The 72089-nt window shown below is 44.7% G+C and overlaps 1 protein-coding gene across 1 annotated transcript; it reads left to right on the top strand.

The window, feature by feature from the left end:
• The first annotated feature begins 14489 nt into the window (after positions 1-14489).
• Positions 14490-48702, top strand: ACBD3 (acyl-CoA binding domain containing 3). Its single transcript, XM_065400974.1, has 8 exons — positions 14490-14742; positions 28373-28514; positions 29327-29467; positions 30747-30905; positions 33889-34063; positions 35786-35978; positions 42953-43237; positions 46619-48702. The coding sequence occupies exons 1-8, from the start codon at positions 14490-14492 to the stop codon at positions 46822-46824; spliced, it is 1554 nt and encodes a 517-aa protein (XP_065257046.1). The 3' UTR covers positions 46825-48702.
• The last annotated feature ends 23387 nt before the right edge of the window (positions 48703-72089 follow it).

The raw sequence follows: 72089 nt of genomic DNA, 5'->3' as shown, positions 1-72089 counted from the left end.
TCCTCAAAATGTGACGAGTAAATCATTGCCCGTGGGGGCTGGTTGTCCTGAGAAGGGAAGACAACTCTATTGCTATTCTGCAGCAGTGATAAGGGGACGGTGTCTGTCTAGTACAATGGCCACAGAATGCCAGGAGCCTTGGCTTCTGATCCCATGTCTGTGACCTTTCACACTGATCAGGGAACCTATTTGACCTTTTCCGTGCTCTTATGCAGGCTTCGTATGTAAATTGGGGATTCAGAAGAATGGTCAGATTAATTCTCCCTCCACTATTTAGGTATGTCTACACTGTAGTTGGGAACGTGCCTCCCAGCCCGAACAGACAGACTTCTGCTAACAGGGTTCAACTATCATGCTAAAAATAGCATTATGGCATGGGCAATGGCTTGGTCTAGCGGCATGAGGCCAAGTGCACCCAATCCCCTGGATTCTAGCTCAGGTGGCTAGCCCGAGCCACCACCTGTGCCACAACATCCACACTGCTATTTTTAGCACACTAACAGTGCTTCTTTGTGGCTTCATCTGCTCCTGTTTTGTTCTATTCTGTACAGATTCTCAAACTATCCTAATCACTGTAGTACTTGAGCACCTTCCAATAGCACGTGAAATAACATGGCAAAGGCCATGTCTATACTAGGAGTACTGTACTGGTATACTACACGGGCAAAGTGCCCCTAGGGTGGATGCACCTATATCAGCAAAGCTGCGTTTTCTACCTATAGTAAAACCACCCCCTGTGAGCAAAGCAAGACAGTTTTGCCAGTATAGCTGCATCTACACTAGGGTCTTCTGCTGGCACAGCTATGTCAGCCAGGGATCACAGCTCATCACATCCCTGACCAACATAGCTATGGCAGCAGAAGTCTGTAGTGTAGACCTCGCCTAACATTTGTCAGATGTGGTTCATTCACAACATAATGAAATTCAACAAAGACAAATGTGAGGAGCTACACTTAGGGAAGAAAAATTGGCAGCAGCACTGCTGAGAAGAATCTGGGAGTTGTGGTGGATCACAACCTCAACATGAGTCAGCAATGTAATGCTGTTGCAAAAAAAGCAAATGCAATTTTAGGTTGCATTAACCGAAGCATAGCATGCAAGTCATGGGAGGGGATAGTACCGCTCTACTCGGCGCTGGTTAGGCCTCAGCTGGAGTATTGCATCCAATTTTGGTCACCAGTGTATAGAAGAGATGTGGAGAAACTGGTAAGGATCCAGAGGTGAGTGACAAAGATGATCAAAGGGATGGAACGCAAGCCATATGAGTAAAGGCTGAAGGAACTGCATATGTTTAGTTTGGAAAAGAGGAGATTAAGGGGGGATATGATAGTGGTCTTCAAATACTTGAAAGGCTGCCATAAAAAAGATTCAGAAAAGTTGTTTTCTCTTGCCACAGAGGGCAAAGCAAGCTGCAATGGGTTCAAACTACAGCCTAGAAGATTTAGATTAAATCTCTGGAAAAACTTCCTAACTGCAAGACCAGTAGGACAATGGAACAGAGGCTTCGGGAGGTTGTGGAAGCTCCTTTGCTGGAGGTTTTCAAAAGGAGGCTGGCTAGGCATTTACCTTGAATGGTTTAGCCACAACAAATCCTGCATCTCCGCAAGGGGTTTGACTAGACGACCCTTGCAGTCCCGTCTAACCCTTTGATTCTATGATGCTTTCTAGCTTACAGTCCACAGGGAGAGAATTGTGTGTGCAGTGTAGGGTTTTGTTTTAATAGCGTTTTTAAAAAATCTGTGCAGGAGCTGCTGGTTCAGACTGCAGATGTGCTCTACCATTCAGATTCAAGGATAGCTGTAGATGTGATGCTGCTCTAATGCCATGCTGGGAGGGGGAGCCGTGTTCTCTTAAAGAGGGACATCTGCTGGCCAGTGAAGGGCGGTGTTAATGGAGCAGCATGCACACGTATGGAAGTGACCACACATCTTTCAAGGGGGGAATCTCAAATCACTTTGCAAACATTATTTCACTAAGTCTCGTAACACCTGTGTGAGATAGGTCTCATTATCTCCATTTCACAGATGGAGAAACTAGAGCGCACTGGGTGGTTAACTAACTTGCCAAGGCCACTCAATGAGTCAGGAACAGAACCCAGGTGATCTGACTCTTGGTTCCCTGCTCTAATCATGCAGCATGTTGCCTCTTTCCACCTTGTTGTCAGTGCTCTTTGATGGGAGGGGAATTTATGATCCTTTAAGAAGGAAAAAGTGAGTCTTGTCAAATGCTTAGGGCCCTTCATTTTTTATTTTTATTTTATTTAATGTTTCCCAGGAATTTATTGGTGTTTATTACTGCAACAACAAAAATAGATGAAAGTTGGTGGAAAAAAACATTCATAATTTTTCTGGGTAAATATTGGGGTTTATTTTGGTGGACGGAAGGACGGGGGGGAAAGTATTAAATAGATTGAACACCATCATAGGGCCTAATCACATCAGCCATACCATCGGTGGCTCGTTCACCTGCACATCTACCAATGTGATATATGCCATCATGTGCCAGCAATGCCCCTCTGCCATGTACATTGGCCAAACCGGACAGTCTCTACGCAAAAGAATTAATGGACACAAATCTGACATCAGGAATCATAATACTCAAAAACCAGTGGGAGAACACTTTAACCTGTCTGGCCATTCTTTGACAGACCTGCGGGTGGCTATCTTAAAACAGAAAAACTTCAAAAACAGACTCCAACGAGAGACTGCTGAGCTGGAATTGATATGCAAACTAGACACAATCAACTCAGGGCTAAATAGGGATTGGGAATGGCTGAGCCATTACAAACATTGAATCTATCTCCCCTTGTAAGTATTTTCACACTTGCTTCTTATCAAACTGTCTGTACTGAGCCATCTTGATTATCACTTCAAAAGTTTTTTTTCTCTTACTTAATTGGCCTCTCAGAGTTGGTAAGACAACTCCCACCTGTTCATGCTCTCTGTATGTGTGTGTATATATATCTCCTCAATATATGGTTCACTCTATATGCATCCGAAGAAGTGGGTTGTAGCCCACGAAAGCTTATGCTCTAATAAATTTGTTAGTCTCTAAGGTGCCACAAGTACTCCTGTTATTCATCAAAGCATTAATGTAGTTTGCTGCAGAACTAAAACAGGACTCAAAACACAATGCCACCTCTGCGTTTAAAGAAAACAATATATCTCTAATCCCCACATAAAACTTTTCATTTGAATAAACAGTTTACTATTGCAGACTTAGAACTATTAGCCTATAAATATTTACATTTAATTATTGAGCCACACCATTTGCAGCACATACACTCAACTCCATCCTTTTCTCCTGTTGTGTTTTTTTTTTAACTTTTGAATACTTCCTTGTGTTCTGAAATGTATTCTGATACAGATTTTCATTTTCTTCCCATTTTAGTGTGTCAGATCTTTAAACAGTTATCTGCTCACAGCTTGAAATGTGCAGGTGGTGGGCGTGAGATTCATCAGTACGTTCAGATATGCACACACTTCAGAGCTTGCGTGCGTGCCTGTTGGTTTTTTATGTGTATCTTCTAGACTAATCCATAGCCTTACTTCAACAGGCAGCTTTGCATATACACACAGACTAATGTATTATCAGAATACATATATCTCATGCAATGTATTGTATTTTCCTAATAAAACAAGTTATTTTTAATATATATTTGAATGATACAAAAGAAGGGTGAAAACTGGAAAAAAAACAAATAATACTTTTTGTAAAACCTGGGATTTTTTTGGTAAAAATTGGTTTAAACTGAAAATGAAAGGACTTACTAATGCTGTAATTGGGGAGGAGGAAGAGGGAAAAAAAGAAATGCGGGTGTCAATTGCCTGATCAGCGTGATGGAACTATCTGGTACTTGACTCACTGAAATTCTCCTACTGCATTTCCAAAATTTTACTGCTAGCTCCAAGATCTTCTTGTCATGTCCTCATGCTGCTTTCCATCACGTTTGTGCATATTCAATTGCCCGATCATTGCACTCCACCAAGTCACTCAAGCAGCTGGCACTGCAGGAGATGCTTCATCTTTTGAGGCGCTCTGCCGCAGTCCCAGATATTGGGGGCCAATGAACTAGCCCACTTGATCATCGCGTCTCTGGACTGACCAACTCCAGTGCGGAGTCAATTAAAGCAAAGCCTTATAGTCCAGGGCTAGTCTGCACCGGGTGGTGGATGCTTGACTGGGAGCTGGAGCGCACAGGCTACAGGGCTTTGTTTGTCATAACTGAACCCTTGTCTGTTTGTGTGACAAATCGAGGGGTTTAACGGTGGCAGTAGAACTTTGTCATGACTTCAGTCAACTCCGCGTCAGTGTTATATCATATAGCGGATGTCTTGGATCTGTGCATTGCCTTATGTGCGCAACTCTATTAGCAACTTCCCGGTCAGACTAGATGACCATATTGGTCCCTTCTGACCTTAAAGTCTATGAGTCTATATATCAGGAGGAGCAATACCTGCAAGGATGTAGAGGCTGTTGATGTGGATAGACTTAAGGCATCCTGTAATATAGCGGCAGGCAGTGGTAAGTACAGAGTCTAGCTTCTTTGCATGAGGGGATCATGCCCACACTACGCAGGTGTATTCAGCAGAGGAGCAGCAAAGTGCTAATGCTGTTGATTGCAGAGTGAGTGGGTAATCAGTTTACTGAGAATGTTGTTTTGCATTCTAACCTTAGCTTTCTCAATGTGGGCTCTAAACAGGGCCGGCTCCAGGCACCAGCCCACCAAGCTTGTGCTTGGGGCGGCACCTGGAGGGGGGCGGCGCGGTGCTCCGGCTCCGGCCGCCGGGGAGAGCGGGGCCACGGCCGGGCTCGCCGCCCTCCCCGCGGCGCTCTGGCCGCCGGGGGGAGAGCGGAGCCCCGGCCGGGGCTCACTGCCCTCCCCCCGGGGCTCCGGCCGCCCTCCCCGGCGGAGGCTTTTTTGCCTGGGGCGGCAAAAAAGCCAGAGCCGGCCCTGGCTCTAAAGGAGAATGTGCGGTTGAGAGTAACACCAAGATATTCGGGATGTATGGAACAAGTAAGTTTCGTCCCAGCCCAGCTGATACTGAGTTTGCATTTGGCCTTTCTGTTTTTGAGCTGGAATGCACTGACTTGTGTCTTTGCTGGGTTGCATGTTGTTGCTTGGCTACATAATACCTCTCTAGGGTGTTATGTGCATTCACCAGAGTACTCTCTCTCACACCTTGTGCTGTGTGGTGATGCACAGATCATCATCTGCAGAGATAATGCACCTTGTGCCAGGGTAGCTTGGCTGGTTGTTTGTGTCTATGTTAAATAATGTAGGTGCTAAGACACTATCTTGTGGGAGGCCATCCTTCTGTCATTGTCATCGGCTCTGTTTTCCACAAAAGTTCATGAAGAATTTTCTGTTCTCTAGTGTGGTCTGCATTAGGTTCATGAACTGGTGGTTCTTTGTCACCGTTAGTACCTTGGCAAGAAGCTTACAACGATAGACTGAATCATAGGTGGCTGAGAGATCAACAAACACTGCTCCCATAATCAACCACCTTCAATATGTTGTGTCAAGTTCAGAAGCTGTCCAGTCCATCACTGACCTGGGTGAAAGCCAGCCTGTTCATTGATAAGCAGTGGTTCAATAACTTGTGTTAGGTGACATGACCATAACCACTCAGACAATTTTAAAATATCACACAGGAGTAAAATAGGTCAAAATTTTCAGGGGGCTGGATGGTTCCATACCAGGCTACAAAAGGGCCGCTAGCTTGGTTTGTCACCAGATTTTCAGTATTTTGAGCTGGATGAGAGAGGTATTGAACATATTTAGGAGCGACTTCCATGTGTGAGGGGCTGACATTTTTTATCTGTTTGGTTCGGATGTCATCTAAGCCTGCTGCTTTTCCCATTTTCAGGGAACTGATGCCAGCGTCCAGTTCCCCCATGGTGAAGGGTGCTGTAAGATCTAGATTGCTGGATGTATCCAGGGGCATTTGCCGAAGTGATGACTAGTTGGTAGTAGTCTGCTTAACCTGCCCATTGAGTAGCATTTGGTGGGCAATCTGACCAGTCGAGATGTTGAAATATCCGCCTATCTTTGTATTTCAGAGAGTCTGTGTATGGTCGACCAGGCTTTTTTGCTCTGTGTGTGGAGTGATGCTGAGAAGCACTTTTATTTCCTGCTGGTGAGAACATGGTCATCTACGGCTGACAAAATACTGTGGGGAGAGCAAAATGTTTAGTAACGTGACTATGTAAATACAGTAATTGAAGGATAACTAGTCAGGTGAAGCCACTTCTCAGGCTTTTCTGCACCAGTGTTTCTCAACCCGTGATTTGTTTTATAATTATATGGTCAAAATAAGAAAGTAAGCCATTTGTCAGTAATAGTATGCTGTGACACCTCTGTGTTTTTAAGTCTGATTTTGTAAGCAAGTCATTTTTAAGCGATGTGCAACTTGGGGGTACACAAAGCAAATCAGCCTCCTGAAAGGGATACAGTGGTCTGGAAAAGTTGAGAACCACTGGTCTACACTACAGAGCCTTGGCTGGAATAGCTATGTTGGCAGAGCCCCCTAATGGAGATGCAATGTATATCAACAGAAGCACTTTTCTGTCAGCATAGTATCAGGGGGGTAGCCGTGTTAGTCTGTATCTACAAAAACAACAAGGAGTCTGGTGGCACCTTAAAGACTAACCGATTTATTTGGGCATAAGCTTTTGTGGGTAAAAACCTCACTTCTTCAGATGTAACATCTGAAGAATAAATCGGTTAGTCTTTAAGGTGCCACCAGACTCCTTGTTGTTTCTGTCAGCATAGTTGTCTACTCTGGGGGTTTTGCCAGCATAGCTATGTCAGCTGTGTGTGTGTGTGCGCTTTTTTCACATCCTTCGCTGACGTAGCTATGTCAGCAAAACGTTATAGTGTAGAACAGGCCTCAGTTTACAGAGAAGAAACAGAGCTAGTATTGAATGGATGGGAGCCAGGATTGGTTGTACTATCCATCTCCATTGAAAATAACGAGGAGTCCACATGCCCTTGCAGTCTTTTTATTGGAGAGGTAAGAGCTGCTAGGCCCCCAGTCAAAGGAGAAGAGGGAGGTTCACTGCAGTAGCTAAGAAATGTTTGCTCATTTTTACTTGCCTGAAAGAGAGGGGTGTGTGTGTGTGTGTGTGTGTGTGTGTGTGTGTGTGTGTGTGTGGTATCAAGCACTATTGCCCAACCTCTTCCAAGAGGGGGGTGGGCAGAGGTGAAAGTAAGCTGGTATGGTACAGTGTGGTACGACGTACCGGCAAGAGTCAGTACAAAACTGACCGTACCGGCAGGGGGCAGCCTCCCCAGGCCGGCAATTTAAAAGGGCCCTGGGATCCGGGCAGCAGCAGCCAGAGCCCTGGGCCCTTTAAATCGCCGCCAGAGCCCCGCTGCTGGAGTCCCAGGGTAGCGGTGGCAGCCAGGAACCCCTGGCCCTTTAAATCGCCACCAGAGCCCTGGGGCTCCTGGCTGCCTCCGCAGCTACTGCTACCATGGGGCTCCAGCAGTGATTTAAAGGGCCAGGGCTCTGGCGGTGATTTAAAGGGCCCAGGGCTCCCAGCCGCCGCTACCGCAGCCGGAGCCCCCGGCCCTTTAAATCTCGATTTGAAGGGCCCAGGGATTTAAAGTCCCTGCCACTTTCGGTTGAGGCCCCGCCCCCTGCTCAGGACCCCGGCCCTGCGTACCAGTAAGTCCTTTTAGGTACTTTCACCCCTGGGGGTGAGGAAGCCACTAAATTATCACTCAGCCATATTACGATACTTATATTGTGCTTTGCAGTCGACTATGAAGAAAAAGTCTCTACTCTGCAGAGTTTATAATCTGATTTTAATTAAAAAGAAAAGGCTACAAAGAAACAGAGTACAGGAGAAAAGAAGAAGCAGGTGCAAAGAAAAGAGTAGGGAAGACATGTTTGAAAGCTGCTGTGTTTGGCACTAGGTGTTGTGTGGAGACCCCAGACTCCAGAGCGAGTAACTAATATCCTGTTGCCATGCAATCTAGGAATGGACCCCAACGTCTGTGAAACTTTTCAGCACTGGCCAGCACCAGAGAAGTGGGCATCTCCCAGGAGACTGTGGAAGCCAAGGACCTAATGAAAGAGGAGCTGTCTGCATTTACCATGAAGGAGATTACAGTAGTGTCAGGGCTGGCTCCAGGGTTTCTACCGCCCCAAGCGGCAAAAAAAAAAAAAAAAAATCCGATCGGCGGCACTTCGATGGCAGCTCAATCACGCCACTCCATTCTTCAGCGGCAGTTCAGCGGCGGGTCCTTCACTCCCTCCGTTCCTCTTCGGCGGCACTTTGGCAGCAGCTCAAAGAGGAAGAGAGGGACTGAGGGACCCGCCGCCGAATTCCTGCCAAAGACCCAGACGTGCTGTCCTATCCCCTTTGTATTGGCCACCTCAAGCACCTGCTTCCTTAGCAAAGCCACCTTAGATGTTCTCTTGACAGCCCTTTTCAAATCCTGTTGATGGATGCTGTAAAAACCCTGCCATACAATCTTCCTTGATGGTCCCTCCTCCTCCTCAAGTTATGACCAGAGCCCTTTATTCAGGTCTTTCAGGGCACAAACATGAAATTCAGGTTTAGTCAATGAAAACAAGTGGAGGTGTCACGCCCCTTCTCAAGCTAACCCTGAGCCAGCACAAATGTGTCTCAAATAGGTGCTAAACACTTCAAGGGTGGAGACCATTTCCCTGGCTATTGATTCACAGAGTTGTTTCTGGGACAGATAGCCAAACCATGCATTTGCTAACAATATTCATGTCAGTACCCTCTACTCTGTAAAGTCAACTCTATCAGAGGAGCTGGTTGCCTTACGGGAGTGTCCCAATGTGGTTAAGACATTGTTTGATCTTGTACTTGTTTAGCAAACTTCCTATCAGTAGTAGCAACATAGGGCTTGTCTACTCTAAACGCTACAGTGGCACAGCTTCCCTGCTGCAGCTGTGCCGCTGTAGTAATTCATCATAAACACTGCTACATACGCTGGCAGGAGGGGTTCTTCTGTCAGCAGAAGGTAATCCACCTCCCCGCCAGGTAGTAGCTAGGGTAAACGGAAGAACTTCAGTCAAGCTAGCGCTGTCTCCACGGAGACTTTAATTGGTTCAACAATACTGCTTGGGGTGTGGATTTTTCACACCCCTGACTTACGTAGTTAAACTGACCAAGTTTTTAGCATAGATCAGGCCATAGGAAAGTTTTACCAAAATGACTATGTCAATAAGAGGTGTGGTTGTTTACTGACTTAGTTATGCAAGCAAAAGCCAGTGTACAGCTTATTTCATGTGGCCAAAGCAGACTAAACTATACTGGTATAAACAACAAGGAGTACTTGTGGCACCTTAGAGACTAACAAATGTATTTGGGCATAAGCTTTTGTGGGCTAAAACCCACTTCATTAGATGCATGGAGTGGAAAATACACAAGGCAGGTATATATACACAGTACATGGAAAAAATAGGCATTTTTCTACTAGTATAACTCTGTCTACACTAGGGTTCTTTTAAGAAAAGTCTTAGTGTAGACAGATTTCAGAGTAGCAGCCGTGTTAGTCTGTATCCGCAAAAAGAACAGGAGTACTTGTGGCACCTTAGAGACTAACAAATGTATTTGAGCATAAGCTTTCGTGGGCTACAGCATCCGATGAAGTGGGCTGTAGCCCACGAAAGCTTATGCTCAAATACATTTGTTAGTCTCTAAGGTGCCACAAGTACTCCTGTTCTTTTAGTGTAGACAGTTCTCCAGCTCCAGCAGCCACGTGCCGCACTGTGTTAATTTACCCCATCTGTCTGTGTTAATGGACGTGGTATTGAAAACTGTTGCCAGAGCCTGAAAGTCATCTTCAGAACAATAGTGATTCTTCTGCACCTTGTGAGACCATTTTCACTAGGGCAAAGTGACAGGGTTACCATATGTCTGGGTTTTCCCAGACATTGCCTCTTCTTTGAGCCTCCGTCCAGGCAGATTTTTCAAATAACAGAAAATGTCTTGGATTTTTGCAGAGCAGTCGTTGCAGCTCAGAAAGAGCCCCGCTTGGTCTGCTTCCCAATTAGTCCCTCCCCTGAATTGGCAGCTGATTGGTCCATTCCCCTGCAGCCACAGCTGCTGGATCCCACCCACCTAGGCCCCGGCTCCCAAACCTGGGGAGGGGATCCCGCAGGTAGGTGCTGACTGGTGGCTGTCTGTCACTGCGTCCTGGGCTTGCGCCAGCTGCCCTGCCACCATGACAGGGAACGACACTGCCCCCTACCTCCAGTGAGTACCCCTGCTGCAGGTATCCCCTTCAGCTCCTCCACCTATACTCCTCCTCCAGCTCCCCCTCTCCCCTTCAGCCTCCCTCCTCCCATAGTGTCCTCTTTTGGGGAACCTGAAATATGGTAACCCTAGAAAGTGGGTGTAAAATGCTTAACTGGTAGTGCTTTACACTCATTTTGCATTGGTCTAAGTGAGTACATGAGCAGGGCAACAGTAGGACTGAACAGTGCTACCACCAAAATAGCTGCACTAGTGGGGAATTTTTTGCTTGAATTTCCTCCCTAGTTCAGTCCCTTTTGGGTTCTATGTTTTAATTATGTTTCTGATCTGTAGTACAGCCTTGCAGACTCCAAAGATGCAGTGTGATGCAGAGACACTATTAAAAATACTCTTTCATCTCATGTACAGTGCAAGACTAAACCATGCAAATGAAAAGAAATTAGGGTTGTGCACCTTTTATGCTTCTACATAGAAGCTCCTCCCCCCCCCCATTTTTTTTCTCCCCCTGCTGCAGCTTATTTTATACCTTAGAAAAATCAGGATTATTGAATCTGGTCTTTCCATGTTTTGCATTAGAACTTGTTGGAGGTTTCAGAGACATGGATTAGGAATTCTCTCAGCCTTAATTGAAAAGTAAGAGATGCTGCATCTTTAACAGACTTATTTTTCTCCCCAAGATTTGTAGGGCTATTGAATTAAATGGGTATTCATGAAAAACAGAGATTTAAATTCCTCTCAATCAAGTTTCACTTCTTTGGTGCTGTGATGTCATAATCCTAGCAGTTTTCCAGTAGCAGAAATCTTTCCTATGATAAAAAGAACAGGAGTACTTGTGGCACCTTAGAGACTAACAAATTTGTTAGTCTCTAAGGTGCCACAAGTACTTCTGTTCTTTTTGCGGATACAGACTAACACAGCTGCTACTTTGTAACCTTTCCTATGATAGTCTTTCAAAGTGGGGAAATCTAAATTTCTTCTTTAAAAAAGCAGAAAAAAATACTTAAAACAACTGTTGTTTATACACAATAAAGTAGCTTAGGCACAAACTCAATTTGTCTTTGTTTTGCATCTTTAATAGTCTTGGGATCCTGCCATATTGTAGGTTTCAGAGTAGCAGCCTCTGAAGAAAGCCATCCGAAGAAGTGGGTTGTAGCCCACGAAAGCTTATGCTCTAATAAATTTGTTAGTCTCTAAGGTGCCACAAGTACTCCTGTTATTTTTGCCATATTGTAGTAGTCAACATTGTTGATTTTACAGTATAGTTGGGACCTATTTCCTGTAGGGAAGGGGCACATAAAATTCAGGTGGATAAAAGATCTAAGACCTTAGGCTCCTCTTCCTATTCTAGATTGTGCCCACATAGCATAACCCTCAGGGACAAACAAACAAAACAAAAAAAGAAAGAAACAAAGAAAAACAGAAATATCCTATAGGAAGGGACAGAATCTTAATGCTCTGGAAGAAGGTAAATTCTGCCACCACTCAAGTGTGAAATTTAGCTGCCAGACTTAATAGAACTCCACCCTTTCATTTAGTTTGAGTTTCTATCATAATGGGGGAGGGAGGGAAGGGTACTCTGGTTGGCCAGGGACACTCTCATTCAGTTTAATCTCTTGTAATAAAAGGTACTAGTCTAGAGCTTCCTTCTTGCATTACTAGAGCTCAGGCCTGGCATAATTCCAGTGTTGCTAGGAACATTGTGTTCATGTCTGTCCCACTTACTAATACTGGGACAAATGACTGTGCCATAGCAGCTGATCATCAGATTTCCCCTGTGAATGACTGACGGCCTCAACATCTTACTGTTGTGAGCCTGCAGCAGAGGCTGGCTGTTCAGAGATGTGCACTTGAAATAATAAAAATACTTAGGGTTGTCAACTCTGACTGAAGCTATTCTGGGAGATTTTTTCCCCCAACATGACATAATGTCATTTTCTTAAAATATCCTATTAAAATCTCCTGGGTTGCTTTCAATAGTCGCTGGGAGATTAATGCCAATTCCAGGAGACTCCAGGCTAATCCTGGAGAGTTGGCAACCCTAAAAATACTTAGCTAGTTTGCTCTAGCAGAGCTGACATATCTGAAGAAGTGAGGTTCTTACCCACGAAAGCTTATGCTCCCAATACTTCTGTTAGTCTTAAAGGTGCCACAGGACCCTCTGTTGCTTAAATCACATGAGTACTTCATGTCACTTCTTATGGGGTAAGAGGAAGTCTAGACCCCTCTTCTGTTAGAAATTGCTGGAGGGTGGAACATAACCCTCCTTCCTTGTAGGAAGGTACAGACTGGTGGAGGAGCCAGGGTGTTCATTCTGACTGCCTTGAGAGGAGGGGCCTTTTACCTTTAAATACAGGGCTTTCTTCTGCTTTCCCCCAATCCCATTGTCAGGAGAGTCATTGGGTGGAGTGAGGCAGTCTTATATAAAGGTATTTGATGGGATCTTGGGATGGAGGATGCGGGGCTGGTCCCTTGATATAAAGCACCTAGTGAGCCTTTATCTATTATCTCTGTTTATATAATGAAATCACTTGACTTCTTTTGTGTTACATCTTGTGTTTCCAGGACTGTGCTTTTCTATGGATGCCCCTGCTGTTGCCCCCAGACCTCTCAGAGACTCTAATCTCTTCTGCATTTCTTTTCCCCTCCAGGATCAGTGATTACTAGAGCCGAGTGCATAATGTATTTGGTGGATATAGCCTTCTTATGCTATTTGTGAATTAGCCACCAATTGCTAATCATTTCCTCAAATGTATAAACTATTGGGAATTATTTTGTCAAATATTTATGGCAAACATTTATTAATTGTAAGTGTTTGGTATATGACATTTGAGTTGTATTAGCTATGGCTGACTGGATACATAGCTCTCCGGGCAGGTTTATATTCCCTGACTGTATGAGTGTAACATAACTATTAGAATTTTGGTTTTTTAGCAAAAAATGTGCATGTCCACAAATTGAAAAATTCACCTTTGGAGAATATTCTCACCAATTTTCTATTGCCAGTAGCTTCCTAAACTCTTTCATAATGTGAATCTGCAGCTTAATACCACATTGCATGGACACTTCCCCTTCTCTTTATAACTGGGAGGATCACCTGGTCACACAGTAGCAATTGCATAACATCCCTGGGGCAACTAGATCAATTGCTCACGTGGAAGTGTAACATTAATAATTCCTCAATGTACTTTCACTTTCTTTAATGTAATTTAGCAGCTTGAAACAAAGGGGCGTTTCAATGTGACCAGTAAACACTCAGTAGATAGTTGGAAGTTCACAAACTACTAAAAATTGCAGAAAGGAGACATAAGGGCATCTTCAATAGGAAAAAAGGGTGTTGTCTTCCCTCATGTCAGCTAACCCAAGATAAAATCCTACTTGAAGGCAAGGCAGTTTGTACTTTTAATGAGGTGGCAGGTGCAGGTAAATTCTAGGCTTTCTTTAGTCTTGACCTCCTAACATGGGAAAACTACAAATTGTTTTGTCTTCACTAGGATTTTATCTTTAACTAACAGTGAGGTAAGAACACAACTTTTTTCCCTAATGTAGACAAGGCCAAAATGAGCAAGGAAACAAACTTATCTAAGAATGCAAAAAAGTATTTCCTTCCACTGGAGTAAAACATGGCAAACCTGACAGGTCCAGTCACAAATTCAGTTCCTTTTACACTGAGGATGTGTTTTAGAATAAGGAATTCAAAGTTTCTTAAACCAGACACTTAGCTTATTTTTTAGAAGGATTAAGTAATGCAGCTACTGCATAATAAAATATTTTTGAAACACAATACACGAACACTGTGAATCAAGCACAAAATGTGGCAGATCAAAAACTTGAAAACTACTTTTTTTTAATTACACGTATTTATTTATTACAGCGGGCTCTGATGATAAAATTTCAAACTTGTAAAGCACAGCGTATACACTTGTCATCTGTACTTGCAAATAACCTAATCTGCCCCACCATTAGTTCAATAAGAGAGCGCCCAGATTTACAGTCCAAAGGCGGAACAGTCAGTGAGTGGGTGACAGAGCTCAGAGAACGTTTGAAAGCGGAGATGAAACATGATCTGCCTCAAATTCCTCCCGCTGTTGAAAACATCTACAGCCGCCACTGCCCCGGGGAGCGGGGAGGGGGGGAGCAGGGGGCGGTGCCCGTGGCGCTGCGCGCTAGTGCCGGAAGTTCCGGGTCGGAGGGGACCGGAAGTCGGGACGTGGCCGCCCCAGCCGAGCCGAGCCGGAGGCTGAGGCAGGATGGCGACGGCGGTGGCGGCGCTAAGCTCGGAGCGGCTCGAGGTCTCCATAGACGGGCTGACCCTGAGCCCCGACTCCGAGGAGCGGCCTGGGGACGCCCGGCCGGGGCAGCCGGATCTCCGGGCGGGGAACGCGGCGGGGTGGAGCCGGCCGGGCCCCGGGCTCCCGGAGGAGGCAGCGGCGCTGAGTCCGGAGCAGCGCTGGGGGTTCGGCCTGGAGGAGCTGTACGGCCTGGCCCTGCGCTTCTTCAAAGGTGACTGACCCCGCCCCCGCCCCCGGCCTGTCCCGCCCCGAGTGCCCGGGCTGCCCCCAAGCCCCGCCGCCTCTCTCCGGGTTTGCTCCCTCCCCCGCCCCGGGAGCGGCGAACGGACTCGCTCCGCGCCCCCACGTGCTCTGAAGCCCCCGAGCAGGCGCCGGCCGGGTCCTGGTTGGTGCGAGCGGAGCCGCAGCTTGTCTCGGACTCGGAGCCTTTGCTCACAACTTAGCCCAGAACCACGGATGAGCCCTACTCAGCACCCGGCCCCTGGGCGGTGAAGGTCGCGGCCCTTCTGGTGCGGACCGGGGCCGGGCCGGTGGGGCACGGAGACAGCGAGGAGCCCAGTGCGCGCTCGCGGGGGGGCGGGCAGCAGCAGCTTACAGGGCCGGGCAGAAAATGACCGGTAATAGTATCTGAGTGTTTCTTTGTAAACCCCATTCCTCCCACCCCAGGTTACCACTGTAAATATTATAACACTAGAGAAGGAAAGAGGTTAGGCTGTCTATCCAAGGCCGTGATCAAGTGTCTTAATGTTTTTGGTCTTTTGCCCTCGAGATGAAAACCTTGTCTTTGCTTCTGGGACCTTGAAGTGAAAAAATTCTCTAATTTACTTGATGATTTCAAACAGTTCTAAAATTCAGAGGCTTTTTTTGTTTGTTTACTGTTTCATGTTTAAAATGAAATCGTAGCAGCACATTTCTCTGTATATTAGGGGCACAAGCAGTACTGGGTTAAGACAACAGGCACTACCGGCTCATATTTAGGGCTCCAGCTCCTGGGGTCATGTGATGTATTGGAATTTAAGTTTTAACTTTGTTTCTCACCTGCATGATGCAAAGAGAACCTTGAAAATGTGGACTGAGCATTTCAATCTCAGTCATGACTGCTTGAGTTTGCAGACAGCCAAACAATTGCTCTGAGGGCTATGAACTGCCCCATACATCTCAAAGGGTTGTTAACTCAAAGGCTCTCTACTCTGGGAGCTCTGTGAACATTGTCCCAGGAAATAAAGTATGGCTATGCTACACAGTTATCTTCTTGGGTAAGTACTGGGGGACTCTTTGCCTCTCTGGAGGAGGGAGATGAGATCCCTGTTGCCATCTTTATTGCTCCCAAGGGCAGAGGTTCTATCTTGGGGAAGAATGTCATTCTGCACAGGTTCTTTATACCATGTTCATCACCATAGTATCTGAATGCCTTCCAGTAGTGCACTAAGCAGTGTCACAAACATCTGTCACATGTTTGTTCTTTCATCCTCTCCCTGGGGGGAGGTGTGTGAAGTAGAGCATTTTGTTTTGTGGTTTTTAATAAAATGTTAGTATATGTTAGAGAAGGCAAGGTCAAAGAAGTACTCCTTGCACATAGAACGGATGGTGGTGAAGTTTGTGGAGGTCCTTAGTTCCTGTGTGAGTTCACGGTTTCAGGCTAGCCCCCAAGAAAGCTCTGTCTTCTGGACAGATAAGCTTTAACTTTATTGTACAAGTTCCATTGTGCTAAAGGAATTAAGTTGTTGAATACAGTCTTCATCCTGGAGCTTTATTTCTGATGCCCATGCATCTCTTCTAGGGGCCTGTGTTCTGGGCATTGCGTTGTCTTAGGGCTGGTCTACACTAGGGACTTACATCAACTTACTAGGTCTCTCAGGGTGTGAAAAATCCAACCCCCAGATTTGTAGCTATGCTGACCTAACCCCAGGTGTAGATAGTGCTAGATACCTGCAGCCAGGGGTGAACCTCTCCCGTCAGTGTCGGTAGTGTCTGCTGAACTGAAGCAGTGCTGCAGCTGTACTGCTGTAGTGTTGTAAGTGTAGACATACCCTCAGTCTGACCTGGGGAAGGAGATGTAGTTCTGCAGTGGTTTTTTTTTTCTTATTAAAACGATAACAAGTAGAGTCATTTTCTTAATTCTTTAAAATATGAGAGGCAGACCGTTTTTATCTAATGGTAAGTTTGCATGAATTGGGAATCAAGGCTCCTGGGTTCTGTTCCTGAGTCTGTCACTGTCACTCTGTGTCGTATGGGACAAGTCATGTAATCTCTGCCTTGTTTCCACCTGTTAAAATGGGTATAATACTTAATAGGGTTCTTGTGTGGCTTGTTGAGCACTTTTTAAAGTACTTTGAAACTTGTGTGGAAGGTACCTTATCTTTGCCTTTCATTCTTGACTATGGTGTTATTACTCTACATTTCCCCAGGCTATTTAAAAGACATACTATAAAATCATACATTGTGAACAAGCTTACGTTTAAATCACTAAGTGGAATGCATCAATTTAAAACTATTTGTCAACTTTTCCACTTGTGCTTCAGTTATTTTTTGAAGAAAGGTAAATCAACATGCTTTAATGGCTATAGCTAAATAGAACTTTTGCGCTAGATTTGATGCATCTTTTGCTACCTAGGATGGTACACTATAAATGTATACATTTAGGCAATTATATAGTTCAATATTTTCACATTCTTATTAATTGTACATTTTAGTATGTTAGAAAATGGTGAAAGATGATTTACTAGATAATTAACATTTGGCTCATGATTTGTGTCAAGCTGCATTAGAATGGTAACTGCAATTTAATTCAACACACACAACAGCATTTTAAATGTATTTTATTAAACATAACAAGCCCTTAATACAGTACATAACCTATTGTGCCATATTTATAAAGCTTCACCTCAAAAATTAGATTTTTTTCCCCCCACCTGATTCTTTTTTTGTATAGAAAAGCAGCATTTAAGTCAGTTTTTGATAGAGGCTCCTGGATTCCACATATTTATTTTTTGTATTTAAATGTTTTAAGAGATTATAATAAATTTATGCCTTAACAGAGTTTGCATTACATTTGGATTTCATTTTAAACCGGTTTATTTAGAGAAAAAACACTATAAAAATAAATTAAAAATTAATGGAGATATCCCATCTCCTAGAACTGGAAGGGACCTTGAAAGGTCATTGAGTCCAGCCCCCTGCCTTCACTAGCAGGACCAAGTACTGATTTTGCCCCAGATCCCTAAGTGGCCCCCTCAAGGATTGAATTTACAACCCTGGGTTTAGCAGGCCAATGCTCAAACCACTGAGCTATCCCTCCCCCCCTCTATAATTTAAATAACAGAAAACTTTGGTTTTTATCCACCCTGTGTGTTACTACTAATGGCCTACTGTCTTAAAAGTGATTTATCTCAGAAAAAAACACTTATTTATGCTGTTAGGTACTGTGTACATTTCTCAGTTTGGACAATGGAAAATTAATTAATCCAGTATCATTTTTGTGTTTAGTTAGTGTCTGGTTTCTTGTGCTGCAGTGTTGAACTGTTAAAAGTTCCTGTTGGCCTTAGGTTTATAAAAGCTTAATTTTGTGAGGGATAAACTTGGTTCAGTCTGAAGTCATGTATTCTTTTCAACCAGCATTAATTGTTTAATCTGTAGTGTGGGATTTTGTTTTTCTTTAAAAAAACAAAACAAAAAGTCTAGAGAACCACCTCTGTCTAGGCATAGGGATGAACTTCATGACCTGAGGTTCCCCTTCTCCTCCCCCAATCCCTGATGATTTTCATTCTGAGTCCAAATATTCCCTTCCAATCATTACTACTCCTTTTTTTTTTTCTTTGCAAAACATTCACCATAATGTAGCAGTCTCAACATTGTCATCTAGCGTATTAGTACTTGGCTACAGAGACTCGTGTTCAGGTCAATGATTCAGATATGAAATAGGATGGTGACTATGGAATGTCTGAAATGAATTGGTCTCGGTTCCATTCCCAGTGGTTTAGGTATCCACATCATAAAACACACATTTTCACATTGGCACCATTTATTGGTAGTCTCAGAAAAGAGGCTAACGAGTGAATGCACAAGCTGTTGCTCCAGGTCAGAATTGAGGCATGCTGGAAGGCTAATGTTAGGAAGGCTGTGTTGCTTGTGATCCCTCTACAAAAGCTATATTATGTTGATTTAGAGAAGACTTTGGCTGCTGTTCTAGCAGTTTTCATGAACGCTGAACTCTTAGGGAAAAAATCTTCTATCCCTCTCTGAAGACTTGATGATAAAACGTCGCAGCCCACGATGCTCACTGTTCACCCACCCAACACAAAGCAGGTAAGGGCAACTTTGTGTCATGAATTGCTACTCTTGATGGCACTGATATGGATATTGGTATGGAGAGGGCATAAGTTGGAATACCAGGGAAGTTGCCACAGGAGGCCAAAGAATAAGCAACCCTAGAGAATAGGAAATTACTTATCCAAGTGTGGCTCCTGAATGTATGTCTGGTACATGACTAGCTAACCCTGCAGTCTTTGATTCTTCTTTCCATAAAATTTAATTTTGATAAAAAAACTTTAGGGTACATCTGCACTGCAACTGGAAGGTGTAATTCCCAGCTCAGGCTGACGTACTTGTGCTAGCACTGATCATGGTAGTTTGCTAAAAATAGCAATGCGGTCACAGCAGAATGGGTGGAGGCAGTTTGACTAGCCACCTCAGTACATACCTAAGGTCTCAGGGTACGTCTACACTTACCTCCGGGTCCGACGGCAGGCAATCGGTGTTCTGGGATCGATCCCGGAAGTGCTCGCCGTCGACGCCGGTACTCCAGCTCAGCGAGAGGAGTACGCGGCATCGATGGGGGAGCCTGCCTGCCGCGTCTGGACCCGCGGTAAGTTCGGACTAAGGTACTTCGAATTCAGCTACGTTATTAACGTAGCTGAATTTGCGTACCTTAGTCCGAAGTGGGGGGGTAGTGTGGACCAGGCCTTAGACAAGATTGTAATCAGATGGCCGCCCATATTACCATGATCAGACTGATGTTTTTAGAGCATTCGCTTGATCAGAGCTAGTGTGTTAGGCCAGTTAAAAAGCTGCAACTGATGCAGCTGCGCTGCTGTAGCACTTTAATGAAGATGCTCTAAGCTGATGGGAGAGAGCTTTCCTGTTGGCATAGTTAATCCAACTCCCCGAAAGGTGGTAGCCATGTTGATGATGGGTTAGGTCGGTATAACTAAGTCATTTGGGGGTGTGGATTTTTCAGATCCCTAAGCAATGAAGTTATACCAATATAGGTCTGTAATGTAGACTAGACCTTACTGTCTGAGCTGGGAACTATAGCTCCCTGCTGTAATGCAGATGTACCAATTAGGTAACAACTTATCACCATGATTGCCAAGATTTTTCATTGTTGTCTGTGTATATAGATCAAAAAAACTCTACCTTTATTTGTGATGTGATAGTATGTAATTAAATTAAGAGTGGTAAGGATTAAAATATTAAAGGCAGTTTTGTTTACTCTTTACCAAAGAGAGACATTAGAGATGGACTAGATATAATCCTTTTTCCATCTCCCCTGTTACTGGCAAAATTGTTCCCTGCTATACTACTGTATATTCTACTGCTTTGTCCAATCTACTTCAAAATTACTCCAGTGTTAGGGCTTCCATCACTTTCGTTAGGAGAATATTCCATATTCTTAGGCCAGGTCTCCACTCAAAACCTTTGTCAGTATAGTAATGTCAGTTAGGAGTGTGAGAATTTTGAGACACCGCTATTCTGTTACACTAGCATGAAAATGCTTCTGCCGGTGTAGCTTATTTCACTCGCTGAACTCCTGTAAGCCATTGGTTCCCAAAGTGGGATCCCTGGATCTCTGCTGATCCATTGTCGTTATGTGGGGGTCTGTACTTTGAGCCAGGGCCAGAACATTTTGGCATTCTGGCACTTTTGCTATATGGAGGATGCCATTTTATTCTCAAAATGGCATCCTGCGCCTAGCATGACCTCTCATGGACCGGGCATGAGTGGTGGGAGCATTCCAGTAGTACCGCCCTTGCCTATTCAGGATATTACACCCCCTCACCCTCCTTTGAGGGCTTAGAATTACTTTCTGCCACAGATGTCAAGACTCAACACTTCTACAAGATAAGAAAGTAATAACCCATTTAGGGGAAACAGAAATACAGATCAAGTGAAGTAGGGTTTCAGGACTCTATGGTGGATATGGGAACTGAGCCCAGGGAATCCTGAGACTAGTAAACTCAACTGTGTGTGCGCTTGTGCATGTGTGTCATAATAAACCTAGCTAATATACAAGTATCAGAGGGGTAGCCGTGTTAGTCTGAATCTGTAAAAAGCAACAGAGGGTCCTGTGGCACCTTTAAGACTAACAGAAGTTAATATAGCTATATTACAGAATATAGCTAATATACAGAAGTTTCATGTTGTTGTTTTAGGAAACGAAAGGGATCCAGGATATTTAGGTGCCAAAGGGAACCTTGGTGGAAAAAAGTTTGGGAACCACTGATATAAACTATATCAACAAAAGACAAAAGCTCTTTTTTGCCAGGGTAAGCTGTACATATGCTAGGAGGGTTTGCCAGTGTAACTGTACCAGCAAACCTTTCTAATGTAGACTTGGCCTTATGGGATGGCAATCTCTCTGCCTGAAATGTCCATCTTTTCCCCCCAACCTTCAGTATACACCAGTCTGCGAGGAAGAGACTTCTTATCTTTCTGGAAATGATCAGCTGTGCAGCACCATCTATGTATAAAGAAACAATACTCATTTTACTATCAGGAAGCTACAGTGATATCCTAAGGCCTGGTCTGCACTTAAAAATTTGATCACCTAGCTACATTGCTTGGGTCTGAGAAATCAGACCCAAGCAATGTAGGAAGCACCTTCACCATGGGTGCTGCAGCAGCACAGCTGCAGCAACCGTGATGTAGACGTGACCCAAATCTGTTTCTTAATGTCATCTGACCACAGCTGTCTGTTCCCCCTCGAATCATGCTAAAGAAGTTCTATCTCTATCTTCAGACACACACACAGGCTTCAGGACAGGAAACATGACCTGATCTCTTCTGTTGCTTGGCATATAGCAATTGGTTACTGAAAATGGCTGAATTGTCCCGCCAATGAGTTTTGTGGGTACATTCTTTTTCTCTGGAATTTGAAAAGTGTTATCTGCTCTAGAGATCTACAGATGGACCGTATATACTTGATCATAAGCCGGTTCGTTTATAAGCCGACCCCCCCCAAGATGGATAAGTAAAAATGAAAATTTTTTATGACCCATTCATAAGCCGACCCTGTAATTCAGGGGTCGGCAAACTTTGGCTCCTGGGCCATCAGGATAAGCTGCTGGTTTGTTTACCTCGAACGTCCACAGGCACGGAGGTAAACCTAAGTAAACAAAGTGTCCCGGCACGCTAGCTGCTTACCCTGATGGGCCAGGACAGCAACTGGTGGGAAATTTTTGGAGGGGGGGGGAGAGAAGCTTGGGGGTCAGGGGAGTAACCCCTGTGACCACCCCCCACATGACCCCACCCCTAGCCTGGGACTCCACACTCTCCCCATCCCATCCCTTCCCACCTTAGCTGGGGCGGGCCAGGGGAGAATATCTCTGGCCTGGCGGTAGCCTGCTCCAGCAGGCAGGGCCGGGCAGCACGGCGGCAGCCTGCCAGCCCCAGAGCTGCAGCTGCTTCGGAGGCTGGGGGGAGAGCAGTGTGGCCAGAAGTGGAGAGACTCTGGCCCCGCCTCTTCCCTTCTGGCTCCGTTGGCTGTGCTGCCTCTCCTTGCCCCCTCTCTTGGGGGGAGGGTCTGTGGCCCCCCTCTCCCTCTCTGTTCCCGTTCATAAGCCGACCCCCTTCTCTGATGCTTCCCTTTTTTACTAAAAAAATTTGGCTTATGAACGAGTATATATGGTAATTGGAATGGTGCTCGGCCTTGTTGATAACCTCTGAGCGAAGGACTTGCTTAAGTAACTTTCCCTAACTGAGATTTTTATTTCTGCTTTTCTTGTCTCCTGAACATATTCTGGAAGGGTGAGTGCTAATAACTGTACATAGATTAGACAGTGATTAGGTTTTAAGTCATTCTTGTAATATTTTGGTTTGTCACTTCCAAAAAACACCAAATGAAAAACATATTTTTGAGGCGGTTCTAACCACTCAGAATTAACTGTGTCCCATGGGACTCCTTCCCTTAGAATGGATGCAGTAATTGAATAGAAGCCTGAGAGGGAGTGTTATGAGTATACTGTGCAATGTTTCTTGGTGAAGAATTTTCAATATTTAAAGTTATAAAATGAAAAGCAATGGTCAGTCATGATATTTAGCTATATTATAAACAATACACAAATACTCCTTTCTTAAGCATATTTCATTGCATTCTTTCTTGAGTCTTAATTTGCCAGCATATATTCCATTTTAGATATACTACTTGACAATAATGAAACAGTAAATTAAATTTTCTCAAAATTTGCGGGGGTTCCCGGCCAATGGGAGCTGCTGGGGGCGGTGCCTGAAGCAACAGCAACACACAGCCCCTCCGCCGCCCCCCCTTTCCCGCGTTCCAGCCTCTTCCCGGAGCAGCGAGGGGGCAGGGCAGGCAGGCAGGGAGCCTGCCCTGCCCTGCCCCCGGTACGTGCCGGGCCAGATCCTGCCCCCCGAACCTCTCCTGCAGTCAAACCTCCTGCCCTGAGCCCCCTGCCACACCCTGCACCCCGATCCCCTGCCTCACCCCGCACCCCTCCTGCATCCCAACCCACTGCCCTGAGCCCCATGCTGCACCCCTCCTGCACCCCGACCCTCTGCCGTACCCTGAACCCCTCCCACACCCCGCACTCCTCTTGCACCCCAACCCACTGCCCTGATCCCACTGCTGCACCCTGCACCCCTCTTGCACCCCAACCCCCTGCCCTGAGCCCCTGCTGCACCCTGCACCCCTGCTGTACCCCTCACCCCTCCTGCACCCCACACCCCAACTTCCTGCCCTGAGCCCCCGCCACACCCCACACCCCTCCTGCACCCCCTGGGGGCAGGGAGGGGGCAGAGTTGGGGTGGGGATTTGGGGGAAGGGGTTGGAATGGGGGCAGGGAAGGGGTGGGAAGAGGCGGGGCCTCATGGATGGGGTGGAGTGGGGGCAGGGCCAAGGGGCGGCGTGGGGGAGGTGTCAGTAATGCGGCCCTCGGGCCAATGTACTAGTCCTCATGTGGCCCTCATGGTCATTTGAGTTTGAGACCCCTGTCCTAGGTCATAGTTGAGGTATATCAATGGAAATGGATGGGGAAGCTTGTAGTGTTGCTGACTTCAGTATGTACCTCCTCTGGATAAAGAGGGGAACACGTTGTCCAGTGTTGGTCTGGAACCATTCACAAGCACTAAATATATATTAAATTGAAACAAAAGTTTCATTTTACCACGTAGAGATGTCCAGTAATTATATTCAGGGCTGTCAAAGGTTTGTGACTCGTGGATGCTTGACGAGCCTGGCACTGAAGAGCCTATTTGGCAAGACTCAGAGGACTGTAGCTCTTTCCATGCGCTCTGGTGCAGACAGTTTCAGCTACTCTATTTCATCATCTGATACAGTTTAACTGTTAAGGTTCTAAGGCCTTGTCTACACTGTAGAGTTTTGTTGACAAAAGTTACGTCACTTTAATTAAAGTGCTCCTTGTGTCAACAGAGAGCATCCACACTATGCTCCTTGCATCGGCAGAGTGCATCGACACAAAGCGAAGTGCACTGGGGTAGCTATCCCACTGTGCAACTGACTGCAGAGTGCTTTGGGAAGGGTTTGCAATGCCTCATGGGGCAGGTACAGCATCACATGTTGCAGGTTTCTCAATCCCATTGTTCCATGGGCATCCTACTAGATTGCCAGCTGCTTTTCAACTGAAGTGTATGTGGGGGGAGGGAGTGTGTGACAGGGAGCGTGTGTGTGTTGTGGGAGTGTATATGTGAGAGAGACAGTTTGTGTGTGTTGAGGGAGAGTCAGCATGCTGTCTCTAAGTTCAGACAGCAGCCTGAACTAACAATCTTGGGGGAGGGGAACACCCTTGCACATCAGGACCCCCCCCACCCCCCACTCTGCACAGCAGAGCAGTCTCTCTCCTCCCCACACCCCACAGCAGCCTGCTCTGCCTGCTGATTCCACATTAAGGGTTCTGTGATTCCCTCTGAGTTCTCCCACAGCCTTCTCAGGAGATCTGTGAGCTCTCCAGGCTGAGGAATGTCAACGCTTTCTGGAGCTTTGAAAGGGTAGGGGTGCATGCCTGCAGGGTAGCCGAGTTCAAAACCGTGAGCAGAGCAGTCAGTGGGCATTGTGGGATACTGGGGGAGGCCAGTTATGTCTACTAACGTAATGAACGGCAGCATCTACACTGGCACTTTGTTGACAATACTTTTGCGCAAGACGTGCTATGTCTCTTGTCATAGTGGTTTTATTTTGTCACCAACACTGAAGAGCTTTGTCACCAAAAGTGGGATTGCAGTGTGTACGCCTCCACTGTTTTACCTTTTGCCAACAAAACTCTGCAATGTACACAAGGCCTAAGTATGATGGGTGGTTAGAGCTTGGCGCACACAAATGATTAAAACAAGAAACAGCTAGCATGTAATCTAGAAGCTCAGATTCTCTTGACTGACTCAGAAGAATACCATTTGCTAGGTACTTCCATTTATATTATGAACAAGCCACTGAATATTTTCCTCCCCTCCTCCCCCCATCCTCTTAATCTCTCAGTGGAAAGTTGTCTGATCTTTTTTTTTTTATTTAGCTTTTTATTTCTTTCTCCCTTGGGGAACTTTCTTTGTCAATACAGATTTCAGCTTCACTTCATATTTGGAGCTTGGTCATCAGAGGGCTTATCTACATTGGGAAAATGTAGCTCTATAATTCTCAACTCCTTGTAGAAATAGGCTTTACTCTGCTCTGAACTGGGCTCAGATACCAATTCTAAGGGCAGGGTCAGACAACATATGGTAAAAACACCCACAATCTGTCTATGCTACAGCATCCAACAATGAAGAGTTACAGGTACACAGTTCCCCATTGTTAGATTTGCCCGTGTTGTTTAGTGGTCTGAAAGTGTACTTTGCATATAAACCTAGACATAATGTTAGTTTAGTGCCCTTGTCCCTACCATGACCAAGGACAGTCACCTCCATTTAGATTAGCTTGGATTTTCTGATCATTGTTGTATGTAAATAGCATTTTCAATGTGAGTATTCACACTAGAAACCTGTTTTTAAGAGTCAAATTTACTTTATCTAATTTAACATTCAAATGCTTGCAATAAAGTGCTCACAAATGATCCATGGACCAAGAGCTATTTTCAGAAATTATCTGGTGGATAATTACAATTAAAATCATATAGCTGGACATAACATTTAACTTCCGTTTTTCTTACAATATTGCCTATCACAGTGGTATATCAGCCATGGTTCTCGTTTATGTTTATTTAAGAAAAAACACTTTCAGGGTAACTGAACTGAACTGATTTGAAACTGTGGGCATGTCTACACTATAATCTTAAATCAACCTAGGTTAGGTCGATTTACAGCAGGGGAGGGCAAACTACAGCCCGCGGGCTGGATCCGGACAGTCAGGGCTTTCAATCTGGCCCGCGGGATTGCCAGGCTCCCCGTGCCGCTCCCAGAAGCGGCCGGCACCACGTCCCTGCAGCCCATGGGGGGTGGGGGCAGAGGGCTCCGTGCGCTGCCCTCGCCTGCAGGCACTGCCCTCCCCTGTTCCCGGCCAATGGGAGCTGCGAACTGCGGTCAATGGGAGCTTTGGGGGTGGTACCTGCAGGTGAGGGCTGCGTGTTGCAGAGCCGCCTGCCCCACCCCACCCCTGGGAGCCACTGCCAGACATGCTGGCCACTTCTGGGAGCAGCGTGGGGCCAGGGCAGGCAGGGAGGTAAGCGGTGCCAGGCTGTAGCCTGCACCCCGAACCCCTCCACCCCAAACCCCAACTTCTTGTCCTGAGCCCCTAGCCCCCTCCTGCACCCCAAGCCCCCGCCCTGAGTCCCCTCCCGCACTCCGCACCCCCTCCTGCACCCCAACCCCCTGCCACACTCCTCCTGCCACCCCCAGCCCCCTGCCTTGAGCCCCTTCCTGCACCCCTCGCCCTGAGCCCCTTCGTGCACACCACACCCCGCACTCCCTCCCGCATCCCAATCCCCTGCCCCAGCCCTACATTCATGGCCCTGCATACAATTTCCCCATCCAGATGTGGCCCTCAGTCCACAAAGTTTGCCCACCCCTGACTTACAGCCACTGCAGTAATTACTGTGGTGGCTGATGTCCACGCTACCCTCCTTCTGTCAGTGGTGTGTGTCCTCACAAGGAGTGCTTCCACTGACTAAAGAGGGCCAGTGTGGGAGGCTGAGAGCCAGGGCCTCGTGCAGCTCCCCGCCAGGAGCCCCGCTTCTCCCCAGCTGGGAGATGGGAGAAGCCACCTGGAGTCCGGTCGGCTGCCATGCTCCTGGTGGGGGAACTTACAGCCGGGAGCTTTGGGCAGCTGGGCTCCCGGGGAAGCTGTGCTTTCTTGTCAGTTTCACAGCTCCAACCTGTAAGTACTTTGGCTGCAATTCATGACTGTACAAGCAGTACCAGCAAGCACAAGTTTTGAGTGCAGTAGGCCTTTCACTTGAATTCTGTATTGTGGTTATCTACAGTAATGGCTCCCTTATACTAATCTTTCTAAAAAGAGAAAAATGTCATTCATTCTATCTTGTGTAAGAGGAAACAAGTCTTTTCAGCAAGCAGTATCATTCAAAAAATGGGTGTTCCTTTGCTTTGTTTTGACAGCTAGTGAAACATGCTGGGATAGTCCTAGTTGACTTTGTGTGTTTGTGTGTTTGTTTGTGTGTGTGTGTGTGTATCTGTATCTATATCTATATCTATCTTCCATGCAGCATTTTTCTTGCTAATACGTAGAGCCATGCGTGGATACAAAATTTGTATCTGCATCCATCCACAAACATGGTTCGCTAATATAAAGCGGGTATCTGCAGATTTGCATGGCTCTACTAATAAGCGTTCAGTGTGATTGGACTAAGACAGCATCAAGATGTGATATGCAGAATTGATACAGAATCTGAAGACTTTTGAAATTAATTTTAATGTACTGTAAATATAAGTTTTAATGCTGTTTCTCTTCTAGCACTGAAATCCATTCAATTTAAGCCTTGATAATTGTCACCTCTAGCCTCTTAATTGTGGAGTAGTATCACATTTTGCCAAGGCAGTTGGAGTAATTTAATTGCCTTAAGCAAGATTTTCCCCTTAAATTGTGGATTGTTTACTTTCTGCAGTCTTCCTTGCTGTAGCTCTTGGCATAAAGCAAGACACACAGAACAGTGTTAAAACTCTGTGGAATGTAAAATTAAAATCTTAGTTCTTTATACAGAAACCCGTCCCCATGCCATTACAGGGGACTTGGGAAGCATACTTGTGAAAAATTCACATTAAGAAGCCTCTTAAATATTTGAAAACTATAGATCCATATGATACAATGTTGGTCTATGTAACTTACATATTTAGACAGTAATTACCATATTTTTGCTAAAGATGCAATCTAGGATACAGTATTTAAACCACTTTATAATTATTTTGCAATAACTACAGCTGAGTGTTTCTATTTTGGACAGATTTGCTTAATTTTGACCAAATAATAGGACTTATGACTTGTATTTAACAAGTCAAGGGGCAGATAAATTTCTTCTGGGGCAAAAAATTGAGAACACTTAAGGGATAGGTTTCCCTATCCATTCTGTGAGGCTTTTTCATATTGGTGTAAGTTTATCTCTTAATAAATAAATCGTAATACCAAATTCTTCTCTTTGCTTTGGCAGAGAAAGATGGCAAAGCCTTTCATCCAACATACGAAGAAAAACTTAAACTTGTGGCACTACACAAGCAGGTTCTGTTGGGACCCTACAATCCGGACACTTGCCCTGAAGTTGGATTCTTTGATGTGCTGGGAAATGATAGGAGGTAGTTTGTCTCTTTCATTGGTCTATACTTCAAACAGACAGTGAGAGAAATGCAGTTAACATAATCTTGGTTCAACAGTAGCAAAACAAATATATTGTACTGTCTGGAAATGCAAATAAGTTGGTGGAAGGGGGAGTTCTTCAGATACATGCATCTGACATCTGAGTTACTAGACAAATATAAGAATAGCATTGTTTAGACTTGAAACCCAGGAATACTCAGCATCCTCTAATTCTTCACGAATCTAATGAGATTTTGGGGCATTAACTAATCAAAATAGTGACATGTTATAACAGAAGTGGCTTAGATAAATTGTATAGATCTAGCCAGCTGAAGATAATCAGTCATAACATAGAACAGAAGCAAGAGGGGGATAATACATCAAATGCCTGTTTCCAGTTTATCTGAATTTTGGATTTTTCAAAGTATAATGTGAAGTTAGTTAGGTTTAATGGTGTGCGTTAGAGACTTGCTTGCAATATTTTAACAATCCCTTCATAAATGTTACACCATTAAAAAAGGGATGGGCAGAAAAAAAACCTTGTAGGATAGGGAGGAAAAACAGCTATGAAGTCTTCCAATTGAAATGTCATCAATTGTAAGAAGAAAAACTCTGTTTTCTCCAGTTAGTATGAGATAGACACACTTGGTCCCAAGTCTCTTGTGCACCATAGCTTAAAATGTGACTGTAATTTCAACCTGAGTTCCTTTTGTGTTTATTGGATTGGGAATTGACCACTAACTTGAGAAGATGGTTGTATGTTCTTCTAACATTATATGCTCTTAGGCGTATTATTTTTTCTTTCTCCCAGGAAAGAATGGGCAGCCCTTGGAAACATGTCAAAACAGGAAGCCATGGCAGAATTTGTACAGCTCCTTAATAGGTGTTGTCATCTCTTTTCAACATATGTCACCTCCCATAAAATAGAGAAAGAAGAACAAGAAAAGAAAAGGTGAGGTGGTTGTTGGTTTTTTTTGGCGGGGGGAGGGGAGTTTGTGTGGAAGGGAGCTGTCTTCCTCCGTGTGCAGGCAAAGCTACAGTTAGCTTCAGTTGCAGGCCCTTAGCTTTTACAGTGCTCGGCTCCCAAATTGCCTTGTACCATTCACACTCCTTAAGCCTTTTTACCATTTCAGTGATAAGTGAGTATTTGAAGGAAGGAGGTAAGAAAACTAAACCTCTCTAGAGTGCCTTAGAAGTGCCTGGCTATTATTTCTACTGACATTTGTAATATCTTTGTGAGGAACTGAGTTTGTCTAAAAATAACTTTCCAACTATCTGACACACTGAACAACTAGAATATAAAATAATGAGCAAATGCCTAAAATCTCCTATCCTACCAGTCTCCAGCAGGCGATGGGCATGGGCGGCAGCTGAAACCCCTCTTTGGGGAGGCTAGCCCCCTGGGCCCACCCCACCTTGCTCCTTCCACCCTCCCCATGCCCGGGGAGCCCAGGCTGGCCTGAGCCCCACCCTGGACTGCTGGCCTAGACATCTCCCTCCCCCCCTCCCCGGCCGCCAGCTTCCACGGAGAGGGGGGTGAGGAGGTTACGCAGTGTGTGGTTTTGCAAGGGATGGGGGTGGAGGTGAGGAGGGATGCGGCAGGTGGGGTGTCTCGGCAGGGACATCCAGAGAGGGGGGTAGTGGAGGAGAGGAGGGATAGACTCTCACCGGGCAGTGGGGCCTTGGGGGAAAGGGCGGAGTAGGGAGCGGAAGACGCAGAGTGCAGCAGGGCCCCCCGACCTATTGGGCAGCAGTTTTATACAGCAGCTCATGTGTTATTAAATAGAATCTGTAGTAGCTTCTAAGTCGTTAACAAACATAGGGGAGGGAGGAGTGGTTGTGGCTGAGCTCAAGTTTCCCGCCATTTAGCTTCAAGTTCTACCATAGTTTGCTGACAAAAGTAACTTAGTAGGTTAGAGTGATCATCAAATTATGATTCTAAATTTTACATGTGGCAAATCTGGTGACAGCTGAGTAAAGCTTAGACAATAGTGTCTTTCTTCTCCATATCTTCAGAAAGATGTTACGCCTGTCAAGTTAGAGGGGATGGGGCAATGTGTGGAATACTGAATGCCTTATCATACAAATGAAAAGGAACCCTAAGCCATGTACCCTGTACAGTGAGAGTCATGTAGACATAACCTTTGACTTTGCTGCAGATGACAAAATGGTAAAAGTAACTAAATTTAGGATTGTGGAGATGCTGAAGTGTCATTGAATGGATGTCACAGGAGGGAAGAGGAGGAGCAAAGGCGTCGTGAAGAGGAAGAGCGAGAGCGTTTACAAAAGGAAGAAGAGAGACGTAGACGAGAGGAGGAAGAGAGACTGAGACGGGAAGAAGAAGAGAGGCGGCGAATAGAGGAGGAAAGGCTCCGGATGGAACAGCAGAAGTGAGTTGTTGGAATAGACAAAATTTAAGAAAATTGCTACCCATGGTATTGGAACAGTTGCCTTTCATTCTGTGCTCGCTTTGGAATAGTTATACCATAAACAAATGCCAAAAGTCTTGGTCAGGAGCAGTCTGTGTGTGGCTCAAATATGGCATATGGAGTTCTACAATGAGAACTGCAGCTACGCATCTTACAGAGGTGCAGATTTGCAAACATTGCAGATCCCAGCATGCAGTGCTGCATTTTGAGCAAAATCACTGTGTAGTTTGCCTTAAAAACAAGATTTGGACTATTAAGCATTTAACCCCATGGTAGATGCCTTGCCCTCTTAATTTGACATGGTTGCATCAGTGACTCTACAGAGAGAATGAAGGCAAAAAAGCAGCTGTGAAAAAGGGTGATTCATTCTGGGCTCTGTAGTTTCATGGGCTGCACTTTATGCAAATTTGCAGCTCTTTGGTTCTTGGCAAGTTGCTAATGCTACCCACAGTTGAGGAAAGTTTGAGTGCCCCTATGAAAAGGTTCCTTCAACTGTGATTTGAGGCCCTGACTATACTGAGAATTGAACCCAGGTTAACTTTGAAGAGAGTGTTGTATAATCATGTTTCTCAATTTTAATTCTGTGCATACGTGCACCAAAATTTTCAAATGTTGCCTAAAATGGCTTGATTTTCAGGGGTGCTGTGTCTGCAGCTCCTGTTTACTTACGTGGAATTTGTGGGTGCTCAGTACCTCTAAAAATCAGGTCACTAAAGAGCTGGAACTTTGTGCCCAAGATTAAAATTTGGTCAAATTCTATGATGTAAAGCTTTACCTTTTTTTAAAAAGCCAATATATTTAAAGTTGTGTATTTCATTGTATTTACCAGCACAAACACATCAAAATCCTGAGAACATGGATCCATCCATCATATACTCAGGGCATAAGAGAATACTAGTTAATTAAAACTTCTTTCCCTCTCTTTGATTAAAAGTGTCTAATTTCATCATGCTGCCATGTTCTGTACAAGGTTCTGTGTTTAATATATTTATGACTTGGAAAGGGGAGTGAGTAGTGAGGTAGTAAAATCTGCAGATGTCAGTTATGTAGGTTAGTCAGGACCAGAGCGGACTGAGAGGAACTTCAGAGAGATCAAAAAAAGCTAGGTGAATGGGCAACATGACAAACAATATTCAGTTTCCATAAATGCAAAGTAATACACATTTGAGAGAAAAATTTTCAACGCCAGGTCTACGCTACAGGCCTATGTCAATATAAGTACATCGCTCAGGGGTGTGAAAAATCCACACCCTGAGTGACATAGTTATACTGACCGTAATCCCCTGTGTAGACAATGCTATGTTGATAGGAGAGCTTCTCCCGTAGACATAGCTTGGGGAGGTGGATTAACTATGGCGACGGGAGAACATCTTCAATTAAGTACTGCAGCTGCACCAATGCAGCGTTTTCAGTGTGGACCTGCCCTGACACTTTACAGGGTTCTAAAGTAACTGTCAACTCAACTGCTGTATATGAAGACCTCTGCTCACTGTGCAGCTGTGGTCAAAAAGCAAACAAGATGTTGAGATGCACGAGGAATGGGGTGGTGAATAATAGAGAATATGATAATACCTTTATTTAAATCAGTGATACAGCCTCATTGCATATGCTATGGGCAGTACTGGGCACCTATTTCAAAAAGGATAGTCTAGAAGTAGGAGGATTTAGAGAACGGTGATGAGAATGATCAAAGGCCTGGAAAAACCTTTTGTATGAAGAGACTGGGAGTGCTCATCTTACAAAGGAGGCAAATAAGAGGGAACATCATAAAAGTGTAAAATGATACAGAAAAAGTAGATCAGGAGTTTGTTCTCCCTGTCTCATAACCCAAGAATAAGGTGATTTTCAATAAAATGTAAAGTGGGAAATTCAAAACCAGTAAAAGGAAATATTTGGTTACATACCATGTAATTAAACTGTGGAACTCATGGCTTCAGGAAGTTGATGCAAATAATTTTAAGGGGGCGGGAGAAAGGGATTGAACATGTCTATGAATATCGAGAATATCCAGAGGTGTCAAACATTTTGTGGAAGAGATATTAACCTCATCCTTCAGGGTTTAAGCCAGTCTGTAACTATTAGAGATCAGGATGAGAACTAATGGGTTGGGGCAAATTATCCCATGTCTGCCTACTGCCAGGTTCTTTCACCTTTCTCTTGAAGCATCTGGTGCTGGCCACAGTTGGAGACAGGATATTGGACTAAATGGACCATGTGTCTGATCAAATTCCTATTTAATTCCTGTAGAAAAGGAAGAAAGCTGCAAATCCACTCAGAACTAACCCATGTTATAATCCTAAAGTGTTACCAATTAAGCCTGCTATTGTCTCACACTGGTCCATCTTGCAGTGTTCTCTGTCCTCCCCTGAATCCGGCCAGTCAGTCATACTTTCCCTATCTGGTTGAGTACAGGTTGTCCAGGGAATTTGAGGCAGATCTAGTATCGCAATATATGTTCTCCTTTTGTACAGAATTCTTATCTTCACCACAAAGCATTGACATAGGACTACTTTGACACTCTGTCCTGATGTCTTCTGTGTTGGAGGACTATTGGGATTGTGTGTGTATACTTGAAGACCAAACCCTTTTTTCTGGCCTCAAAATCTGAAAAATGCAATATTGTGGCTTTTTAGCGCTTCCTTCTGGTTTATCAGACTTCAAATGGTGACTCATGGTGTGCCTTGTGTCTTGATTTAACACTTTAAATGGGGTTTTCAAACATTCAGTAGAAAATAACAAGCTGGCCTCTTGCTAATACTTTTCTCAACTGGCATATTTTAGATGGGAGAAATCTCACTTGCATTATCTCCTGGCTTTGTCCCATCTGTATTAATTAGTTGGCACAAGGAATTGAGTTCACTGTATTTGAGGTCAGTTAAAAATAGTGAACTTGCTGGTACCTCCAGCTATTTGTAATTTTCATACTCTGCTCCCGACAATTTAGGCAACAAATAATGGCAGCACTGAACTCCCAGACTGCTGTTCAGTTCCAGCAATATGCAGCCCAGCAGTATCCAGGCAACTATGAACAGCAGCAGATCCTAATTCGCCAGCTTCAAGAACAGCACTATCAACAGTACATGCAGCAGTTGTATCAAGTCCAGCTTGCACAGCAACAGGTATAGTAGAACATTTGAGATGTACAGGGTCATTGGTATCCCTGATCCAACCTTTCTACCAGAGGTGCTAATGCACTTTTGTTATCCTAGGTCAAAGAGGTAGTGACTCTTAAAGTTTAAAAAGTGGCGATTGGTTGGCTGACACTGTATCCGATTCAAATACCTGAGCTGCTTTGTTAATCTCTTCCTGTAGTTTTCTAAAACAGCCATTGACTAAGAATATTCTAAGTATCAGAGTAGCAGCCATGTTAGTCTGTATCCGCAAAAATAACAGGAGTACTTGTGGCACCTTAGAGACTAACAAATTTATTAGAGCATAAGCTTTCGTGGGCTACAACCCACTTCTTCGGATGCATATATCTAATATTCTAAGTAGACAGTTTAACCTTTTGACTTGTCTGAAGTGACTTTGCCAATCACTTAATCCTTGTTAGAGTTCTTGGAGGTCAAATGTTAAGCACTGTGCAATAATGTGTGTACTTCAGTAGTTTAATGTGCCCGTATCAATGTTATCCTGGCTCAGATGGCAACAAATATACATTAAAATGCCAAAATTCTGGCAATATAAGACATTAGTTCAGACCCATTCATGGGAAAGTCTTGTAAGGAATTAGAAGTCATATCACATCTCGGTTGATAGCCATCTCTTGCTTTTCTTTGCTTTTCGTAAAGGCTGGTACCATATAAATCTGATCCCTGGATGAGCATAAATATAAATACATCTGCTCTTCCCACCAATTCTATAATCGGTTGGGTTTCCAATTTTTCTTCAGGAATAAACCTTCCCTGCTAAATCCAAAAGACTTCCCCACTGGCTAATTCCAAATGTAACTATAAATTCTTTGAATTATTACATGGTACAATTCTCCCTCTCTTTGGGTGAATTAAATCATTTGCAAAGGGTCCACACACAATCTACGTACCAATTATGTCCCATTGAGACCTTTTTTGAAGCTGATAAACTGCTTAGCCTTTGTTCTGTGTGCAAAGCATCCTCAGTCTGTGCCTTGGAATGCCATTTTTTCTGGCTTGCTTTTCCATAGCTGCTCTCTACTTTAGTTCTGTGGGCTTCTTTTGCCCTTAGTCTCAAATTCACACAGATTTGATATTGTAAACCCACAAACTGGCAGGGGATTTAATATAGCCCTCAAATACTTCTGCTTTTAAAAAGTTGACTAGATTTCAAGATAGACCCTTTCAACCGGCTAAATATTAAAGGCCAGTAAATATGTAAATGTGATAAATTCTGTGCATGCCTTTTCTAAAAACAATTTTTTTTGTGAGCAGAATTACTATAGTGATTACTAAAAAGAACGAGGAGTACTTGTGGCACCTTAGAAACTAACAAATTTATTTGAGCACAAGCTTTCGTGGACTAAAGCCCACTTCATCATTTCTCCAATTAGGTGTGAAAACAAATTACCACTAGCTGCCTCCAGTCAATTTGAAAATGGTCAACGTTTTCAATTGAAATCCTTTTTCAGCATCTGGATCCAAATCGCCTGACTCCATGTAACTCACTGATTACAATGGGAGCTGTGTATGGTCGGCACACCTGAAAATCAGGCCACTTGATTTAGATGCTTAACTTTAGGTCCCCAGACTGGAAAAATGTTGGCCTATATTCTGAAATGTTAATCGGTTAAGATGTTTTGATAGTGAAGGAAGAACTCCCAAGACTACTTCCTTGTTTTTACTGAGCTTAGTTTCTCTTAACTGTAGGCAGCCTTACAAAACCAGCAGGAGGCGGCAGCAGCAGCAGCAGGGGCTTCTATGACTACCATGCCCAAGGTGAATGCAGCTGCCCCAGGAGAAAGCCCATCTATTAACGGACAGGCCAATGCTCATACAGACAGCCCTGAAAAAGAGCTGGAGGCAGATGCTCTGGAAGAAGCACTAGAGAATGGACCAAAAGGTATGACTAAAACTAGATTCCTTAATTTAAACAAGAAACCAGAGACTTTTGTTAGAGCCTAGTTCTTTGAGTGTTGGTCCCTGTGTGTATTCCCCTGTGGGTACACATGTGCTACATGCACCTGGAGTTGGAGAATTCCTGCAAGCAGCATCCATTGGTCTGAGCATGCACCCTTGCTCTCCTCATGCCTCAAACTTCCCATATATCCCATTACAGGTATTGGACTATTCCCAGAACTCTGGGCTTCAAACACTGTTTCCTGCCCACATTCTCTCTGTCAATGATGACCATCATGCTGCCTTTACTGCCTTGGCGAGGCATGCATCGTGGCTAGGTGCAATATCTGCCTCTGTCTCTATCTGTACATGTGAGGCGTAGGAGCTCTGCTTAGAAAGCACCTCACGGAGAAGACCACGAGGCCACAATGCCTCCCACAATGAGGTCTGATGCTGGTGTGAGGGAATCCATACCCACAGACCCTTGTCAGCAGGCAGGAAATGCCTAAGAGCAGGTCTTCCTCTAACTGTGCTTCAGATGACCAATCCATCTCTGCTTAAATTGAGCAAGTCTGCTTATTCAGCCTGTAAGGACTTAGATCATCCTGAGGTCCCAAGATCATGACACTAGAGCCCTGGTTCTATGGGTTTTTTCAGTACCAGACCCCATACCAGTGACACCAATTTCACTGGTACTGTCCAAGCTAAAACATCTACAGGGGGGGAATTGTGCCAAAAAAAAAAAAATTATGCACACAATATTTTAATATTCTGCATATTTTATTTGTCAAAAAAACGCAATATAATCACACCAGTTTCAATTATTTTGGTAATTTATTTCAATATACCTGTCAGCAAGTATGTCTGTAATAATACAGACAACGAAAAAGATTCAGGAAATGTTTTTTAACAAATAGATTCCTTACTAGGCATATTAATACAGAACTCTGAGTAATAATTCATTTAAACTACAATACAGAACCGTATTTCCTGCACCCCTCAGAAGCAGTGCAAAGGCTTTGGGAAGTCAGGGGTAATGGAGGAACTGAGGGAGAGGGAAGTAATTGCTGGGAAGGAGCCTGGGTGTGAACTTGGAGGGTTGTTTGGTATGGGTGGGAAAAGTATGGAACAGGTTTGTTTTTTTTTAGGGGGGAGGGGGAAGAGGGATTGTTAGGGAGCTTCCCCCATACAGACCCTGTCTGACCCCTAGCCTCTCCAGTTCAGTCAGGCATATCTGTCCCTGTCCCCATGTGTCACTGTGCCCCCACTCCAGGCACCTCCCTGCCCCAGTCTGTCGTCCCTCATTAGCCCCTGTCTGGCCCCCCAGCAGCCCCACGCTGTCTCCCCATATTCCCTGTCTCCTGGCCTGGCCCAACAGGCGCTATGAAGAAGGCAGGCTCTTTCTCTTCCCTAGCTGGCTGTTCTAGCGCCACAGCGCCTCTGGTGGGGAAAAAGGTGGAATGGCAGCAACTTTCCAGCAGAAGCTTATTTTCTGCATAAATAAATTATAAGTAGCACATGAATTGTGCACATGCGTAGTGGTGCAGAATTCCCCCGGGAGTAAACATCAGGATACATCAATTCCAGCAAGGAACACCTGACCAGAGCCTCAACCACTGATGGTACCTTCCCGTCTCACACAGCGCCTCCGTCCTCCAATCCCGTTAGCACCAGCGGATCAGACCCTTCACACCCAGGGAGGAGGCAGAGACTTATACTACACCAGAATATGTTTTTTGCTCTTCCCATGCCTCAATTTCCCCCATCATCTGGACCTTCTCTCACTAGGGAGATTTTAATTCTACGAGGGGATGTTGGCTATGGCAGAAGTCTGTCCCCTCTTCCATCTATCAATCTGGCTTTTCCCCCATTAGAACTGTTAGTATCACTGATGAATCCGTACCCAAATTTCTCTTCCTTGGGAGTATCTGAAACCCCCAGAGGAACCATCACCTCCCCCAAGGAAATCTAGCCCAGGCAAGAAATCCAGAGCTTCCTGGTACCAACCTCCACCTTGGCATTTACCTCTGGACTGGTGGTACCCCATGCATTGAGGACCTCTGCAACCCCTTCCTGACCCAGTTTATTGGTCAAACTGGGGAATATGGGACCCAGATGCAGAGCCTGTTTGTCCTGTTAGGCAGTCACTCCACCATTCCCCTCCAAAGGAACATCTAGAGCTTCCTCGTGACCCTATGGAAGAGGAAGATTATGATCTGATTTAATCGGTTCTGCTGGTAATGACAAGATTGTCATCTTCATCTCCTGATGTAGTCATTCCAGTGTCTCCATCCCTTCCAGATGACCAGAAACAGTTCCAAGAATGATTGTGCAGAATGACAAAGGAATTCCTGATCATCTTAGGAGAGGACCAGATCCCTCAAACTCTTGCATATACTGCAAACTACTGGATCTGGTCAAATAGCGCTTCTAGTTAATGAACCTGTTAAGCAATCTGGCATGTACCAGCCACATGCACCCCTACCCCTACAAAGGCAGAGGAACAATATTTCATTCCAGCCAAGGGAGCCAAATTTCTTTTTACCAATCACATATCTAACTCTGGTCATCAGGCTGCCGTCGAGAATCTAGATGACAATATTCAAAATCCTTCTGACAAGGAGGCTAAACGTCTAGGCTTGTTGGGAAGAAAGGTATTCCCATCCACTAGCCTTCAGTTCAGAATAGTGAAATATCAAGCACTGTTGGTTAAGTATGACTATCTGAACTATTCCAAGTTTACAGACTTTGTGGACGAACTGCCATAGCAAGACAGAGCTTAGTTTCAAGCACTTATTGAAAAAGATATGCTGGTGGCCAGAACCACACATCTATCAGTGGTTGATGCCACAGACACATTATCAAGGTCGATGTTAACAGCCATTATAATGTGCTAGACAGCTCAGGATTTTCTAGGGAGGTGCAAAACGCTGTAGAGGACTTGCCTTTCAACTAAGCCCATTTTTTCAATGAGAAGACAAATAAGTCCTTACTCTGAAGGACTCCAGAGCCACCCTTCACTCCCTGGGAATCTGTACTGTCATGCTGTCTGGAGTGACTCACGAACGTGAGTGCCAACCTCAGGGCAGACACTTCAACTGGTGGTATGTTCTATAATTAGATTTGTCAACCCAGTACCAAATGTGAATTCCCAAAGTACTACAATAGTCTTACAACAGTCTCACAGTCCCATTAGACACTATCTCGCCACCCAGGCAAGCTGGACTATGTGATAAGTGATCACACCAAAAATCACAGAACCTTCAGGTTACATCTAGTCCCAAGAGACCAGTCATTCACCCAAGTTGATTTGCATCCCAGCTCTCACACCAAAGACAACTCTGGTATCCAGTTCTAAAGTAAACTAACTAAGGAAGGAATGAAGGTAAGAAAAAGGAATGAGTGTTATTGAAAGGTTAAAGCAGGTAAAAAATACATATACAGGCGAGAGAGTTTACTACGTCTCTGCTACTTTTTGGAATTAGAAACTGCCAGCTTCCCATAAGCCTTTTAGGGCTACCCAGAGTAACTTTGGGAAATTCCGTCTTCTCGTTTCTTTATTCTGCCCTGCTAGAATCCAAACAGTCCAGAGATGAAGAATTCTTCCTTGTGACCATATGTATAGCTTCTTCTCTCAGAAACCCAGCTGACAGCAACAGTTGTTACACAGGTCCCTTCTTCATGAGAGGTGGGAGGAAGAATGCACTTAGTCGTTGATCCTTGATCTAGCACAATGGCTCACTGGCATTTAATGAACAGGATTTAACATCTTTGTAAGAGACCATTTGCATTACACAAGGTTTGTTTCTTGTTTGTTGGGTTACTTAGTTACAGGGCTATAATACAATGCAAATATTTGCTGTTACAGTATAACATAGGGTATCCTTGAGTGAGAACAATACATGCAGTATCCTATAAGCATTTTATAAAATATTAAACACATTCTTATCAACTTAACATCCAATATTTATTTTGATAATGCTAACACACAGGTAAGCAAGACTGGTTTCCAACTATGCATTTAAGTGTTCAGTGAGGCCTTGTCATGAGCTGGCAGTTGGTCTGCCAGGGTCATATATACACCTGCCCCAAAGAGAAAATATCACAGGCAGCCCTGTAAATCTAGACCAGTGACTTAACAGTTTTATCCGCAATCTTATGATACTCCTCATAAGAGCCAGAAGATGCAGAAGTCTCATTCATTTCCCTGCACCTGCCATATCTTCAGTACCATCTCAATCCCATCCCCTGGCTAAAAGATATTTTGGATGTCCATTTAAAAACTGCAAACTCAATGATGCCACCACTAACCAATGCCCACATGTCCTTCAGGAGTTGTTTGGCAGTTTTTCAACAACTGGAGTTTAGTAACAATGGATACGTCATCCAGTCTGGCTAAGCAATCAAGTTTACTGTTCTGCTTCCTCTGAAACCGCCTCTTCAGGGATCATTCTCACAAGAGTATTCTCAGGCAGAAAGTGGAGTCCCTTCTCCAACAAGGAGCAATAGAGTAGGTAGCTCTCCAACACCAGGGAAAAGGCTTTTTACTCCGTGTACTTCCTTGTATCCGAAAAGAGAGGGTGATTGGAGACCCTTTCTTGATCTTTACAGTCTCCACCACTTTTTTCATAAACTGAAATTTCACATGGTCACATTGGCATCAATAATCTCATTCCTGGAAAAGGACATTTGGTTTACAGCTCTTGATGTGAAGGACGCACACTTTATGTGGATGTTCACCCCACCCACAGGCAGTTTCTCAGATTTGTGGTGGGTCCCAACCATTTCCAATATAGGGTGCTCCTATTCAGCCTTGCCTGCACCCCAGGGTCTTTACCAAAGTCTTCCTGGTAGTTGCATTTCACTTCATCTCAATTATTTGCTTCTCGTTGTGAGGACACAAGAGGCCTCATTAATGCTCCAGCACCTATCCTCTTTAGGAGTCAGTGTAAACTTGGAAAAATCTATCCTCCCTCTGACATACACCATAGACTTTACAGGGGCGACCCTGGATTCAGTCATGGCAAGAGTTTCTCTACCAATGGATAGGTTTTGCTCCATGAGTGACCTGATAGACCAGGTTATGCGAAACTCTTGAGCACCACTCAAAACTTGTATTTCCCTCCTGGGGCACATGGCTTCATGCACTTGTTATCCCATTCACCAGACTCGTCTTACATTGCCTACAGGCATGACTCCAAACAGCATGTTCAACCAAACACAACACAAATATCTTAGTGACAATTCCTTCCAGAATGCTGTTCAGCCAAGGGGAAGTGTTTTCCCATATGGATACAGATGAAACACATATCTGAGTCAGCAGATATTCCCCTTATTTTGAGCTATCATCTCACTCAAAACTGGGCTCTTGGTCAGGCCTATAAGAGTCTACCTGGCAGCATTCAGTGCATGCCATCCACCCTCAATGGTTACTCAGTGTTCACTCACCCATTGACTAACAGATTCTTGAAAGGCCCAATCAGAACCTTTTCACCAGTAAGGAAGCCTACCCTTCACTGGGACTTGAACCTTGTTTTCAGCACTCTGAAACCACTAGGAAAACCCTTCAAACCACTAGGAACATGTTCCATCTATCACCTATCAATAAAAATTGTGTTCCTTTTGGCCATCACCTCAGCCAGAAGGGTGGGGGAACTCAGAGCTCAAAGAACTCCCAGTTCTATACGGTAAGTAACTTATCTGTTGCTTTTTTCTCTCTCTGGTATTGTGGTTGTGGCTCTGTAGTTAGCACTCCCGACTACCGTGTCAGAGCTAGATTTGGTTCTTTGGCCCACTCTCTCCCTTTCCCAAAGCAGAAGGGATTGGGTATAAAGGCAGTGTGCTCAGTTCCTATGAAAAAAGATGAATATGCAGCAACTCCAGTACCTAAACTAGGAGAGGGCTGGATGGGTTCCAAAGAGCCCCATCCAGTCCTCTTCGGCTGAAGATAACTGACACACAAGACCATAGAGGGAAGGAATGTAAGGTAGAAGTTCTGTTGCAGAGCTTCTCTCTGTATAGGATAGATTGAACAAGTGGGTCTTAAGGGGGTGGGGGCCTGTTGGTTGAATGTGCCGGGGGGCATATTCTCATGGACACTAGGACCACGTGTCTAAAGGGAGTGACTCTAAAGGAGTAACTTGTTCTCTCCTTTCCGCCTGCCGCTGCTGCGCTCTCCATGATCCAGATCCATCCTCCTTCCAACCAAACAGACTGCAGCTCCTCGCTGTTCCCTTGGCTCGCAGGGACAGCCCTGTTGTAAGAGTCTGTGGAGCTGGAGGAGGAAAATCAACCCACTACCAGCTTCCCTCCCCCACGCCCCAGTTCTGTCTATCACTATTTCTGGCCTCATCAGTGGCACTTGCCCACCTTCATCCAAAATCCTTGTAAGATTTGGGCAGGCCCTAGCAAGAAACTGGGGGGTGGGTTTTGGGTCCTATGTGAAAAAAGTGGAGCAGTTCTACTGAGTACATATCAAATAAAACAGCTTGTGTGTTTAGGAGTTACATTTCAAGGATTTGTTTAAAGGGTTTAAGTAACCTTGTGTAGCTGTCATAGAAGCAGTGCCTTTGACTGAAGTAGTAACCCATATTGCTCTGCATTGAAGTGATGTCTTAGGAATGAAATTTTGCCTAAATAAAGATAGATAGTATTGTCAGTCAGCTTAGATGTGCAAGCAGTTGCAAATCGAATGAAATGCTCAGCCAGACTTAGTTCTAAGGGGCAGATTTGTAATATGTACAGTGTTACAATGCAGGCTTCATGATGTATTGCATGTGAGTTTGCTAGGCCTCTGTTAAAAGGGCATTGTCCTGTAGTAGCATGAAAGCTCAATTTAAGAAGCAACCTGGAGACTTGTCCTGCAGAGGCTGCGTGGTGCCATGTCTTACAGAAGTGACATGTTATTACATAACATTAAAATAGCTGTATTTTTAGAGGCAAGTCATTCACCTTCCATGCTTTTTCCCTCCTTTTTAGAATCTGTTCCAGTGATAGCAGCTCCATCCATGTGGACACGACCCCAGATAAAAGACTTCAAAGAGAAGATCCGACAGGATGCAGATTCTGTGATCACAGTAGGCCGAGGAGAAGTGGTTACAGTCAGAGTACCAACTCACGAAGAGGGGTCGTATCTCTTCTGGGAGTTTGCTACAGACAATTATGACATTGGTTTTGGGGTATATTTTGAATGGACAGACTCCCCTAACACTGCAGTCAGTGTGCATGTCAGCGAATCCAGTGATGATGAGGATGAAGAGGAAGGTATATTTGCTTATTTTATATACGCTTTTAATGGTGTCCGTTGGCCATACTCTAATATAAGGGGGTCTCTCTTTTTTTGTGCGCGCTCTCTGCACAGCTGGTGTCCCTCTAAAAATGAAATCTGTCCCTTCCAAATCTTAGTTAATAATTGTTTCAAGTACCACATCTGCCTGGGGCCATGCTAAGGCAGTCATGGCCCTAGTTGCATCCACATGTGTTGGTCCCCACAACCCCTTGGCAGGGGTCACCCATATGGCTTAGGGAGGAATCACTATTACTCCTCCTTCTGGCAAGATAGAGCCTCCCTCCTGTCCAGACCACTGCTCCTTAAGCAGGCTGGGGAAATTCCCAGAGGAGAGAAAACTGTTCTTACCCACCCAAGCAAAGAGGTCCTGCCACCAACACCCCAACAGAGCTGCAATGGGGGCTGACAGCAAGGGTACCACACAATGCTCAGTGTGTAGGGGGTCCTCCCAGAGCAGTAGGGCTTTGAAAGTTAACACCCCATTGGAATAAATGAGGAGGTTAACACCTCTTTAGAAACATTTCTTCAGGCTGTCTGCAGACACCACTGCCGTGGTTACGCTTGGCTTACATTTCAAGCTATTATTTTGCAACCACAAGGTCTGAAATACAACTTTTTAAAGTGAAAACTTCAATTCTGGTGATTGTTTGACTTCAGGAACCATGGCTCTGTGCGTGTCTCTCTGTTGTGCTTATGCCTTGGTCCTGTTGCCAGTTTTTATGGTTCTATTTTACTATCTTGTCCTCTTCTCTTTTGGTGTGAAAGACACGCTAAGGGAAACAAAGGTTGCTGCTGTTAAATGCTCAACTGATAAGCTGATTTTTTTTTCTCTAATGATGATTAATGATTTCTCTAATCTGGGGGCTGTAACAATAACACTTCAGAGATAAGTGATTTAAAAAAAAATAATTTCCTTAAACACTGAAGAGGTGCTCATGTAGGCCTTGGCTACACTGGCGCTGTACAGCGCTGCAACTTGCTGCGCTCAGGGGTGTGAAAACGCCCCCCCCCCCCCGAGTGCAGCGCTGTAAAGCGCCAGTGTAATCAGCGCCTGCAGCAGCTCGCAGCGCTGCAAGCTATTCCCCTTGGAGAGGTGGAGTACTTGCAGCGCTGCGACTACACTCGCGCTTCACAGCGGCAGCGCTGTGAATCCCCAAGTGTAGCCAAGGCCGTAGACTGTGGGAGTTGGTATGCTATGCTCCATCTTGAACAAGGTGCTCAAACATTGCATGCTGGGGTGGAAGGATGATCTTGGTCTTGTGATCAAGGCAAAGGGGAGAGGCCTGGATTCTGTTTCTCATCCTGATACTTTGTCACCTTGAGCAAGTCACTTAACCACTCTCTTGACTTCCTATTCTGTAAAACATATTGTCCTGGATATGGGTATTGAGAGGCAAAATTATTTCTGCACTGAGAGTTCCTTGATAGAAGGGGCTGTAAAGTGCAAAGCCTGTAGTGTTGGGCTGATGCTGGGACCTGTGGGGCTGCATCTGCACATTGAAGGTTAAGGGAAATCTTTGTTTTAGGACATGACCTTTAGGCTGTTGAATTTCCTAATATATGACTATGTGGTAAGCAAATCTGGACATCCCTGCTTCTGCTAGATACTAACCCAGATAACACTTGGTGCTAGCTAGGGTACTAAGATAAGCCACTGCTAAGTGAAACTCTCCTTCATGGAACTTAAAAAAAAATCTTAAACACAAAAGGTCACAATGCCAAGTGTCAATTTGAGAAGTAACTACACAGTATGGTGAAAGCATTCTTTGTAATTGATCTTTGGACATGCTAAAGCTGATGGTTTCCTTCCTTTCCCTATTGGCATTGTGGGCCTTAATGTGCAGTGATTTGAAACCTAGAAAAAGAGCCTGTTGTACATAAAATGTTCACATAGAAATGGAGGTTGGGTAGAGAGGCCCCTTTGAAAACTTCATCTGTAGATGATATGGCATGATTAAAACAGGTGATAGTGCAAGTGAGTTAAAGTAGCCTGATGTGAGGGAGAATGAGAAATACCACTCTTAAAAGTCAGAGATGGAAAAGACTTACTAGGTTGTCTTTCATTCTCCTGTCTCTGATGTATGAGTATTATTTACTGTCTAGTCTCCAGTGCTTTGTCCAGTATCAGATGACTCAAGCAATGAAATGCCCACTTCCACTATTCTATATGTTGGACCAAAACTCAAGCCATGGTGGTGAAAGTCTCCATATACCTTTAATACTCCCCTAAAGGATGCAATTCCTGCCCTGCTGACATATTTTCCAGGAAGGAAATTAACCTCAATATCCTCTCTTCCAAGGCCTGATGTTGCAATGATCCGGATGGCCAAAGGCTTGGACCCAGGTCCTTTCCTTCAGCCACCGGGGAGTCTGGCATGCCATTGCTGGAGCTTGTGACCCAGCCATCTGTCTTCTGCCACTGAACTGCTAGGCCACCTTCGGGTGTGCTGTATCCTGCCTGCAAAAATTGTGCACAGGGATTTGCTTGTAGGTGCACAACTGCTCTGCATAGACAAGTGAACAAAATGACCTGTGAATACTTTACAACTGAGTGAACCACATCTGGAAATGCCTCAGGCTATGACCTTAATTCATCCAGCTGTGGTCTAGTCATTAGGCTAGGCCACCCCACTTAATGGGCTGTCCTTCAGCTCACATGAATAACAGTAGGTCAGGAGTTCAACAGTTAGCTCAGCTAACCTTTATTTTACTGTGCCAACAGTTCTTGAGTCTTTTCATTATGTTCTATTAACTCTGATCTTGAGCAAAAGCAGTTCTCAAGAGAGGAGTCTGAAATAGCTGGGCTTTGAGATCCTCTGACAAGAAGCTGTAAAACTGCTTATGGTTCAACTCTGAGATGCTGAGCACCAGTTGCTCTCATTGACTTTAATGGAAGCTGTGGTGGCTCAAGACCTTTGAAAATCAGGCCCTGGATCTGTTTATCATTTAACATTAGTGGATTCATAAAGTGCGTGATTGATGGAGAAACCCATGATCAGACTGAACTAAAAGCTGGTTTTCCCCTTCTTAGTAAATGTAATGTCACAACAAAGTACCACTCATTCATTTTTGTAAAATGGATAAAGAGACTAATTTCCATGCTTCATTTTAGAAATCTTACCTCAAATCTTCCTCATGAAAGTCCCTCAGTCTCCCTCCTCCCACCTTAAAAAAAAAATGTTCCCAAGTAGTTAAAACATACCTCTTATTTTGTTACTGAAATAACTTTGATTTGTGTCTTCCTGGTCCCTGTTGGACTAGCAAAAGAAAAAACAAGCCAAGATTTTTTTTATTCTTTATTTGTATAAAATCCCCCAGTATATTTAATGACTGATCTTTATTTTTTTCCACTACAGAAAACAGTGAAGAGAAAGCCAAAAAGAATGCCAGCAAGCCTCAGCTAGATGAAATAGTGCCTGTATACAGACGAGACTGTCACGAAGAAGTGTACGCTGGCAGCCACCAGTACCCAGGGAGAGGAGTTTATCTCCTTAAATTTGACAACTCCTACTCATTATGGAGATCAAAAACAGTTTACTACAGAGTTTATTATACTAGATAAAGATGTTGCGGTGTCGGAGGCTGGGGCTGTGCAGAAGACATCATTTTATTCGGAATTTTCTTCAAACATAATGGATCTTTTGAGTCTGTATTTTACCCTGTCTGGTGTATCTATACGGTTTGTGTGTGAACTTTAACATTAGAAGCTGGGATTTTTCTGCTGCACGATTGTAATGAAGATCATGTTGGGCTTAGCACAGGATCTCCCAGCCCTTAATGGCATCAAGAGGTTAGCCAATGAAATCACTGGCTGCCAGTGCTTAGACTGAAGTCACACTAACTGCATATACAAAACCTCCAAACTGTTACTTACACACACAAGCATGTAGTGTCTGAACAGTTGTTGGTATGGTGTTGCCTGGTCTGTGTGCTTTGGGAATTTATGGTAATTTGTTATTAGAGGGGGGTCTCATCCTTATTGGGCAGAATCAGATACGATTTGCAATGTAGCAAGTCTCTCCCTTAAACTGTATTCAAATGTCAGATTTTTACACCATTAAACCTTGAAACAAGTTGTCTCTCTTCTGTCGTCATGCAAGAGGTAACTTATTCCCTCTCTCAAAACAGTGTAGTGAATAAAAGACGAATGGCATTTGTTTTCAGTGGGGCTGCATAGTCTAGATCAATACAACAGTACTGTAAAAATGGAGCCCCTTGTCTGACTTCAAAATTGGAAGATATAACCTGGATAGCAATTGAAAATATATGTAACTAGTGATACAAAGCAGAATCTGAATGCCCCCTCCACCTACTGCTAGCCCTGGTGGGATTCTGACACTGAACCAGGGGCTGAATAAGTTCTTATCTTGTTTGCTGATTTGCTGTACGGGTAGACTTCAAAGTGAAATCAGTTTTCTGCACAACTCTCAGCTCTTGCTTTGTGTTTTTTGTAAACCTAAATCTGCACATAGTGCATTTAAACAATTATCTGAATCACTTTGGTGAAGTGTAGGGATTAATGTTGCACTAATATTATGGAAATCACTGCCAGGAACAACCCATTTTAGTTTAATCTGGGGGTACTTGTGTGCAAACCCTCCATGCTTTAATTCTAGTTTGTAATTATGTTTTTCAGGGAAAAGCAGAATGTCCCTGCAGATCCTTAAACATTTTAGCTTTAATCTCTCATGCCATATTTCATAGATACTGTTGAAGCATTTTCAGTTTGTGCTCTGAAAACATATACAGATGGTTATCTGGTGCATATCTGCAGTAACAGTGCACTTTTCTATGGAGCTTTGGTTTGAAGGGATGAGCAGGGGTTCAGGTATGGTAAAGGTGAACTGCGCATTCTGCATGGGTAATGCACTTGATTACTGTTGCATCTTTCTCAAATCACTTATTGCAGTAGGATTTCCATTGATTAGTTGCAGCTTGTACAGTTCCATAACAAATAGGGATGGTGGCGTTTGTGGGGGGGTTTGTTTTGAATATGTGGTTTGTATGTACATGATTCACTTTTTTTCTCATACCAACTGTGGAGAAAAAGCTCCTATAGAATGCTTAACTTGTCTTGGCATTTGGTTCAGCAACACACTACCAGCTTATAGCTAGCTAGTGCTGCTCCATCCAAAACACTTGTAAAATGTTCTGCTCGTGTACATACAGTATATAGGCCATGGAGTTAGAAAGTACCTTGCTTTTTAAAAAAATAACCCTGTATTTAAAAATGTAAAAAATAAAGGCAGGCACTAATATTTCTTCCAGTTTTCGATTTAGATTTTGTCCATACAAAAAAGTTTGACTTTTCTCTAAAAAATATAATTGTTCTTGGGAGCGGTGTATGTCGCTATTAATGGCAGCATTTACTGTCACGTGTTGGATGTCAGAACTTTTCAGTTTCCGAACTTTTTTTATTGCCTCTGGCTGTTTGGTACAGTACAAGTGCGATTTAAAATACCTTGGAATAATATATTTAATCTTAATTAAAATACATTTATCTGTAACCCTGTTGGCTTTTTATTAACTTTACCACTGTAGATGGCTGTTCAAGTAGAACATGGTAATTTTTTTTTTAAATGCCTTTCCTTTTTATAAAAGATTCACAGTATACAGCAACCTTTTCTCCTCTACTCTTCAGTTCTGCTATACTTATACACTGCCCTGCGCATGCTAATGGTTATCAATTAAAAACCACAAGGCTGTGTGGACAGTTTGCTTGAGGATGTGCATTGGAGAAGGTTAATGTCCCTCTGGGGTGGAGATTGTCTGCACATAATGAGTATTTTCATTACCCTGGGAGTGGCTAGGGTATCCTACTGTGCTAGACACTGCACCAACCATTCCTGCCTTGAGGTGCTTAAAGTCGCTAGAGACATGGATCTAACAGAGTAAGCAATGTGATGGTGTCAAGTAGCATGTTTGTGCCATAATTTTTTTTTTAAATGTTAAGTGGAAGTTAATTGAGTGGATTAGGCAAAGGAAGGGAGCATGAAGGGCTCGCAGGGTGTGGTTAAGGTGAGGAGAAACTGCTTTGGGAGGAGGGTATAAAACAAAGCCAGTGTGTCTCTCCAGTTAAAACTTTTCCCTCTGAGTCCCTGCTCCAGCACCTACTGGGGGACTGTACCTGCTTTTTGCCGGTTTGTTTGAGCTCTGGCACTGAAGCCTTGCTGGAACTTTTCTTCCTGAAGTCAATGTGGGCTATGGGGAAGTAGCACTGCACACATCCTAGTGCCCATGGGAGGAATGTCACCCCTTCTGGGAGTGGGGGAAGAGATGATTCCAGCTGGGCCTCTTTTCCCTTCCTCCCAAAGCTGCATTACCTGCTCAAGCTGTGTCAGCTCTTGCCAGCTGCTGCCTCCCTCAAAGTTCATGTGTGGACCTTGGCTGAGAGCAAAACAGGAAGGATTTGTGAGTTCTAGTTGCTCCATTGGTTTTGCCAACCCTCCTCAGAATTCTCTGGGCAATATTCCCTAGGACATCCACTAAATGGCACTAGGGCTTTGGCCTAGCTGTGAAAGTCATGGCCTTCTGTTATTCATCTCCCCAGATCCTCTCTCTCTTTATACTTGTCCCATCTCTATAGAAAGAGGAAAGCAGTCTAGAGGGGAATGAAAGCTGCTACCCTAGCCAGGGGTGAATGTGCTAGATTGCCTCCACTCTTGTGTACATGGAAGACACAACTCAGCCTAAATCAGTATAGGAGCAAGTCTCTGTGGGTAGGAGGGGCACAGAAATGAAGAAACAAGGTGACTGGAGCTCCCCTTCCAGCTACAGAGAGCAGTGAATGGTAAGGAGAAAACTTGTGCAGGATGGTTGCTCTCCTGCAGAGGGTGCATCTGTATGCTGCCTTCAAAGGCCTGTGTGTAATCAAGTTTAGATCCCACTTTAGCACATCCAAATCCTTATGGTGGTACCTCCCAACCCCAGCTCACATGGAGGGTTGTGAGGAGTGACATGAGGGTAGCCCAACAGCTGTGATTCTATACTATAGCCATGCAAGTGCTTCATAGCAGTGACTACCCTCAATACAGTAACTCCTCACTTAAAGTCGTCCCGGTTAACGTTGTTTCGTTGTTACATTGCTGATCAATTAGGGAACATACTCGTTTAGAAGGGAGCATTACACAACTCTTTAATGTCATTTGGCAGCTGCCTGTCTACTGCTTGCAGGAAGAGCAGCCCCTTGCAGCTAGCTGGTGGGGGCTTGGAACCAAGGTTGACCGGCAGCCCCCCTATCAGCTCCCCGCTCCCCTAAGTTCCCTGTGCAGCAGCTGCCTGCAGTTCAGCTGTGTCCCTCCCCCTGCTGCCATGTGCTGCTCCTGCCCTCTGCCTTGGAGCGGCTCCCCGAGACAACTCCTTGCTGTGCTGGGGGGAGGGAAGGAATGGGGGGGGGGCTAATGTCAGGGTGTCCCCCTGCACCCTGCTTACCCCATCTTCCATAGAGCAGGGCCCAGGATGGAGGGAGCTTGCAGCAGCTGTGTCTCAGCAAGCTGATCTAGTTAACAAGGCAGTGTACTTAAGGGAAATGTGCAAATCTCCCTCCATTCCTGCTGCCTTGCAGAGTGAGAGAGTTAACCCCTGAGGGCTCAGCCAATTGCTAGTTCATCATTTAGCAGTAAGGGAAATATCCCACCCTCTGACTCCTCCACCTCAACCAAGCTTCACAATCATCATCACTGTGTTCCAGTATTAAATTGTTTGTTTAAAACTTATACTGTGTGTATTTTTATATATATACACATACACATACACATATATATATATATATATATATATACACATACACATATATATATATATATATATATATATATATATATATGTCTTTTGTTTGGTGAAAAAAATTTCCCTGGAACCTAACCCCCTCATTTACATTAATTCTTGTGGGGAAATTGGATTTGCTTAACCTCGTTTTGCTTAAAGTCACATTTTTCAGGAACATAACTACAACATTAAGTGAGGAGTTACTGTATTTTTCTTAATTAGTTTGTGCTCTTTTGTCACAGTCCACAGGGGAGAGATCTGATTCTCATGCTGTTCAGTCATAAAATAAACTTAGATCAGCAGAACATATACTAGTAAGCAGCATAGTTCATTTGTATTTCTCATCACATCTAGGTGTAGACTAGGTTAATGTGAAAGCCAGGTAGTTATGGGGATGAGCCATATATGCTCTCCCCTTCTGTATATGCAAAGTAGCTTCCCTACCTGAGTATCATAGTTGTTTTGTAATTTAGGACTATAAAGCTTCTTTGGAAATAATGCTTTGTGTGGGGAAAAACACTGTAGCTAATTCTTACACAACCCACTCATATCCTAATGCCAGCAATGGGACTGGTGCAAAGTGAAGTCAGATATTCCAAAATAAGTGACACCAAGGGGTTATACATACTACTTTAGCTAGGGTCAGAGTAATTATTTAAACTGAACTTTACACCATTTATTTTCTCCACTCATCTTGGATAATTAAAAAAAACAAAACTTTTCTTTCAGGTGCTAGCACAAGGCTGGAATGTTTGCATTTAGATATTCCCCTTCTAAAGAGTTCGGTTTTCAAACCCTCTGTCCCTTTAAAAAATAAATAAATACCCAAAGTCTAACTAAGCCCCACATGATTCAGCAATATAAGTTAATGTTTCTACCCCAACATTAGCTTAAAACCTCTCTAAATATGAATTTAGAAGAACTGTTCTAGTATTGAGAAACTTGTTCTAAAATATATATTCCTCCAGCAACTGCTAATGCTTCTTTGTAAATAACTGAACCAAAATTAAAATGGTTTTCTGTATATTCTGCTACCTGAAGAGATACTTGTGCAAGACACTGCTGTGAATGAGAGGTAAGTTGTTGTTTTTTGTTTACTTCCTATGAAACAATGTCAAACATGCTGAGGGCTAAAAATATATGTAGCTTTGGGGGGATTAAAATTACATAATGTAAAGTGGAAAACTTCCTCTGTATCTTAGCTGATTGGATTTATTCCTGCTGTGTACAACTTGATCACTGCTCTAGCAGGTACCCAAAGAGAAATATCTGCTTGGAACTACTCCTTTTCAATTGCCTCTTGCATTGTGCACCATGATGCAGTGTGATCCTCTAGCTTACCTTGCTTCTGTATACATGCTCAAGCCTGGTCTACACTAGAAATTTACATGGGATAGCTATGTGTCTCAGGGGTGTGAAAAATCCACACCCGAGAGATGAAGCTATACTAGGGTTACCATACGTCCGGTTTTTCCCCGGACATGTCCGGCTTTTTGGTAATCAAACCCCCGTCCGGGGGGAATTGCCAAAAAGCCGAACATGTCCGGGAAAAATACCGCCGGCCGGGCACGTCCCCTCCCGCGGCTGCTGTGCTCCCTACCTTGACTCTTCTGCTCTGTTTAAAGCCGAGCTGCCCGAGCACTCCGGCTTCGGGCAGCCCCCTTGCCTCCGGACCCTGAGCCCCCGGCCAGGCACTTCCCCTCCCGGGCTCCGGGGGGTGCAGTGTCCAGAGGCATGGGGGCTGCCCGAAGCCGGTAGCGCTCGGGCAGCTCGGCTCTTAAACAGAGCCGAAGAGTCAGGGGAGGAGCACAGCAGCCGGAGCCCGGGAGGGGAAGTGCCCGGCCGGGGGCGCAGGGTCCGGAGGCATGGGGGCTGCCTGAAGCCCAAGCGCTACCAGCTTCACGGTTTGCTGGGCAGCCTCCAGACCCTGTGCCCCCGGCTGGGCGCTTCCCCTCCTGGGCTCCAGCTGCGCTGGGGAAGCGCCGGCCGGGGGCGCAGGGTCTGGGGGCTGCCCGGCAAACCGTGAAGCCGGTAGTGCTCGGGCAGCCCTTTTCGCGTGGCTGGGAGGGAGGAGGGGGAATGCGGGGCGCTCAGGGGAGGGGGTGGAGTTAGGGCGGGGACTTTGGGGAATGGGTGGAGTTGGGGTGGGGGTGGGAAAGGGGCGGGGCCAGGGCCTGGTAGAGTGTCCTCTTTTTTTATTTTTTAAATATGGTAACACTAAGCTATACCCACCTAACCCCCAGTAAAGACAGTGCTACATCAATGATGGAAGAATTCTTCCATCAGCCTAGCTACCCCCTCTGTTGACATAGGTAGTGTCTACACTGAACCAGTGCAGCTGCACTGCTGTAGTGTTTTTAAATGTAGACATACCCCTAGTGTATGTGGCTCCATCCCCATACTTCACACTGAAGCCTAACCTTGTCTTACAGATTTAACATTTCCATGAATAAACTGACTCCAGCCAGTTTGTGTTTCACCTTTATTGATGACAAGTTTGAACCAGTATCTCCATCATCCTGTTAAAACTCAGTTCAGTAGGAAGCAGCACTATCTGGTAGTTATAATGCAGGAATCCTAGCTATGCCCAGCCTTAGTGCAGCTTTCATGCATTAGTTTAAGTAAGTCACCAGCTTCAAATGGATTTAGGCATCCAACTCCAAAATTTAGCTCCTCAAAATTCTTCCTTAACTACCATCAAATTCCCTAGACCCCCAAGGTTCTGCTGGTAAGCATATACTGTGGCACCTAGCTCCCACCTATCTTACCTGTGGTGCCTGATCTGGTAGGTGTTTTCAGGAGCCACTTAAGAGCATGCCTCATGAATTAGGTCCTACACCAAACCTAGCCAGGGGAGATGGAGGAGCCCCACCACTCTCCCCTTTCTAGGCAATACCCTAGTGGTCAGCACTCACCCAGGACCTAGGAGACCAAGATTCAGATCTTCTCCCCTCTGCTCTGGAGCAGGGTCTTAAACCCAGGCCTCCCCCCTGCCTGGGTCTCCTTGGGTAATCTCACTCTCTCCTGTTGAAGCTGTTCCAGATGAATGACGTACACAGCCATTGCAGCCGGGACTGGAGACAGGTTTCCTGGGAGTGTGCGCTAATCACTGAAGTCCATCCTTCTGTATAAATTAGTCATTGGGCTGAAGTGGAGCTGCTTCGATAGGAGAGCTTGAGAAGTACCCTCTGGCGCCATCATTTTTCATGAGAAAGGTGCCTAAGTCAGCTCAGCCCTAAATCTAGGCGAGGGGTCACAGCTATGATCTCCTCAGCATTTCCTACTGCCTAGCTTAGGCACCTCCCCACTCAGCAGGCTGGCTTGTGAATCCCTTTCTTTGGTGCCTAACTCTGTCCATGCAGTGTACAGGGAGCCTAGGCCAGGGCTGAGGCATCCACTGGCTGGCAGGGTACCTGTGGATGCAGCTCTTGGTAACACTAGCTCCATTTCTCCAACGGTAAAATGGGGTTAGCAATAGCCGCCTCCTAGGCAGCTTAATTCGCTATTTGCTTTGAGCTCGTTGGATGGGAAGCACTATAGAACTAATGTGTATTTTATCCACCTACTTAGTACATGGACCACCTCCCATGGCAGATAATTTTACTGAGGTTATGGTTGTACGTGTAAGGACTCTTCATGTTTGCTTAATGTTGTAATTATACAGAGGTCCAGTTAATTCAAGAGGCAGGAAATAAACATCAGTGGTTACAATGCACTGTGCAGCATTGTGGCTAAAAATTGAAAGGAAGTGACTGACTCAGAGGTCCCCCTGAAAGTGACCTTTCAGTCCCTCTCCCAAGGGAGCTGAAGAACAGTTCAAGTTGATTCTACCCAGAAGTTGTTAACCATTGGCTGGCCCATGGATAATGTATTGGTCTCAAATTCTTAGTAGACAAACTTGTATCAATTAAATGGCCAATATTATTTTGAATCTATGTAGGCTCATCCTTAACTATGGAGCTGCCACTAGTCCTCCATAGTTAGAACAGCTACATTAAAGAGGATAAAACATTTTGCAGAAGCAGTAAATGCTGATGGCTTCAGGGCATAAGCCAGTCTGTAACGGAAAGTTGTTAGGGCTTCTTTTAAACTGCATCTGAAGCATCTGTTAGTGGCTACCAGCACAGCCAGGATAGTGGACTGGAAATGACCACTGCTCTGATGCAGTAGGTCAGTTCTTATGTTCCTCTCTTTAACTGCCCTAGAGAGGACTGAATAGGCCAAGATGTTGAACTATCCTCTCATCCCTTACCTGCCCTGGCTCAGGGTCAGGCATGCTGACAGTTTCTGCACAGTAAAGCCAATTTTTAAACCCTGCAGGAGGGCCAAGTTACACCTAGGATGTGCTTGGCCCAGCACTGATGGGAACCTGTGTTGATACCATGTCCTTTAACCAAGAATGTGTTTACAAGGGATGACGATTCATTTAGCATTCATAACTGAGCCAGAAACTGCAGGCAGATGCAATCACTAGATAATTTTCACTATAAGCCTGATCCTTAACCCTTAAAGAGGCAGGAGGAGGTCCTCTCTGCTCTGTAGGCTGGCCACATACTAGCCAAAGTCCAAACAGTCCATAAGGTATTTCTAGGATACCTATCACTCTAGGTGCCCCGTTTAGATGAAGTTTGTGCAACACTCCTTCCAAAACCAATCATTAGAGTTGGAGGGTGAGGTTAAAAATGTAACACTTTAGTTTTCTCTCACACCCTCTAAAATAAAAGATTGCATCTCAAAGAAGAATAGCCTTTCCTGTAACAGAGACAAATCAAGCTGCTTTCTCATTGTGCCCAATATTATTAACTCATTGAAAGAGACCTCCTCCCACCCTCAAGCTGTCCCTATCAAAATCTTCTCTGAAATCTATTGGGAGAGGGACAGTCTAACTCCAGAAATACAGAGAGTAGTTTATGGTAAAAATACAGATTAGAACATTACAAATAGACCAGCTTAAAACCATAAATAAAATGTGCAAAAGTCTCTTTTGGCAGAAAGCCTAAAACTGGATTCCAAAATTCAAAACCAAAAAGGCTTCTCCCTTGGGGCAAGAAGCTCAAACATTAATAGCCCAGAGATAAAGATTTAAATAATGTCCCCAAACAGTGGGGGAAGGAATGACCATTCTATGTAAACATAAGAGGGTGAAACTGAAGGAACAACCAAAAAACCAACAACCTGCACTTATACACAGCTGCATTCAAAGCACTGTACAAATCAACCAATTTTTTTTTTTAATACTAGTTGCCTATACTTATTTGAAGTTATTCAAGGCTAAGGCATTGAAGTATAGATATTCTATTCTTAACATGCTGAACTGTCCCCTGAAAACTGCATGAATGTGCTGCCACCCAGGGATTCCCTTTTGGAAAGGGCCATTCCCTGCTAGCCACTGATGCTGGCTTTCAGGTTCTTACAAGAATCTAGCCCTGTGTGTACAGTGGGCAAGAATAGCAATTTTATCTTGCACCTTCCATCTTTTGTCTGGAACACGTACTTGTTGGGCACACCACTGAGTACACTACTTTGCCACTTACACCTGCTGAGTAACCTACAGCACTGACCTGGCCCACAGACTTGGAGAAAGGTTGCACCCACTTAATTCATGCTACTACCCATGACTCAGTGGGTGTTTTGCCAGGGTAAAAGCCTGCTGCAGGACTGGGCCCTGAAGTTAAAACAGCTTTCTGGGCCTGGTATAATCCCCACTGTCTGTGGAATTACACCAGGAATGATTTGGCCACCTAAATCCACACTCGTGTTTCATTCCTTTTACACCAACACATTAAGTTTGACGCAAGTTAAAGGGGAAGACTGTCCCTTTACAAAATCCTATCTTGGAAACAGGCAGATTTCAGTACTTCTGTTCCTTACAGTTCCTCCAAGAGAGACAAGGGGGGTGAGGTAATATCTTTTAGTGGACCCACTTCTGTTGGTGAGGGAGACAAGCTTCTGAGCTTCAGGTCTGATGAAGAGCTCTGTGCAGCTCAGAAGCTCGTCTCCCTCACCAACAGAAGTGGGTCCACTAAAAGATATTACCTCACCTACCTGTCCCTTTCCTATCCTGGGCCCAGTACAGCTACAACTACACCGCAAACTCCGTCAATCACAAATCCTTAAAAGCCAGCCTGTCACCATTTGTTCGTTTACCTTTTGCCTTTTCCTTTCCGCATGAAAGTCAGCAAGGTCAGTCTCCCTTTTGTTTATCAGGAGTTTGGCTTGCAGGTTTTCAGGGCTATACAAAATTCTTCAGATACCATCACCAGACTGACCAATCTTGATAACACACATTGCTTTACACCTTCAAGGCATTTTACCCATAACTACCTAATCATACCTGTAAGAAGGTAAAGGAGTAGCATTATCCCCATTTTACAGATGGGGAAACAGAGAGGGATTAAGTAATTTGCCAAACGCAAGGGACTGAGCATTCAAATTTGTGAATTCCTGTCTCTGATCAAACCATTTCTCTAAGGTCCACATGACTCAGACATGCCATACAGCGCTGCTGCCATTAACTTCAGACCCAGTGTCAGTGCCTGGAGCCCCCACAACCCTGGAGACCATGTGAGCCTGAATGATGCTCTCTAAAGTCCACATGACCAGCATGGAAATACACTGCTATCCTTGGGAAAGAATTACAGGTAGGCAGTGAGACTTTCCCTCATTCCCAATCCCAGCTGTAACTGATTGGTACTTATCTCTGCTCCTGCCATACTGCAGAGACAGCTTCAGCCGATAACTGAACAAGCTTCAGATATTTATTACACAGGCAGCGTTTTGTCTTGTCTAAAGCCAAACATGGAAGGTGCGTGCCTGTGATAGCTGCTTCTAGAAGTCTGCATACTGCCCTCTCTCTTCATCCCTCATTCCTCCCCCCTCCCCCTCCTCCACCCTGCTATGAACAAGGAGAGGCCTTTCTGGCTTCTCCTTCTAATGAATACCTCCACTGGCTCTGCAGTGTCTGCCCCTTCCTTTGGCTGCGGCTCTCGGCACTCGCACTGTTCCTCTGCTGGAAAGAGCAGGCCAGCAATGCCACTCACAGCTGACAATGCTCTCGGCTATCAGCAGTACAATACCCTCCTACCCATGGGACCCAGGGAGATCAGAGTCCTCTACCATAAAAATGGCTTGCTTTGTGCCATTACTGGCACCAGATACCCATGTCTAGACCCAAGCAGCAGCACAAACTTGTGTTCACTGTACCCCCAAGCTGTTCTCTGCTGAAATTTATTCATTTGCACTTTGAATCCTACTTCTGTTGAAGTCAATAGGGGCAGGATTCGATCCTTCACTTTACCCCTCGGTCCATTAGCTTCCAGCCTCCAAAGGTGAGCTAGAAAACAGTTAGGTTGGTGCCTATCCTTGTTTCTTTAATTCATAGTTCACAGCCACAAGGGACCATTAGATCATCTAGTTCAGTGGTTCTCAACCAGGAGTATGGGTACTCCTCGGGGTAAGCAGAGGTCTTCCGGGGGTACCTCAACTCAACTAGATATTTGCCTAGTTTTACAACAGGCTACATAAAAAGCACTAGCGAAGTCAGTATAAAACAAATATCATACAGACAAATGACTTGTTTATACTGCTCTATGCCCTGAAATGTATGAACAATATTTATATTCCAATTGATTTATTTTATAATTATATGGTCAAAATGAGAAAGTAAGCAATGTTTCAGTAATAGTGCACTGTCACACTTTCGTATTTTTATGTCTGATTTTGTAAGCAAGTACTTTTTAAGTGAGGTGAAACTTGGGGGCACGCAAGACAAATCAGACTCCTGAAACGGGTACAGTAGACTGGAAAGGTTGAGAGCCACTTATCTAGTCTGACCTCCTCCCTAACACCCAGTTATCCCTGTATTACGCACAATTACTTGTGTTCAACGAAAACCACCTGTGTTCGGCTAAAGCATATCTCCGAGAAAGGCAGGCAGTCAATTTGAGGACATCAAGTCCACACTTCACCTGGTAGTTTGTACCACTGGTTAATCACCCTCACTGTTAAGAATTTGTGCCTGATTTCTCCTCTTATTTGTCTGACTTTAGCTTCCTGCCATTGGTTCTTGTTATGCCTTCTTCTGAATTAGAGACATTTAGGATATGTCTACACTGCAATTAAACACCTGCAGTGGGGCTGTGTCAGCTGACTCGGGCTAAGAGGCTATTCAATTGCAGTGTAGACATTCGGGCTCAGGCTGGAGCCTGAGCTCTGAGACCCCAACAAGGGGGGAGGGTTCCAGAGCTCGGGTTCCAGCCCAAACCCAAACGTCCAATTAAACAGCCTCTTAGCCCGAGCCTTGTGAGCTCAAGTCAGCTGACACAGGCCAGGCACAGGTGTAATTGCAGTGAAGACATAGCCTTCAGAGTCAGTATTTTCTCCTTGGGAAGGTACTTACACACTGTAATCAAGTCACCTAAATCTTTTGCCAAACTCACAGACTGAGCTCCAAGTCCCTCGCTATAAGAGGTCGTCTCCGGCCCTTCAAGCATTTTTGTGGTTCTTTTTGGTACACACTCCAATTTTTTAACATCCTTTCAAAAATGTGGACACCAGAACTGTACCCAGTATTCCAGTATCGGTCCCACCTATGCCACACACAGAGATAAAATCACCTCCCTGCTCCCACTTACCATCCCCATTCACATACCCAAGGATCACATTAGCCTTTTTGCCACAGCATCACACTGGGAGCTCATGTTGAGTTGCTTGTCCGCTAAGGGCTGGGATTCCCAAGGGGCACTGTAACACTGAGCACGGCACTGCCTGACTTTTAGGTTCTCTGGGGCCTACTGGACTTCACAACCTGGGTTAGGCACCCTGATGCCTGTACAGTTCATGGGGAGAATTAGGCCTTTAAGAATGGAATTCAAAAATGACAGCATGCTGAGCAGGGAGCTGCCTAACCTAGCCAATAAGAAATCCTGAGGAGAGGGGTGTGGCCTACCCCCAACCCCTCAAAGGGAGTTAGGTGCCTTCCTCTGGGGACCAGAGGGAGGTGCCTCCTCCACTCAGGATTTACAGCCGTGAACCCTCTCCTGGAGTGAGTTCCTGTGGTGATCTGGAAATCTGCCAGTGCAGCTTATGAATTCTAAGTGACATTATGAAGTTATTATGGAATTGCTGTATCAGACTCCCCGGTCTCAATAAGTATTCACCATTGCTGACAGGGCCTGTAGCAGGTACACACAGACTAGAGGCCAGCGAGGGGACCTTAACTTTAGCGACTGTGTTTTGACTGGATGATAGGTATGCTAAGGGAATTTGCTTGAGCTGGAAGGAGATCCGTCCTTCTCTGTCTGATGGGAGGGGGGAAGTGGAGCAGTGGAAAGTTTCCAAAGCAGGAGAAAGGCAGCAGGTGATGACCGAAGCAAAGGGTTATGAAAGCACTCACAGGAAGAAGACTTGGAGAGACGTGCTCAGGAAGTCTGGGCAGGAGGAGGGAAGCAGACAGACTGACCAAGGTCAGAGGAAGCAAGCTGACCTGGGGGAAGAGAAGGCTCCAAGTTTCAGAACACAAGCCATGCACTGGAACAGAAGGATGCTGGATGGGCCCAAAGGACTCCAACCCCAGCCTCAGGACTTCCCTGGAGCGGTGACGAAACTGAGGCAAGGAAATGCATGTAGGGTTTATTATTCTTGTGTAGATCTGTGTATTTCTCATATGATTAAAGAGCAATAATTTGTTAGACTTCTGTGCAAAGTGTGTGTGTGTGTGTGTGTGAGAGAATGTGTGAGTGTGAGAGAGAGAGAGAGAGAGAAACCAATGGTCTGAAATCTTTGGGTGAAGTTCTGGGAGAAGGTGTGTTTAAGCTACAGGGGGAGGCGGAGGAATCAGCACTACTTCCAGAGAGTGAACAGGGGGACTCTGTAGTCACAACTCTCGGGAGAGGGTGCTAGATAAAGGATCTTCTCCCCAAACTTGTGCCTTGGGACAGTGCCCGGGCTCTGTTCTGACTCTGGGGTTTAAAACACCCAGGGATTCAAGGACTGGATCCCCTCACAGCAATCCGGTGAGCCACGAACAGTGGGAGCCCAACCAGGTCTGTGACAGCGACTAAGCCAGGTCATATATCACAAACACAAATTATGGAGGAGGAAGTGGGAGGAATTACAAAGGGATCTCACAAAACAGGGTGACTGGGCAACAAAATGGCAGACGAAATTCAATGCAGGTAAGTGCAAAGTAATGCACACTGGAAAAATAATCCCAACTATACATATACAATGCTGGGGTTTAAATTAATTTTCATTATGCAAGAAAGATCTTGGCATCACTGTGGATAGTTCTCTGAAAACTTTCACTCAATATGCAGCAGTGGTCAAAAAGGCTAACAGAATGTTAGGAAAGGGATAGAAAATATCACAATGCCATTATGTAAATGCCTGGTGAGCACCTCCCCTTGAATACCGTGTGCAGTTCTGGGCGCCCCATCTCAAAAAGGATATAGTGGAAATGGAAAAGTTTCAGAGAAGGGCAGCAGAGGTGATAAAGAGTCTGGCACAGCTGCCACAGAGGACAGACGATAAAGATGAAGGCTGTTCAGCTGAGAAGAGAGACTACCAAGGATGGATACCACTGAGATGTATAAAATCATGACTGGTGTGGAAAAAGTGAATAAAGACGTGTTATTGACCCTGTCACACAATATAAAAACTAGGAGTCGCCTGGTGACATTATTAGGCCGCAGGTTTGATACAAACAAGAGGAAGTACTTTTCATGCAGTACATAACTAATCTGTGGAGCTCACTGCCACAGGATGTTGTGATGGCCAAAAGTGTAAGTGGGTTCAAAAACAGGACTGGATACATTCATGGTGGTTAGGTCCATCAGTGGTATTTATCCAAGATGGTCAGGGACGCAACCCCATGCTCAGGGCAACCCCCCATAATTGTCCTGTTCTGTACACTGTCCCTGAATCTCTGGTACAAGCCACTGTCAGAGACAGGATCCTGGGCAAGATGAAGCATGGTCTGACCCAGTATGGCAGTTCTTATGTTCTTAAGTGCCACTGTTCTTTTGCCTAATAGCCTGGTGGTTAAAGTACTTACCTGGCATGTGGGAGACCCAGGTTCAAACACCTAAGAAATTCAGAAGGCTAGAAGCATGATAATGTTGTGCCCTATTCCAACAGGGCAAGCAGGATGACCCCGGGCAACCATAGGCCAGTTAGCCTGACATCAATCCCAGGCAAAATAATGAAAAAGTTGATAATGGATTCTATTAATAAAGAATTAAAGGATAGCAATAGAATCAATGCCAGTAGACATGGTTTTATGGAAAATGGGTCTCGTCAAATAAACCTGATTTAATTCTTTGAGGCGAATATAAGTTTGATGGATAAAGGTAACTGCATAGATGTCATATGTTTAGACTTTTTAAGGCCTTTGACTTAAGGAATCATGTTTTAACCCCAATAGACTGAATGTCAGGGGTTTATGTTAGAGCCATTAAGCACATTTTGCTCCTCCAGAGTCTAGAAGGTTGGTATAATCCAGTGCACTATTTTTCTCAGCACTCAGAACTGTTGTGGAGTAAATCATTGCACACAGTGTTTTCCTATTAATCCATGCCCACTTTTCCCCTTCACTGCATTCTATAGCCACAAAGACTTGTTGCACCAAGACAGGGGAAAAAACAACTACTCCTTCCTCCTCACTGGTTCAGATTTAATAGGCTCTGCCTTCCCATTTTATTAAACAACCTGTGGCATAAGGCCAAGAGTTTGTTTTGTCCAAGAAATACTGGGTGGCAGGTTATTCACTTTAAGGTCATTTACCACAAAGCCCTGAATCATATCCAGAGTATGATTTGAGGGCCAAACAAGAAACAAATGACATATATATTATTAATACCTTACAGTTGGGTACAGTGTTATCTCTAATTTTTTACGTCCATGTGCGGAATGAATTTTGTTATGTGCACCAATATGGAGGTGTTCATATTAGTGCACATAACAAAATTCATGTGGTGGGGGTGGGGCCGAAGGGTTTGGAGTGTGGGAGGGGGCTCAGGGCTTGGGCAGAGGGTTTGGTGCAGGTGTGTGTGTGGGGGGTGATGGCTCTGGCTGGAGGTGCAGGCTCTGGGGTGGGGCCGGGGATGAGGAGTTCACAGTGCAGCTCAGGGCTGGGGCAGAGGGTTCGGGTGCCGGGGGTGCAGACTCTGGGGTGGGGCTGGGGATGAGGGGTTTGGGTTGCAGGATGCCCAGGGGCTGCGGTGGGGAGAGAGGACTCCCCCCAGCCCTCTTTGACCGCAGCAGCTCAGGGCTGAGGGAGAGGCGCCTCTCCCTGGCAGCAGCTGCGTGGCCACACAACTTAGAGGGAACTTAGGTTGGCTAGGAACTTTTCATTTTGATCCACCCACCACTAAAATGCAGTCACTCAGGGTGCAATATGGCAATTGCTTAACACACTCAGCAATACTACACCAGTGTTTTAGGACAGCAAGTGAAGACTCATTCCCATTGAGTCTACGGGAGTTGATAGGTTCTTATAGGGCAGCTGGCAGCGGCGTATTATCGCCTAGGCCAACAAATTTATAATAGTAGCATTTTTGTAATCGCGGCATCAGTGACGCCGCGATTCTACCAATCATAGCGCGTATTGAAACCACCAATGACGGCGTAACGCCATTTAGTAAACATACTCGCGAGAATCCTAAACATTAATGATCGGAAGGAAGAAATGAAGCGGTTCTCAGTTTTGGATCCATGCGAGGGTCCGCTGTACTTGTAATTTTATTTATAATAAAACTTGTAAATGTTCAATTATTTTAATGATATTTAGATTCATTTTAGTTCAAATGAATTTGTAAAAAAACTAAAACAAGTTCATATGGGGCAGGGGGCGGCAATTATTTCAGGGCCTAGGGGCGGCAAAATCATTAATCTGCCACTGGCAGCTGGTGGTGGACGGGGGAAGGGAAGAGATTAAAAAAGAAACAGGGACCATATCAAAGAGACCTGACCCTAACCAAAAACATATAAAGAGCCAAACTCTGATAGAGGCTCAGCACGGAATTCAGGGGGACTTGGAGCTTGGATCAGCTATAAAGAAGCCACTTTTAAAAGAGTGTTCAGATTAGAGTAAGAGTAACTTCTTTGGGGCAGGTGCCTTTCTTGTCTGTACAGCACTAAGGACAATGAGGCCCTGATCTCTGGGCATCACTGCAATACCAACAACCATGGGCCTGAATCAAATTAAATACCCTCCATTCTAAACGTTTGGGATCATTCACATCTTGATCCTAATGCTGCACCTCAGCCCATTCTCTTGATCAAGTGTAAAATGGACATAGAATCATAGAATATCAGGGTTGGAAGGGACCTCAGGAGGTCATCTAGTCCAACCCCCTGCTCAAAGCAGGACCAATTCCCAACTAAATCATCCCAGCCAGGGCTTTGTCAAGCCGGGCCTTAAAAACCTCTAAGGAAGGAGATTCCACCACCTCCCTAGGTAACGCATTCCAGTGCTTCACCACCCTAGGGGGGGAGGGATAGCTCAGTGGTTTGAGCATTGGCCTGCTAAACCCAGGGTTGTGAGTTCAATCCTTGAGGGGGCCACTTAGGGATCTGGGGCAAAAATCAGTACTTGGTCCTGCTAGTGAAGGCAGGGGGCTGGACTCGATGACCTTTCAAGGTCCCTTCCAGTTCTAGGAGATGGGATATCTCCATTAATTATTTATTTTTTTTTTTTATTATCCTCCTAGTGAAAAAGTTTTTCCTAATATCCAACCTAGACCTCCCCCACTGCAACTTGAGACCATTGCTCCTTGTTCTGTCATCTGCCACCACTGAGAACAGCCGAGCTCCATCCTCTTTGGAACCCCCCCTCAGGTAGTTGAAAGCAGCTACCAAATCCCCCCTCATTCTTCTCTTCTGGAGACTAAACAATCCTAGTTCCCTCAGCCTCTCCTCATAAGTCATGTGCTCCAGACCCCTAATCATTTTTGTTGCCCTCCGCTGGACTCTTTCCAATTTTTCCACATCCTTCTTGTAGTGTGGGGCCCAAAACCGGACACAGTACTCCAGATGAGGCCTCACCAATGTCGAATAAAGGGGAACGATCACGTTCCTCGATCTGCTGGCAATACCCCTACTTATACAGCCCAAAATGCCGTTAGCCTTCTTGGCAACAAGAACACACTGTTGACTCATATCCAGCTTCTCGTCCACTGTGACCCCTAGGTCCTTTTCTGCAGAACTGCTACCTAGCCATTCGGTCCCTAGTCTGTAGCTGTGCATGGGATTCTTCCGTCCTAAGTGCAGGACTCAGCACTTGTCCTTGTTGAACCTCATCAGGTTTTTTTTGGCCCAATCCTCTAATTTGTCTAGGTCCCTCTGTATCCGATCCCTACCCTCTAGTGTATCTACCACGCCTCCCAGTTTAGTGTCATCTGCAAACTTGCTGAGAGTGCAGTCCACACCATCCTCCAGATCATTAATAAAGACATTAAACAAAACCGGCCCCAGGACCAACCCCTGGGGCACTCCGCTCGAAACCGGCTGCCAACTAGACATGGAGCCATTGATCACTACCCATTGAGCCCGACGGTCTAGCCAGCTTTCTATCCACCTTACAGTCCATTCATCCAGCCCATACTTCTTTAACTTGGCAGCAAGAATACTGTGGGAGACTATCTCCCTATCTTCTCTTCTCTTACACTGGGCTCATCCACAATTCCCTGATTAATAGATTCCAATGCCAGAAGGGACAATTGTGATCATCTAGTCCAGTGGTTCTCAACTAAGGATATGCAGAGGTCTTCCAGGGGGTACATCAACTCATCTAAATATTTGCTTAGATTTACAACAGGTTACGTAGAAAGCACTAGTGACGTCAGTACAAACTATAATGTGCACACTCTAGGCACAAGCTAAAATGGATACAAGCCATGTTTAAACAGAAGAGCATCAGCAGGAGAAGTTGTACTAGTTCAACGCCAATTGATTTAGTTAAACCATTGCAACTTCTGTTAGACAAACTTTGCTTCTTCCACCTCTGCTGGAGGAAGTCGCATCTCACTTTTGCTCAATATTCCTTTGCTTCCCCCACAATGTCCAGGAAAAAACGTTTTCCTCCTCTGCAATGCTCTATAAACAAAAGCAACTTTCAATATTGTATTGTCAAAATATCCTGTTATGTTAGCTATGAGCAGCAGAGGGCGCCAGTGTTATTCTTACCTAAGGGACCAGGCAATGTTCTGTGATAAAAAGTGGGAAAATGAGGGTTGAAGAAGTAATACCAGAAGAATTTGTGTTTGTGGACGTGCTGCAGAGTTATTCCAAGGCTCAAGATGTATAATAAAAGTGTAACATTCATGGCCACTTAGGAACTTCACAGCTGTCATTATACCACAGATTGTGGCCACCAAAATACAATGGCAGGGCTAGGATTCAAATCACCCTCGTCCTAAAGCACAGACCCCTGCCATTGGAGCTAAGGCAGCTGCTCCATTAGCAGCATCAGTGCTATGGCACATAGCCGAGCACATCCAGTTCTAACAGTCCGGCACATACCACATACCCCCTATCCAGCTTGTCACATACTCTAGGATCTGTATAGCACTTTCATGTTTGTAAAGCACCTAGAAAAAATCTAACCAGCTAATCCTCACCACAAGTCTACAGCAACTGATGAAACCCATTTTTAGAGAAAGATGACGTCCCAAAGCTGAGCCCCTTGGCCTGGCTTTCTAATCAACTCGTATTTCATTGATCCGTGATGACTTCCCCCTCTTAACTTGTTCACGCTGTCTCTGCACACGGCTCAAACCCTTTGCCGTTAGATACAGAAACAAAACAGTCTCCACCTCCAGGACAAACTTGCCATCACCCCATTGTGATTTGAAAATGAAACATTACTGTAGTTCCCTAGGACCCTTTTGGGTCCTGCAAGCTTGACCACTATTCCAAAATGGAGAGGATCTTGGAGGGAGAGGAAATGGGACAGCTGGCAATCCAGGTACATTGATAAATGGATATCTTAAAGCAGACTGCAAGATCTTCTAGGGAACTGATCACCATCAATACACTACCTGAGATAGCCCTTGAATTTTAAGATAAGAGGCAATGGCCGGGGGTTGAATAAGGGACTGATACACAAAGCTGAAGTCAGGATTTCTTTACACAAAGGTTGCTGAACAGAGAACCAACTGTCCAAAGCAGTCTGTGACAGAAATAAGTAGAGACAAAAGTGAAGCTGAACAGAGTTTTGGAAATAAGGATAAAATAGTCAGCTGGGTCTCTGGATGGAGGAACCAAAGGTGGGGGGAGTGGGAGAATTAGATTTGTACCTCTCACCAAAAACTGTGTGTGATGTTTGAGAGACTTCATTAACCCCCCCCCCCCTCCACTCACCCTAGTATTTTACCATTTCTGGACCCTTTGAGCTCCTGGATTTAGCAGAGCTGGAAGCAGAAGTATTGAAATACCGCAAATAGGGCTGTTAAAGAGATTTCCCCCACAGTCCCCCTCAGTTTTGCAGACCTGAGTGGGTTAAAGTTTTCAAACAGCGTATCCCTGGATAGGTCCCACTGGCTTTTATAAATCTTGTATGGCACCTACCTATACAGAGATAAGAAATGCTTAAAATAACCCAGCTGAATTCTATCTATATCTCCAAGCTTTTGTGATGTAGGTGAGTATTTCTTGGACCCATACACCAGCCTTGATGGAGTTTAAAGTCATCGCCTGGCTCTGGCCCTACTAGGGACTGTAATTTGACTCTCTCTTTATTGGCACACCTATACCCAATCTTTTGCTTAGCCAGCAGCATGGAATATATTATTCTGGCTGATACTTCAACCATCAGAAATATACACGAGCATGCTAATGTGGGGAGAGGATTGGGGAAGACCAAGCATTTCCTGGGTACACCTGGGGAATTTCCATTCTTTTGCTCATATAGGAGAACATAGTAGCCATGAATACGGCACATGGAGACGACTCTGCTGCTGCTGGCCACGCATGTTTTTTTGCCCACTGAGAAAAGGACACAGACTGGATCTTTACATGGCAAGGGGAGTATTATAATTGAAAAATCCCAGCACACATTATGGGTCCTGAGTTTCTACCATGATTTCTGAGAAAGGTGGAGGTAAGCTAGGAAGTGCTCTTGCTGTGGGAGAAGTCTTTTCTAAATGTAATTAAAAAGTAAGGATATTTTCTGACCATATGCTATGTAAAAATGGCACTATTGAACTCAGCATATTTGCTCCCTATGGATCCGTGGCGTGTAGCTAGACACCAAGTGGATAATCAGTTCAAGTTCTTTTAGGCTGGGAAGATCTTCAGGGAAGGGAATCTATATCGTTGATGTTTGAACAGGGCCAAATAGTCACCATATAATTAGTATCTAACTCACTTTGCTAACACAAACTAGAATTAACCGCTATTAGCCCAGTAGATGCCATGCAGCTATGGGAGAGCAAGGAGCTCTATTCAAGCTTTCACAGTCCACAACATTCCAGTTAAGTTCTGATAGCTGAACTTTGGCACTAGGGAAGAAATCTGTGGTGCTGGAAGCTAGAAAGTCAGGTTTCACTTGATACAGCGATACAATGAGTGTCTTGCTCTAGTCATTTTTCTAGTTACTTTTCTGACATAGGCCTCTGTTCAGCAAGATGCTCTCAGCACATGCTTGACTTTGGCTTCATTGAGACTGCTCATGGGCATGAAGATGGGCATGTACTTTAGCACCTTCCTGAAATCAGGGTCCATAATTACACTTTAAAACATTATTATAGACCCATATTTATCAGAGATGGAGAACTGCACGAGCTCCAAGCCTTGCCTACGCACACAAGTTGTACCAATGTGACTAAATCGGTTTAAAAACTAGTTAAATCAGTGTAGTCCACTTGTGTGGACACTATGAAATGGAATCAGTTTCTAAAGCTATTTTGTTAAATTGGTACGTGGATGTGTAGGCAAGGCTTCAGTGAGCACGTTCGCAGGGCTTGTCTCGACCAGGATAAAAGTGCATTTCTGAAACATGTTAGTTAAAAGGCATTAGCTAACTTGTCTTCACACACTCTTATAGAAAGGCAAGTTATAGTTTAAAACACGTCTGCTGGTGGAGGTGAACCCTCCGAGGGGGAGCCAATGCCACAGCATGACCAGCTAACGCGTGTCAAACACAAGTTGACTGTCTATGCTAAGGTATTAAAACTTATTAGCAAACACCTTTTAAAACTCTCTCTTCTCATAGTCCACACAAGCCCATATATATAAAATAGTAAACTAAGGGGTAGTTCTGAGGTGGAGGCTCTTCTAGTTTTCTATAGAAGAAAAGCTTATAGCCGGATTTATAAGAAGCTGACAGCATGTATACAATTGGCACTCTGACAAATATAAAAGGAATAGCTGTGCATAATCATTCCAATGTACAGTGGTAGAGAAAATCGCTCTGAACTAGAAGAACTTCATTGTAACTCTTTGCACTCTCAAGCACATGATAAGGCGCATACGGCAAAGTGATCAGAAAACTATTTTCCTGCCATCCCAATTCTTAAGTAACGCTGGGCTGACTCTGATGAATGGCTGCTGCCATATTTGGGGTCGCTAGCTGATAAGAAGTTAACAAATAGCTTACCAATTTTTCCTGTGTCAAATACAATGTGCTGTCACTGTGAGGAAATTCTTAAGTCCGTTCAATGTAATAGACAACCCAGTAGTATATGTATATAAACATCAACAGTCAATACCAGACCATGGCAATTACATTTTGTAGTGGCTTTTTTTGTAATTATCTTATAATTGCATAATAGCTCTGTAGATATTTGGTGTTGAACACAGGCTTCAAGTGAATTTTAAATCTTGAGTTACTCCGCTGTACAGACAAGTGCCTGTATAAAGTTATTTGTTTCACAAACCTAACTTTCCAATGGACTCATATTTATTTTTTCACCGTAGGTAGGTAAACAATTGATTTCTACACACATCTGTTGCTCTTTGCTTGGGGGGGTTGTGCTTGACTGACTAAGTGGTGTTCTTAATATAGTGTTGAATGTACTTATCTCATAATAGGTCTCCAGAAAGAGTTACATGGGATTAGGGATTCCCATAGCCAATTGGAGTGCTGAAAAGTGTGCCTATGTTAAAATGTTACAGTTTAAAAATGCAAATTTTTTTTTAAGTAATTGCATGTCTTGCTACTTCCATTTTATAACTTTTCAGTTTTGGTGGTAGCGTAACTTCTTGCTGTGATGTAATTGAAGAATTTGATGAAACAGTATTTCTTTGAGAAGTACTCAGAAAATCTGTATCTTAAGGCTTGATGACTGACATCTTTCTACAATTCTAACAGTAAGTGGAGTGCTACAGTGAGGATATTATGGGGAAGATGACGTTATCCAGCATCAAATGATAGATCTCCAAATGTAATTGTAAATGGGGACTCATGGAACAGGTGTTTCTCTAATGGAGTCCCACGGGTATCGATGCTTGGCTTTACACATTGTTTAATATTTTTATCAATGACCTGGAAGAAAACAAAATCATCACTGATAAAGTTTGCAGATGACACAAAAATTCAGGGGAGTGGTCAATAATGAAAATAAAGGATCACTGACACAAAGGGATTTGGATTGCTTGGTAAACTGGGCACAGGCAAACAATATGCATTTAATAAAGCTAAACATAAATGTTTACATCTAGGAACAATGAACGTAGGCCAAACTTACAGGATGGGGGATTCTACCCTGGGAAGCAGTGACTCTGAAAAAGATTTGGGGGCATGCTGGACTATCAGCTGAACAGGAGCTCTTAGTGGGACGCTGTGGCCACAAAGGTTTTTATGTATCCAAGGCTGTCATAACTATAAAGGGAAGGGTGACAGCTCTCCTGTGTACAGTGCTATGGAATCCCTCCTAGCCAGAGACTCCAAATCCTTTTACCTGTAAAGGGTTAAGAAGCTCGGGTAACCTGGCTGACACCTGACCCCAAGGACCAATAAGGGGACAAGATACTTTCAAATCTTGGGGGGGGGAAGGCTTTTGTGTGTGTCCTTTGTTTAAGGGGTTGTTCGCTCTTGGGACTGAGAGGGACCAGACATCAATCCAGGTTCTCCCCATCTTTCTAAACAAGTCTCTCTTATTTCAAAATTGTAAGTAACCTTGCCTACAGCCCAGTTGCATGTCCAGTACAAGGGCTGGTCAGGAATGTGGACTTTTGCAGTCTATGACAATTATCCCATTCCCATGCTGCTGGGGGAAGACTTGGCCAACCATGTGAAGCTAGCCAAGAGGGTGGGAATAGTCACCCGCAGCCAGGCTAAGCAAGCTTTCACCCCCATCCCTGTTCCTGAGCCGTTCACCAGGGCCCCGTCTGTGTTACCGGAGACCCAAAACCAGGTGGTGGAACCGGATCCCCTGCCAACGACTGCAACAGCCGTAGTGGATCCAATCCCAGAGACCCAGCCAAAGCCAGTCCCAGAACCGGAACTGGCAACGCAACCAGCACCAGAACCATTGCCAGCACTGAGTCCAGCGCTTGCAACCCCGTCTACAACTCCAATGCCAGAGGACACCAGCGAGCCTAAACTGGCGGAAGCAGCAGATAACCCTACCCAAGAGGCTCAGCCAGAGCCTGAAATACCACATAGTGCACCAGCGGACAGCGGTTCACAGTCAATGGAAAAAGCCCCAGCACCTGCATCGCTTCCAGAGGGACCAAGCCCCAGTCCACAGTCCAAGGAGGAACTGATGTCTCCAGCATCAAGGGAACAGTTCCAGGCCGAGCAGGAAGCAGATGACAGCCTTCAAAAAGCTTGGGCAGCGGCACGGAGCACCCCACCGCCTCTCAGCTCTTCTAACCGATCCCGGTTTGTTGTAGAAAAAGGACTTTTATACAAGGAGACTCTTTCTGGTGGGCACCAAGAAGACTGGCATCCTCAAAGACAGCTGGTAGTTCCCACTAAGTATCGGGTAAAACTCTTGAGCTTAGCCCATGATCATCCCAGTGGCCATTCTGGGGTGAACAGAACCAAAGACCGGTTGGGGAAGTCCTTCCACTGGGAGGGAATGGGCAAGGACGTTGCTAATTATGTCCGGTCTTGTG

This window comes from Emys orbicularis, chromosome 3, assembly GCF_028017835.1.
Source record: "Emys orbicularis isolate rEmyOrb1 chromosome 3, rEmyOrb1.hap1, whole genome shotgun sequence".
Taxonomy (NCBI): Eukaryota; Metazoa; Chordata; order Testudines; family Emydidae; genus Emys; species Emys orbicularis.
The sequence above is the reverse complement of the archived record's forward strand: the minus strand, read 5'-3'. Positions and strand labels throughout refer to the sequence as shown.

Excerpts from the sequence above, each read along its gene's own strand:
- ACBD3 (XM_065400974.1), top strand. The coding sequence starts at position 14,490 with ATGGCGACGGCGGTGGCGGCGCTAAGCTCGGAGCGGCTCGAGGTCTCC. Across the intron at positions 29,468-30,746 it reads GAAGAACAAGAAAAGAAAAG|GAGGGAAGAGGAGGAGCAAA; the intron begins GTGAGGTGGTTG and ends TGGATGTCACAG. Across the intron at positions 43,238-46,618 it reads TGATGAGGATGAAGAGGAAG|AAAACAGTGAAGAGAAAGCC; the intron begins GTATATTTGCTT and ends TTTCCACTACAG.